This window comes from Rhinopithecus roxellana, chromosome 3 (genome assembly GCF_007565055.1).
Source record: "Rhinopithecus roxellana isolate Shanxi Qingling chromosome 3, ASM756505v1, whole genome shotgun sequence".
In the NCBI taxonomy this organism is placed as follows: Eukaryota; Metazoa; Chordata; class Mammalia; order Primates; family Cercopithecidae; genus Rhinopithecus; species Rhinopithecus roxellana.
Genome location: NC_044551.1, coordinates 10,669,586 through 10,741,674, shown reverse-complemented (window position 1 = coordinate 10,741,674; position 72,089 = coordinate 10,669,586). Strand labels below are relative to the sequence as shown.

The following is a 72,089-nucleotide window of genomic DNA, read 5'->3' as shown; positions in this document are numbered from 1 at the left end:
TTTACTTTTTTTAGTCTTTATACTTTGCCTCCCTCAAGGATGGGCAGGAGCATGTCTGACCTCCTGATGTGGATGTTGCATTTGGGTTGAGGCTGCCGGATTTACTTAGTACCAAATGCTCTCTTTTGCCTGACTTCCTGCCAAGCCTAGGTGCGTATAACCACTTGGGCAGTAACCACCCCCAGTGATTTGAACTCATAGGACAGTAGAAATATGTGAATCATGTTGCTTCAAGAAATTCAGTTATTCTCCAAGTTCTAAAATAAAATCTGGTGGATGTTTGTTAGAAGCTAGGTACTTAACTCTTCAGAAAAAGGAAAATCTGAAAGAAAAATATATTTAAAAGTGGCCTAAGATGGCTGCATATTGGACATAGACAATAGAAACTAGGCCTACGAATTAAAGCTGAACCCTCAACGGCAAGACTGCAGTCTGTCAAATATTTCACTGACATGTACCAACCTTACCTATCAGATACAGCACAAAGGCAGGAATAGAATCAATCATCCCTCTCTAGACCCTAAGATGCCCACACACTTGTTAACCTTTTACCCTATATACTTTAACCAGACAGTTGCTTTATCTTACCTACAATGTCTCTGAGCACCAATCAGAATTGTGAGAATGTCACCTTTGCTTCATTACCCCTTTCCCTCATTTTCTATGTAATGGAATGCATAAATACCATGCCTCATGTAACCCACTCTGTGACTCATTCTCAGGTTGTGCTAAGTCAGTGTTTTCAGGGGCTATTTGTCCTCAAACTTGGCTAAGGTGAAATTAACTTAAATTTTTAATGTTATAATGCCTTTTATTTGAGCTTTCAGTCAACACTTCAAGGGAGGGAAGAAAGACTAAATATTATTTATATACCTGTGTCTCAGATAGTCAGAAATGTAGGCTTTGGGATAAGCAATGGTCTGGAGAACCTGGAGGGAAAGACAATCAAGGAAATTGCAACCCTTTGGGCTTAAACGGAAGCTTCAATTAGAGAAGAGAGTTGAAATGGAGAGAATTTCTGTTGTCTAATTCAAGGCTGATGGGCTTCCTAAGTGTTTTAGGCTAGAATGAGCTCACATTTGGAGAATATTCTGAGCTCTTTAGTAATATTTAAGCTATATTAGGTATAATCAAATATGTAGTCATTTAAAGATGTTTCACTCTTTTTTCCCTTTCAAAATTCTATTAGAGTTTTAAACGGCAAGAGCTGGGTTAGGGAGTTTCTTCATTTCTGCAAAATGAAGACCATTGCATTATTTCTCTCTGTAATGAACTGAAAAAAAAAAAAAATGCTGGGTCTAAAATCAAATTGTCTGCAAGTTTAAGACTTTGACCAGCTCAGATTCTGGCTATATTCGAATATTTGAGTCTGTTATCAGGAACATGTGCAGGCCTGCTTTTTACCTCGTCCTATGAGTATTTTACCTTCTCTTTCAAAATCAAGAACAGGAAATCCAACCCTGAGGGTTCCATTCCTGGCATATTTATGCCCCAGGCAGATTGAGAGAATAAAATAGACTTTTTACAAATGAAGAGATATCACGCTTTTTAGCCCGGGACAGGAAACTTCAGCTGTTGCCAAGGCAACTGCAGAGTTCTGGCTCTTAAGCTGGCTGCGTGAGGAGTATCTCAGAGCCTCAGACGCCTCTGCTGTCACTCACTGTCAGACCAAGTGCAAAGGACTTGGTAGTGAACTCACAGAAACAATTAGACTATTTTTGAATTCTGAAAAGCAAGTGAGGACTCTCAGGACAAAGTGTACATATGGTACCTGCTATGGTTTGAACGTTTTTGTTCCTTTCAAAATACACGTTAGAAACTTAATCCCCAATGCAACAGCGTTAAATGGTGGGGCCTTGGGGGAGGTGTTTAAGGCATGGGACAGAGTGTTCATGAATGAATTAAAGACACTATAAAAAGGGCTTGAGGGAGTGTGTTCTCTGTTCTGCTCTCGTGCCATGTGAGAACACAGAGTTCCTTCTCTCCAGAGGATGCAGCAACAAGCTGCCATATTGGAACCACAGACTGAACCTGCCAGCACCTTGCTCTTGAACTTCCCAGCTTCCATAACTATGAGAAGTAAATTTCTGTTCTTTATAAATTACCCAATCTGTGGTATTCTGTTACAGCAGCACAAAACAAAGACAATACCCTTTAAAGATAAACAATGGAATGATACTGTAATGGTCGATACATGTCATTATTATTTGTCAAAATCCATAAGAATCTACACCACCAAGAGTGAACCCTAATGTAAACTACAGACTTTGAGGGATAATGATGTCAATGTAGGTTCATCACCTATTAGAAATTTACCATTCTGGTATGAGATGTTCATAGTTGGGGAGGCTGTGTATGTGTTGTGGGGTGGGGGGCATATATGAAAACTCTCTGTACCTTCTGCTCATGCTTGCTGTGAACTTAAAACCACTGAAAAAAAAAAGTCTGTTTTAAAACAATTGACATCCTTGGGGCTGGGAGAGAAGGGGACAAATCCAAAGGGCTCAAAGCCAGGCTGCATGGGAAAGTTGTATTAGTCTGTAGCGCAATAAGCAAAGAAACCGTGGGTGTAAAAGACCCAAAGAACACTCTGAGGCTGATAAGAATATCAGGCTGCTTGCTGTCTGGGGGAGAAAATAATTTGGCTTGCTCAGGCTGGAAAACCAGTAACATTGGAACAGACTCTTTCTTGTGGATGAAATTTGTGGATGAAATGTGGAAACATGCTGAGATTTGTAAAGGTTATGAATGAGAGAATATGGCCTTAAGAAAGGTGATGTTTTATATAATGATCTAATTAACGCAGACATCTATCCATCTCAGCCCCCTGCCTTGAGCCAGGAAACCTTACTCCTCCATGTCTATCCAGGGCCCAGACACTAGGGAATATTGTGCAACCACTTGAGCAGCTCCTGCAGCTACTGCTGTTTTGTTTTGCTCCCCTGCTCTTTCCTAGTCTCTGGTAACCATTTTTGTTGCAACTACTACTGTGGCCCTTGAAAACAAGGGGTGTGTGTTGTGCCAGAGAGTAGATGATATAAAAGTCAAAGTGAGAATGAGGCATCTCCCCAATAAAGCAATTTTGGGAAACCTGGGGTTAGGGCTGCATATATCCACGTGCACACCTTGCTGCCACATGGGGTCCCTTTTCCTGCTCAAATAGACCAGTCTATTCCAATGTCTCTTATCTTGACCTTAATAAGCCAAGGATGACCTTTTTATGAAGTATGTACATGTGGAAAACAGAGTGGAGCAATTCAAATGCTATTTTCTGCAGTTAGACTGCCAGGGTTAGAAGTTCAATTCTACCGCTTACTAGCTGTGTGACCTTAAGCAAATTACTCAGCTGTAGATCTCTTGGGTTATTGATCTGTAAAATGAAAATAATAATAGCACTGACCTCATTGTGAGTTGTTGTGAGAATTAAATGATGTAATCCATGTAAAATGCTTAGAACAGTGCCTAGTACTCTGTAATCACTGAACTTGGCTTATTGTTGCACTATTGGCTTTCTGGCTTTCTTTTGTTTAAAGTAAGGCATAGCTATCACGTGGCTTGATATAATGCACTTGGGAATGGAAATGTTGAGCTACGTGACAAGGAACAATGTATTCTGGTACAGTTACATCAAGTTTCAATTTCATAACACAACGGAAAAAACAAAGTTTAAAAATCTTGACATTTTTCTAGGTGGTTGCAGTGACAAAAATATAACCAACACAACAGATTTGAATCCCTCTAGCACTAACACCTGCTTTATGAAATATGTTCCATGGCATGTTTTCTTTAAGAGGTCGAGAAGCTTTAGATGATAAATTCTGTCCTATAATTTTAAAAAAGACAACAGTGGTGATACATCCTGTGATGCCGAGAATGGAAAAATCTACTTCAACTTGGTTCTTGTACTGTGTCTTGTTTTTCCATAAGAAGGAGGAGATTGTCCTCTACCAATTTCCTTTATGCTTTTCTTGAGCCAAGACTGTGCTTGGCCATGCTTGTGAGTTGGCGCTTAAAGTGACGAACCAGTCACTGGGAAATTGTAGCTCCTCCTCGCCTTCCCCCAGTGTGCTTTCCTTACCAATCAAGTGGGGGAAACGGCCTTCTGGATTATTATCTATTGGTTTGGAGGTAGGGGTGGAGTGTGGGTGAATTTGAGTCACATCTACATTTCCCTACAGAACCGTTGCTTTTATTATGGTATTAGGAACTTTACAGATGTCATGCTACTACTAAGCTATTCTTGCTTAAAAATATTTTATTATATTAATCATTGTGGAATAATGGTTTAAAATGTTTCTGAAGTTACTAAATGCCAGGATAGAAATCAAACTCAAAAGACTTATAAAAACATATGTAAAATTACTTGTCTAAGAGAACTTTCTGTGATGATGAAAATGTCTATCCTGTGCTGTATAATACGGTAGCCAGTAGCCACATGTGGGTATTGAGTACTTGAAAGTAGCATGACTGAGGAACTCAATTTGTAATTTTATTTAATTGTAATACATTTGAATTTAAATAGCCAGATGTGGCTAATGGTTACCATATTGGATAGTGTAAGTTTAGAATATAATGAAAAGTCACCTAACCTCTTTAAGTCTCATTTTCTTAGTATGGAACAGGTGTGAATTAGGCCAATGATTCTCTCAATCTTGGCAGTACAATGAAATCACTCAAAGAATGTTAAAAGAATACTGATACTTGGGCCTCCTGCTGTTTTAGACTATTTTCACGCTGCTGATAAAGACATACCCAAGACTGGGTAATTTATAAAGAAAAAGAGGTTTAATGGACTCACAGTTCCACATGGCTGGGGAGGCCTCACAATCATGGTGGAAGGCAAAAGGCATGTCTTACATGGTGAGAGACAAGAGAGGCCCCTTATAAAATCATCAGATCTCATGAGACTTATTCACTACCACAAGAACAGCATGGGGGAAACTGCCCCCATGATTCAATTATCTCCCACCGAGTCCCTCACACAACATGTGGGGATTATGGGAGCTACAGTTCAAGATGAGATTTGGGTGGGGACACAGCCAAACCGTATCACCTGCCCAATATTGTTTAGTTAGTCGGAGGCATTGAGATTTTCTAAAGCCACTCAGGTAATTCTAAAGTACAACTAAGGTTGGGAACCATCACTGAACTAGATTACCTTTGGGTTCTCTTTCAGTTCTATAATACAATTCTATAGATTTAGCTACAAATTATACTAAATTTAGAATTCTATAAGGCAAATAGGACACTTACTACTAAAGCCGTTGCAATAGAAAACTACATATAGATGTTGGCTTTTTATGAAGGCTGTTTTTCCTAAAATATATCTAAAATTTAATGATAGAAAACCAATAAGCCATGTTATTGTGGTCTATTCCTCTTTGGAGTTTTTTCTGACTTTCTCAGACCATGGCTTAGGCTATAGACAAGGAAGAGTCTATGTGTATGTACTTGTTTGGGATCTGACTGCAGCCTTGTGTCAAGGTTTGGCCATCTGCCCATAAACCTGCATGGGGTGACATCACTGAGTAATCCAAGCTGCCAGTTTATGGAGATCTCAGTAGGAGGTCTTCGGGCTAATCATTTAGAGCACCACACAGCAACTGCTGAGTTTGTATCTTCCCTGGGATTAGAAAAATAAAGTTTTTGGCCAAGTCATTCTCTCTTAAAGCTACTATACAAATGGTTCCAGAAGGTATCAGGACAGTTGTTCCCAGGATTTTTAAGGCCTGAAACAAATGTACATTTCTTGTAGCTAATAAACTCCTCAAATAATGAGTGAAATAGGTACAAGTACTCAGTTTTCTCTAAAAACAAAACAAAACAAAAACAAAAACAAAAACAAAAAACTATTTGATTTTAAGAGTTAGTTTGACTCATAACAAGATTTTGTTTTGTTTTGTTTTGTCTGTGGACCTTGACTAATTGATATAATATTTCTATATGAGAGAACAGAGGACTACATATAGGGCAAATATTGGAGATTAACTAGGTGTTGGGGGAATCACTTTGGTTTGGCTGTGTCCCCACTCTACTCTTATCTTGAACTGTAATTCCCACAACTCCTACATGTCATGGGAGGAACCCAGTGGGGGGTGATTTAATTATGGGGGTGGGTGTTCCCTGTGCTGTTCTTGTGATAGTGAATGAGTCTCACAAGATCTGATGATTTTTAAAAATGGGAATTTCTCTGCACAAATTTGCTTGCTGGCAACAATGTGAGATGGGACTTGCTCCTCCTGGACTTCCGCCATGATTGTGAGGCCTTCCCAGCCATGTGGAACTGTAAGTTCATTAAACCTCTTTTTGTTCCCAGTGTCAGGTATGTCTTTATCAGCAGCATGAAAACGGACTAACACACGCTTTAACAAACTGCTTTATTTACCATCACTTTACAATAAAAGAGCAGAGAATGGACCAGTGTAACAGAACAGAATCTGGAACCAGACTCCATATGGGTTTACACATCTGAATGAAAAATGTGCTATTATAAATCAGTGGGGGAAAGGAATACTGGGTAAATCTCACTGAGAAAATGCTTATCTCTACAGAAAAAGTGAAATAAAATAAAATTAGATTGCTATCTCACACCAATACATAAATCAATTCCAGGAAGATTAAGAATATAAATGTGAAAAGCAAAACCTTTAGGCAAATTGTGGATGTAAATTATTCTCCAACTCTTAGGTCATACAGATAAGACAAAAATATCGGTGAAAAAGACTGAAATTTGCCTACACAAAACTTAAAACTTCTATACAGTAAGGTAGCAAAAACAAAATAAACACACACACATACACACACACACACACAGAGACTGGGAAAATATGCTTGCAACCCATAGTTGATAAAAATTGAAGGTTCTTACAAAGAAAAAGTAATAAGATCAAAAGAAAAATGGCCGACTGAGTCACACAAGAGGGTATTATATTTGCCAGTAAATGTGAATAAGATGTACAACCTCTTTAGTAACCAGGTAAATTCAATTTTTAAATAATATATAATTTCAAACTTACCAGATTGGCAACAAGAATAAAAACTGACAATATCAAGACTTGGTAAGGATGTGGAACAATGGGAACTCTGAAACCCTGTTATTTGGAGTGAAATTGGCACAGCCACTTTAGAAAGCAATTTAACAATATCAGGAAAAGTTGAAGGTATGTAATAGCTATAATCCAACAATATTTTTGTAGCATGTATCCTGGAGAAAATTTTGTACTTGTGCACAAGGTGACATTTATGTAACTACTCATTAAATTATTCCTTATAAAAGCAAAATATTGAAAGCAAAATTGCCATCAATTGTAAAAATGCTAAGCAAGATATGGTATAATCCTGCAAATTAGTGAATTACAACTGTGTGTATCAATATGGATGTGTCTCAACATAATGTTGAGTGACAACTAGTTATAGGACAAACAAAACGCTATTTATATAAACCTGAAAACAAGCAAAATAATACTATTTATTGTTTACAGCACTTAGATATGTATATAGTATAAAAACATTCATGGTTGCATTCACTTTGGGGGAAGGGGATGAGATTGGGGGAAAACACAGAGAGTTTCAAATATCTCTAAATTTTTTTTTTTTTTTTTTTAATCAAGTGGCACAGTAAGTTCACAGGTCTTCCCTATATATAGCTGAAATGTTAAAGTGCTTCACCGAAAAATAAACAGCAGGCTGGGTGCAGTGGCTCATGCCTGTAATTCCAGCACTTTGGGAGGCCGAGGTGGTTGGATCAACCAAAGTCAGGAGTTCAAGACCAGCCTGGCCAACATGGCGAAACCCCATCTCTACCACAAATAGAAAAATGAGCCGGGCATGGTGGCAGGTGCCCAGCTACTTGGGAGGCTGAGGCATGAGAATTGATTGAACCCAGGAGGCAGAGGTTGCAATCAGTCGAGATCACACCACTGAACTCCAGCCTGGGGGATAGAGCAAGACTCTGTCTCCAAAAAAATAAAAATAAAAATAAAAAATAGCCGCAGGTAGACCATCTCCCAAAGAATAATCAATGATAAGATTTTGGTGATTAAGGAAAGAAAACCACAAACTCACAGCTTAAGAAAGTGTACGATACTAGACAACATAACACAGTTATTGAGCTTATATGTGTAGTAGATGTGAACTTCTGCCCAAAATGCAGGTATGCAGGAAATAATTCTTTTTTAGAAAAATATTTTAACTTTTATTTAAGGTTTAGGTGTAAATGTGTAGGTTTGTTACACAGGTAAACTCATGACTCAGGAGTTTGGTGTACAGATTATTTTGTCACACAGGTGCTAAGCATAGTACCCAACAGTATTTTTTCTTGAAACTCTCCCTCTTCCCAGCCTCCTCCCTCAAGAAGGCCACAGTGTCTGTTGTTCCCCTGCTTCTGTCCATGTGCTCTCATTATTTAGCTCCACTTATAAGTGAGAATGCGCAGTGTTTTGTTTTCTGTTCCTCTGTTTGCTAAGGATAAAGGCCTCCAGCTCCAACCATGTTCTTGCAAAGGACATGATCTTGTTCTTTTTCATGACTGCGTAGTATTCCATGGTATACATGTACCACATTTTATTTATCCGGTCTACCTTTGATGGGCATTTAGGTTGATTCCATGTCTTTGCTATTATGAATAGTGCTGCAATGAACATACACATGCATATGTCTTTATGCTAGAATGATTTATATTCCTTTGGATATATAACCAGTAGTGGGAATGCTGGGTTGAATGGTAGTTCTGTTTTTAGTTCTTTGAGGAATCACCACATTGCTTTCCACAAGGGTTGAACTAATTCACACTCCCATCAGCAGTGTATAGGCATTCCCTTTTCTCTACAACCTTGCCAGCATCTGTTAGTTTTTTACTTTTTAATAATAGCCATTCTGACTAGTGTGAGATGGTGTCTCACTGTGGTTTTGATTTTTATTTCTCTAATGATTAGTGATATTGAGTATTTTTCATATGTTTATTGGCTGCATGTGTTTTCCTTTGGAAAGTATCTGTTTCTTTGCCCACTTTTTAATGGGATTGTTTTTTGCTAGTATGTTTGTTTAAGATCCTTATAGATTCTGGGTATTAGACCTTTGTTAGATGCATTGTTTACGAATATTTTCTCCCATTCTGTAGATTGTCTGTTTACTCTATTGATAGTTCCTTTTGCTGTGCTGAAGCGCCTTAGTTTAACTGGGTCTCATTTGTTAATTTTTGCTTTTGTTGCAATTGTTTTTGGCATTTTTGTAGTGAAATCTTTGCCAGCTCCTATGTCCAAAATGGTATCCCTTAGGTTATCTTCCAAGGTTTTTATAGTTACAGGTTTTACATCTAAGTCTTTAATTCATCTTGAGTTGATCTTTGTATATGGTGTAAGGAAGGGGTTCAGTGTCAATCTTCTGCATGTGGCTAGCCAGTTATCCCAGGACCATTTATTAAATAGGGTGTCCTTTCCCCATTGCTTATTTTTATCAGCTTGTCAAAGGTCAGAGGTGTGTAGCTTTATTTCTGGGCTCTGTATCTATTTCATTGGTCTATGTGTCTGTTTTTGTAGGAACATGCTGTTTTGGTTACTGTAGCCTTGAAGTACAGTTTGAAGTCAGGCAATATAATTCCTCCATCTTTGTTCTTTTTGCTTAGGGTTGCCTTGGCTATTTAAGTTCTCTTTTGGTTCCATATGAATTTTAGGATAGTTTTTTTCTAGTTCTGTGAAGAATGTCATTGGTAGTTTGATGGAAATAGCACTGAATCTTTAAATTGCTTTGGGCAGTATGGCCATTTTAACAATATTGATTCTTCCTATCCATGAGCATGGAATGTTTTTCCATTTGTTTGTGTCATGTCTGATTTCTTTGAGCAGTGTTTTGTAATTCTCACTGTAGAGATCTTTTACCTCCCTGGTTAGCTGTATTCCTGGGTATTTTATTATTTTTGTGGCAATTATGAATGGGATTGCATTCCTGATTTTGCTTTCAGGAAATAATTTTTATTTATAATAAAGATCGATCTCTTTTCTGTTTCAAGTCCCTATTCAGGCTTCAGTCAGTTGTAAGAAAGAGAAAACTGTTTGGTTTGAAGTGTGACCTATCCTGGTGAACACCTCTGGCTCTACTCTCCTGGCCGGCCTGACTGGTTTTCTGTTGTTGGTTGCCACAAGCCATGCCCTGACCATTTGAAGGGCTCTCTATGTTCTTTCCTAGCCATACTTTGGGAGCAGAAATGCTTCTATGAGAATGTCTGCCCTGGCCTTGACTGCCTGGGCAGAGGTAGGGTAGTACACATTCGCTGCTATTTAAAAAATATGACTCTGCCATATGAGGGAGTTTAGAAAGAAAAAGGATATATGGGGGGGAAAAAAGTAGCTGCTTAGGAAAATACAGCAAAATTTAGCAGATCAACAATTTTTAAAAGAGCTGACTTTTTTAAAAAAAGAAAAAGCACACATGCAAGATAGCTAAAACATATTACATTTCAACTCCATATCTTTTCCGAAACTTTGTTCCTAGCAGGTAATACATGGTAACTATTAAATGTGAACTCAAAAACAAATGTTTTGGAAAATAGGCAGATGCATTGGATGGTCTTCAGATTCAGCCAGAATAGTTTTCCCATTCAGACAGGATTAAGAAGTGGGTATTGCTGTGAGCAGACCTACTCGAGGATGAATGAGGTTCTGGGCCTTAGAAAGTTCTTTTATTTCTTGCCAGGTCCCAACTTGGCTGCTTTGTAAGAAGTGCCCTTCTGCCTCCTCAGCCAAACCTGAAGAATAGAACCAGGTTTGTCTTAAGGAGTTTGGCATATATTCAGGCCCCTCTTGGTACTTTAGATTCTATCTACTTTTTGGTATCTGCATATCTTTTACGACAGGAGACTAATTTCTTTTTTGTTATTCACAATTTATCTTTAAAGACAAGTACCTGGTGAGGAGATAACATTTGCTAAAACTTATTCTTACTCAGCCAGTGATTTTCCAAGTGTGGTCCCTAGACCAACAACACCAGCATCACCTGGGGACTTGTTAGAAATGCAAATTCTTGGGCTCCACCTCAGGCCTCCCTAATGAGAAACCCTGGAGGCCCAGTCTTCTAAAATTTGGAAACATCTGAACAATCAAACTAACATTTTCTCAAACCAAACCAAAGAGTTTTCTCTTTCTTACAACTGACTGAAGCCTGAAGAGGGATTGAAACAGAAAAGAAGTTGATCTTTATTAAAATTAAACTGGGCCGGGCGCGGTGGCTCAAGCCTGTAATCCCAGCACTTTGGGAGGCCGAGACGGGCGGATCACGAGGTCAGGAGATCGAGACCATCCTGGCTAACACGGTGAAACCCCGTCTCTACTAAAAATACAAAAACTAGCCGGGCGAGGTGGCGGGCGCCTGTAGTCCCAGCTACTCGGGAGGCTGAGGCAGGAGAATGGCGTAAACCCGGGAGGCGGAGTTTGCAGTGAGCTGAGATCTGGCCACTGCACTCCAGTCCGGGCGACAGAGCGAGACTCCACCTCAAAAAAAAAAAAAAAAAATAAAATAAAATAAAATAAAATTAAACTGAACAGTCAAAGAAACAGATAAGAATAGTATCTCTTCTACCTCCCAGCCCTCTCATGCTTCCTAGGCCCAACTTGATTGGAGATAAAAGCAGAGGAGCTTTGGGGCTGGAGGAGAAAATGTAGAAAGCACAGAAGTTGTGTTAGATGGTGTTCAGTGGGAACCGTGTGTGAAGGCACACCTATCCTTGGTTGCTCAGCAGAACAGTGTTGAAGCCAATGTTGCCATTTGCAATACACAAATGCATAATTTGTTGAATGACTGACTAATCACTGACAACCTGTGTACCAAATACAAGAGAAACATGGATGGACTTCAAGAGTCTACTGGGAGAAAACAGGTAAGTAATCAAGCAGTTACCCTTGTAGCTCCTGTGTCAGTGTATCGGATCCTGGGGAAGCCAGATGAAAGACCCATAACCCAGACGTGGGGTTCAGGGAAGGGCTTGAGACCTAAAGCATGAGCAGCTGTCAGGTGAAGGGGGTGGGGCTCAGGGTTCAGCTTTCACTGAGTTTTTGTTCTTAATAAAGAAGCTCTGTTTCCAGATGATTTATTAATCTCTGTCATTGCACACTGGACATTAAAAAATACCCAAGACATTTCCTAACTTGTTAAGAAGTGAAATGTAATAAGCATAACAAAACAAGTCAGCTCCTGATTTATTTGGGCCCTTGAGGCCTTCAGTTTGGCCAAATAACCTTTCACCTGGCTGTGAACACTAAATTTTAGATTTGAAGTTACATAGGAAATTACACCCACCAAAGTCACCATATGTGATGAAAAAAAAATTACAGGATATCTTTGTAAAGAAGTTACAAATCATGGTTGCTTTTTTGATCACTGTTTCCAGTAATGAGTGGTAGTATCTTTAATTTATTCAAGGAGAGTTTTGTTGAATGATTTTCTTTGACATTCATTGAACATCCACTCCATGCCAGATGATACTGAGAGAGAAACTAATGCCACAGGGTCTTGAAAGAAGTCAGTAATTTTTTAAAAAGTTGTGTTATCAATAAGGAATAAGGCCCACTCCGAGGCTTTACACATACTAGAAGGCCTCCGATACACACTAGGCCTTATTGTCATCACTTCCTTCTCATTCTTTCCACATAGCTTCTTTTGTGGCAATTTTCTCCCAAGAGGGATTTCCCTGCAGTGGACCTCCTCCCCAGTGGTACCTTCAGCCATCAGAACACCTAGCTTTAGATCTGTGCATCCCAAATTTCATCAGATCCAATGCCCATTTCTGTGGTAGGTACTTTGCTATATACACCTTTTACTATCTGGAAATGAAATAATTATAACTACTTTCTTTGTATGTATCTATTAGATTTCCATTGGTGTATTACATTAATTTTTCTTTATATATTTTCTTTATAAATTTCAGTATGTGTAGTAGAATAAAACCTCACTAGATTAAGATACAATGAAGTTATAGAACTTTAATATGTTTATAGACTCACCTTGAATGCTACAGCTACAAATGCAGATTGACAGTTGTGGTTTTCTCTAATTGTAACCACCTTGGTAAAATTCAAACAAAACAATGTATGATAGTCCCTCAATTTATATGGCAGTTGCAGTCCTGGAAATTTCAGTGAGTATTAAAGTCATACACAAATTCTTTCTTTTCTTTTCTTTCTTTCCCTTTTTTCTTTCTCTCTTTTTCTTTTCTTTCTTTCTCTCTCCTTCTTCCTCCCTTCCTTCTCTTCTACCTTCCCTTCTTTCTTTCCTTTTCTTCTTTTCCTCCCTCCCTACTTCCCACCTTCCTTCCTGCCTGCCTGCCTGCCTTCCTTCCTTCCTGCCTTCCTTCCTTCCTGCCTTCCTTCCTTCCTTCCTTCCATCCATCTTTCCCTTCTTCCCTTCTTTCTTTCTATAAAAGAAAACATAAGCCCTTTGCCTGGGTAATTATAAACAGGTTTCTCAGCAACATGAATGCTCAGAACATTACAGTTCCCATAGAGCCATTCTCTGTTGTGTGGAACCATGCCTTTCACCACAGGCAGACTAGCATCTCCTGGCTCTTGGCTCACAAAGACTCCCCACAATTTCCAAAATGCCTTCCAGAAGACAGTGAAAACCATCTTCTCCACACACTTTGAGAACTATTATTCTAGAATCTAGATGGATTTTATCTTCCTCTTTCTCAAACCAGGCTTGCAGCTAGCAGTCAAAATAGAAACATCTGAAACTCATTTAACACAAATGTCTTTGACAACTTTATCTCTTTCTTCCAGGGATAATTTACCTCTTGCTAGAATAAATGCCTAATACAAGGTAGAAAATTATAGAATTCTAAAATTTAGCAGCAATTTTGATAATAAGAATTTTGCCTGCAGAACTTTCCAAGTCGCCTCTTGCCATTTGTTCTACCTACAAAGCACATGTGAGGCCCAGAAGGCGGTTTTTCATACCTTTAAACTAATGACCATCTGGGCAGCAGCAGGAAGTTACTGACTTCTAGGAAGATGACATGGACCTTAAGCTAAGGCACCCGGGCTAGCTCTGAGAATGCCAAACTGTAAACTGTACTGAAATAGGTATTCATTCAGGGCCCCATGGGAAATAGCACACTCAAGTTAGGATAATTCAAGGAGGTAATAATAAGGGGGTTGTTTAGAAAGCTATGGTTAGGGTGAGGAAAACCACAGCGATATTACTGTCCCCTGAGCCTGAAGGGATAGGGGAGGGAGGAGTTCCTGAAACCTCTTAAAAAAAAAAAAAAAAAAAAACAGCACTCATGGCTGGGTGCGGCAGCTCACGCCTATAATCCCAACACTTTGGGAGTTTGAGATGGGCAGATCACCTGAGGTCAGGAATTTGAGACCAGCCTGGCCAACATGGTGAAACCCTGCCTCTACTAAAAATACAAAAATTAGCTGGGCATGGTGGTATGCGCCTGTAATCCCAGCTACTTGGGAGGCTGAGGCATGAGAATCGCTTGAACACGGAGGTGGAGGTTGCAGTGAGCCGAGATAGTACCTCTGCACTCCCACCTGGGAGACAAAAGTGAAACTCTGTCTTAAAAAAAAAAAAAAAAAAAAAATCACTCAGAGCAGAGCAGCTGCCTTCAGAGGACTCATGTACTTTATGGAAAAATGCAGTTAGTCTGAGGTGACCCTACATGAAGGGAGTTGGGGAACTCTCCTTCCTCTCTCTGTTCACTATTGGAGAGGAGAAAGCCAATGGGAATCTAGAAGGCAGGGAAGACTGTTGATGTAGGTCATGGAGGTCCATCTCCTGTGCAGGTGGGGAGAAGGTGCACAGTGAACCTGGAGGGAAAGCAGTCAGGTATCTGCTGTGCTGGACATTTTCTAACTTCTTTTACGGAACTTCTGGAATGGTAGCACATTGTGAATTGATAGTCTTAACCTTGTCCCTTAAGGTAAACTTATTTACCTACTTTTAACATGCACGGACATGACCCAGTTGAATGTATTGTGCATAGTATACAATTATGTTTGACAAATGAAAATGGAGCAAATTGTGCTTGAGACTATAAGTCAAGAAGATGAGAAGTATCTGGTCTTGGCCACAGACACAAGGCAATGAACAGAAAGTCATCATTTGAAAAGCATTGCAATAAGAAGTAAACGTGCTGCCGGTGCGGCGCTAAGGCCTACCAGCTTCAGAGGTTGATCTGTGTCAAATGCAGCCACCCTGACAAGCACAAGAGAAAGTATAACTAGAGTGCCAAGGCTGAAAGATGAAATGCCACCGGGACTGGTCAAATGAGGCACTTAAAAATTGTACACTGCGGCTGGGCAAAGTGGCTTATGCCTATAATCCCAGCACTTTGGGAGGCTGAGGCAGGTGGATCACCTGAGGTCAGGAGTTTGAGACTAGCCTGGCCAACACGGTAAAACCCAGTTTGTACTAAAAATACAAAACAATTAGCTGGGTGTCATTGTGCGCACCTGTAATCCCTGCCACTCATGAGGCTGAGGCACAAGAATTGCTTGAACCTTGGAAATAGAGGTTACAACGAGCCGAGATCGTGCCACTGCACTCCAGCCTGTGCAACAGAGCGAGACTCTGTCTCAAAAATAATAATAATAATAATAATTGTACACCCCAGATTCAGGCATGAATTCTGTGAAGGAACAACACCTAAACCCAAGAAGGCAGCTGTTGCAGCATCCAGTTTATCTTCAGAACGTCAACAATTCGTCATGCAAATAAATGTTCTAGTTTTACAAAATAGAAATAAAAAACAAGTTGCAAAGCAGAGTTAATAGAAAACAGTTCTAGGAGATTACTGTTAAGATTCAGACTATGCACTGATGTTCAGTCCTTAGTAACTAGTGGCAACCCAGTGGAGAGGGAAGACCACAGGCTGTGGAGTTGGACCTGGGTTTGAAGACTGGCTTTGCATGCCTAGCAGGATGTAAGCTTGGCCCACCGACTTCACTTCTGAGCCTTGTTCTCCTTGTCTGTCAAGTGCAGGGGAAGGGTTAGTGAAATCTATCTTACATTTTTATGGACACTAATGAGATTGGGAATGAAAATGAGACGCCCATAAGTATCAGTGCCTCATAGGTACTTGGCCAGTGGTTCTCAAAGTATTGTTCTCAGACCAGCTGTATCAAGATTATCTGGGAATTTATAAAGGAATGGAAATTCTCCAGGCCCAGCAATCAGCATACTAAGCTTGAGAACTTTCTAGGATCTGATGAAGAAGGCAGGACAGATTTTATTAGATGTATTACACAAGAGGCAGGCAACTGTGCACAAAAAGACCCCACAAAAATACAGAAAAAAAACACACAAGAGGTGCTTCTTGTTTTGCTCTATGATAAGCTTATCTGATAAGTGAGAAGTCCTGTTCTTTCTGTAACTGGGTAGGTAAGTCTAATTTGGAGGCCAAGTATTAAAGCTCATTGTAGCCACATGTCTAAGCCACCTCCTCCAATTTAGCTTCTATCAATAATAAAGTTAATACTTTCATCTCTTTGCTTGATTCTTGCATTGCATCTACTTTTCAATTGGTTCTGGCAAGGGAGAGAAAAGGAGTTCTTTTAAAAATTATACTCTGTGATAGCCTCCACAATTACCCCCTAATAATCCCAATTCAGGTATTCCCACCCTCCCTTGTGGTTCCAGAGTTAGTTTGTGTGACCAATGCAATACGTCATTAGACATTAGGTCTCTCTGTCTCTCATAGATCACTCATTCTGGGGGCAGCCCACTGGCATGTAATGAGCAGTCCTGTGGAGAGGCCCAAGTGACAGTAGCCATGTGAGTGACACTGGAAGTGAAGCCTGCAGGTCCAGTCAAGCCTTTAGAAGACTGCAGCCCTGGCTGACAGCTTGACAGCAACCTCCTGAGAGACCCTCAGCTTGAACAACTCAGCTAACCTGTTCCTGGTCCTCAAAAACTGTATGAGATGAAAAAAAAGTTTGTTTTTTTTAGCTACCAAGTTTTGGGATAATTTGTTATTCTAATATATTTTTTAATACCTGGAAGTAAGGTGCTACCATAATAAATACCTAAAATGTAGGCACAGCTAGGAAACTAGACAGTGAAGGGAGCTGGAAAGAATTGAAGAAGCATAGTAGTGAAAGTCTCAAGAGTCTTGAACAAAACATTGGAAAAAATTTGGACTTTGACCAGGCTGCTGGTGGAGGTTTAAAAGAAAGTGAGAAAAATCTTGTTGAAAACAGGACAGGGAATCCTTACTATGGAGTGGCATAAATCTTAGTAATATTGTTGTCTGCAATAATCTATGTGGTGGAAATGTACCTGGTAAACTGGGTGATCTAATTTGCTATTCATAAAGACATAAAGATTCTCAGCTTTTACAGATGGTGAAAAATGCTAAAATTAAGAAATGGCTGAAGGACAGAGGTCAAATCCTGGGCACCATCATGGAAACATAATCCAAAGATGAAGCTGAGGTGTGACTATAAATCCTTTGTTATGACCTCAGGAAGATCAAAAGTGGTTCCTCAGAGTACAAGTTTCGTCACACAAAGGCCCTCTAAAGTTTTTAAGGCTATGACTCAACAGATTCTTTCAAAAACAGGGCTCCTAAGAAGCTTAAGAGCATAGTTTTTCAGCAGAATCACAAGGTGGGAAAGGGATTATCTCAAAGAGATTTTTGGGTGTGACTTTTGTCTAATGGAATGTACCCCTAAAAATTCATAGAAGATTCACAAATTTTTAAAAAGAATTATATTAGTAGAAACATGCCAACTAGAACTCAAGGGGACAGAGACAGTATAAAATGAAAAAAGGCTTTTGTACTCACTTTGCTGTTTCACTGCAGGTTAAGAAAAAATTTCAGCTGCATACATGTACTAACTTTCATGAAAAAGAAAGAATAGCCAAGCATGGTGACTCACTCCTGTAACCCCAGCACTTTGGGAGGACAAGGTGGGAAGACCACTTGAGCCCAGGAGTTTGAATCAGCCTGGGCAACATAGCAAGACTCTGTCTCTTTAAAAAAAAGGATGACTCAGAAGGGGAAGCTAAGAGCCTCAGAGAATAACTCAAGCATAGAAATAGGACTAAATCCTAAGGCGCTTCCAACATTTGCCTGGCTGGATTTCAGAGCTGCTATGGGGACATAGTAGTATGTCCAGTACCTTCCCTTTTTGAATATGAATGCATATAGTGTTTATTCCTGTTTCACCATTGTATGTTTGGTGTGTGTGTGTGTGTGTGTGTGTGTCTATGTGTGTGCATGTTAGTTTCAGATTGAGAGGAACTACACACAAGGAACTAGAGTTAAGAAATTATACCTAATGCACCTCTGTGTACCTGGTCCTGATTTAAATGACAAGACTATAGACTTTGAGTTGATGCTGTAATGAGACAAGAATTTTAGAAGTGTTGGGATGGAGTGGATGTGTTTTGTATGTTGGAGGGACTTGATTCATTTGAGCCTAGAAAGCAGACTAGGGTAGCCAGCCCCCAAGATTGTCTCCTCCTGGTATTCATACCCTTGTATAATTCGCCTCCCACAATGTACTAGAATTTATCTGTGTGACAGAATATGGCAGAAGTAATGATATGTCACTTCCGAGATTAGGTTATAAAAGACATTGTGGCTACCATCTGTCATCACTCACTCAAAGGGAAGCCAACAATCATGCAATGAGAATCTCAGGTGATGAGGACCTGAGACCTGTTGTCAACTATGTGAATAAGCTTGGGAGCAGATTCTCCAGCCCCAGTCAAGCCTCAGAAGACTTCAGCCCCAGGTGACAGCTTGATGATAATCTCATGAGGCAGAACCACCCAATTAAGCCACTCGTGGATTCCTGACTCTGACCCTGACCCTAGAAACGGTGTGAGGTAATAAATGTTGTTTTAAGCTCTTAAATTTGGGGGTAATTATTTTAGGCAGACATCAATAATTAATACGCATCTCTAATGTATTTGTACTTACACCACATACCATGGGATCTCACAAAAGAGCAATTTTAAAGCTTGCTTGGGTAGTCGATATCTTTATTTTCAGAACATATTCTTCATGCATAAAGAAGCAAAGACTCTTTCCTTCAGTATAATCCTTTTGATAGAAGCAAAAACTTAAGTCTGGCAGTATTCCTAATACATGTTTTTCACACTTTTCCTTTATTTTAGGCAATTCTAAATAGACAAAATCAACTTGAGAGTGTTCTTGGATTTAACTTAGAAACAACCCCAGTTAAGCTCTTCATAAAACTTTTAAATTGGGCTGGCTTTTATTTTAGGAATATGAATGTTCTTGGAATTCTTCCAAATCTCTAAGCGATCATCTTTTACGCAATCCCCTTTATTTTTTTCTGAAAAAAGGAGTCTAGGTAGTTCTTTTAAGTTTTACTTTTTTTGTAAAGGTAACTTTAAAACACCCAGATGCCTCTAGACATTCAAGATAGAATGAGTCACTCACAACTACTAGCTGCCTATGTTTCATATATTTTTCTGTGCTGTTGTGTGAATTTTGACGTTTTATTTTGTCAAGAATAGTGGTGAAAAACCAATGAATTTTTAAATGATTCAACTCTAATATTTCCTACATTCTCCTTCCACAAAGTAAATACACAGTAATCATCATTCTTTGTTACCTTCTCCATCTCACAACTGCCTTTCACCCCTCAAGTTATTGTGCATTTCACATTCTTGTTTTTACCTAGGACTAATTTGTCCAATCAACTGGACATCTGTTTTTCTTCCCCCTTTTTTGAAAACAGGCTGCTTCTATGTTTTCAGAGCCTTCCTTTCTAGAACATGTAATAACTTGTTCTCAGACTACTTGTAAGCAAGACGCTCTCTCTGAGGTTACAAGTCTGGAAGCACTTTCTGAGAACAATTAAAATATCTGTCTGCCTGTTAGTGCGTTCCATGGGAATGTTACACTGTTTGGGAAGAAAGCTTTGTGTAGGCAACAGTCACTTCTACATAGACAATACAAATGGCACCAAATGGCACTTCATTTTATTAACATTACATGTCTAGATAACTGACTGCCCTTGGAAAAATATATATGGAGTGAGGCAAGCTTATTAAAACCTAAATAACTCTGAAGATCTCTTACTTGGTCTGTAAACTTTCTACTCTTATAGCTCATGTATTTTCACAGGAAACAAAAGCCCTTAAGGGCCAAATTTCCACAACAAAACAGTGAATCCTTTCAGGATATAATCCTTCAATTCTTTCCTGAGTACCTTTAGATACTTTTTTTTTTTTTTTTTTTTTTTTTTTTTTTGAGATGGAGTTTCACTCTTGTTGCCCAGGCTGCAGTGCAATGGCGCTGATCTTGGATCTCGGCTCACTGCAACCTCCGCCTCCCGGGTTCAAGCAATTCTCCTGCCTCAGCTTCCCCAGTAGCTGGAATTACAGGCATATGCCACCACACCCGACTAATTTTTTGTATTTTTAGTAGAGACGGGTTTTCACCATGTTGGCCAGGCTGGTTTCGAACTCTGGAACTCAGGTGATCTGCCCACCTTGGCCTCCCAAAGTACTGGGATTACAGGTGTGAGCCGCTGCACCCAGCCCTTTTAGATAATTTTTGAATCAGGAAATATATGATGGTGATGACCACATGTGACACCCCAGCCATGAATAAGTTCTTGGCCTTTCTTTTGACTTTAACCTTATTCCTCCCTTTATTTTCTTTTTTCTACTTTCTTCACCTACTTCTCTGTTTCTCCATTTCCCTTTTCTGAATCACGCCATGATGCTGTAAAGGAATCTCCTTGGGATCTGGTGCTGGATGTAGTCTAGGGGGTGCCCTTTGTCAGAAGAGGGTGAGTGGAAAGGAAAGTGGCCATAAGCAGGCTGGTCCGTTCCCAGGCAACCAGGGAGGAAAGACAGGGTAGGAATCTGAGGAGCCTCACCAGGGAAGCCCCAGGCCCTGGGTCCCAGCAGTTTGCCTTGAGCCTCAGGAGAGGTCCCATGAGGAGAGCTAGAACCAAGGCTCCACTTTCCTTTCAGTGCTGTGTTTTTAAACTCTCCTCATGTCTGACTAAATGTATATGGGTGGCCACATTGGAGAGGAACTAAGGGGCTCTAGGAGTTTCTCACCAGGTTCCTTTTGTATCTCTTTTCACTAGCGGAAGTGTCTGCTATGGGTAGGATTCCATCTGGGGTTCCCTTTGACCAAGCTTCTGCAGCCAGAAGCACTGAGGAGGGCACTGGGGTGATAGGACTGACCCTGAGGCCCTGGTCACAGTACTCTGAAGTAGGAGTTCCTCTGAGGTGATATGCTAGGCCCTGGTTTATCAAACCTGCAATGGGATGTCTGGAAAAGCCTCTGGGGGGCTGCCAGGACTGCTTCTCAACATACCATGTGTTAACCTGCATTAACACTGAGCGAAGGAGGAACTTACAGTTTTCTGAGCTTGGCTCAGTTTGTCTGTAACAACCAGGCTGAAGTTTCAGGGGTGGCTCCATTTGGGGTTTAACCTACAGACCACAGGGAGGGAACAATGAAAGACTAGTTGTGTTTATGTGGTCTGGCAGAGGAGGTGAAGAAAGCGCAGGATAAATCACTGAGTGCTCATGTCAAAATATCTGCAGACTGCTCAGCTTGGTTGCTGTTGAGCTCCCTAGCTCAGCAGCAGCAGGTCAAGGACCAACACTTATCCTTGGATAATAATAGCTACTATTTATTCAGTCCTCCCATGTGCTAGATGACATATTAGGTGCTTTATGTATACAACTTTAGCAACCCTTTAAGAGAGATGATATTCCCATTTGTCAAATTTTAGAAAGCTAGTTAGACAGTCCAGAGAAGATTAGTGGTTTGTTCAATGTTAGGCTTCTAATAAGTGGCCAACATTTTAACTTTGGTACACAGTTATCTTTGCTGTGACATCATATGCATTCCTTAAAAAAAAAAAAAAAGTCACACTTTTCAGTTAGCTATATACTATACTTAAAATAATAGGGCTTATGAGAAAAATGGGGTTGGTGTTAGAATTAGGAAGTAAAAAGCGCGAGAGTGTGATACAAATAGAAATACTAGCATGACTGAATCTCTGTAAACATTTGCCTTTAGCATCAAAGGCAGCCCTTTGCAGCCTTATGTCCTGGGACTCAGGCTTCTTGGAGGTCCTTGGGGCATTAAATGCCAATAGAGAACATAGGCATCAACATTAGAATTCTGATCTAGGGTTTCAATACAAAGGGATGTCTCTTCAAAGCATCTTCAACTGCACTCATAGCTTCACTAGATATAATAGAAAACTTAGTGGCTGGTTTAATGGCTTCAAGAATCACTACCTCATTGAAGGTCATCACTGTATGGATATACAGGTTTTTCCCTAAAGTACTCATATATTTCTTAGACTTTCTCCCTCCCTGTAAGAAAATTTACCCTGATCACCTCAAACGATGTGTTGGCAAAAATCGCATATTCACCACCACAACTTTTGCATCATGATCTTCACTCCCCAGTTTGCCTGTCACTTATGAGATACTGTTTCATGAAAGGAAAGAAATGCTGCTTCAGATAGAACCAGCCTGTTTTAGAGCCCATGTGATTTCTTTTGTGTTCTAAAGAGTCCTCATTGGCCTTAAGGGAAGTAGACTGCCTGGAGCTTTGCTAACTGTTAAAGACTATTTTTCCTCCCCATACAACCACCATGGCATGATGCTACTCAACGAAATGTACAGTAGTTTTTTCATTTCATGTAATACTGAGACTATATTAAGATTTTATGATAGTCTCAAATGCTTTTTACAGCTGGTTTGTTCAAATTAGGATCCAAATATGGCCTAAATATTGCATTTGATTATTATATCTGCTATGTATTTTATTCTATACCCTTCTGCTGTTTTTTTTAATACAGTTGATTTGTTGGAGAAGCCCAACCTTCATACCACAGAGTATTCCATATTTGAATTTGGCTGATTGCTGTCTCATGATGGTTTTAAAAAGTAGTTCCTCTATTCCTCATATTTCCTATAAACTTATTGTTAGAGCTCAAACATGTTTAATTTGATTGGTACGAATACTTCGTAAGCGGAGCTTTATAGTTCCTATGGCATTGTATCTTGAAATACAGTGTCAAGGCCTGTCTAACTTGAGTGATGCTAAAATTGATCAGTGCATTAGGAAGTGGTAGCTGGATCCCTCCATTGTAATATTTGTCAACCATTGATTATCCTAGATCCATAGTATCTCACTGAAATGGAAAGATAGTGATTTTCTAAGCCCATCATTTCTTCTGCATTTGTTAGCTGGAATTCTGTGAAGCACATGACCTCAAGTCTTTAGATAAATGGAAATGCAGCTTATTAAAGAAAGGTAAAATCTTGATTCTTTCTTTTTTATCAATTTTGAGAGTAGGCCAGGAACGGTGGCTTCCACCTGTAATCCCAGCACTTTGGGAGGCTGAGGCAGGTGGATCACTTGAGGTCAGGAGTTTGAGACCAGACTGGCCAACATGGTGAAACCCCATCTCTACTAAAAATACAAAATTGGCTGGGTGTGGTGGCACGCACCTGTAATCCCAGTTACTCAGGAGGCTGAGGCAGGAGAATTGCTTGAACCCAGGAAGCAGAGGTTGCAGTGAGCTGAGATCACACTACTGCACTCTAACCTGTGCAACAGAGGGAGACTTCATCTCAAAACAAACACAAAAACCACTGAGAGTAGAGTTGGTGCCCTAGCCGACTCAGATGGTGACCAATGAGTTGGTCCCTGAGTATTGTCGTGAACTACTGAATTTTATATATTTATGTTTCAAGCACTTACGTTGTTCCTTTTGGCTCGAATTGCCACAACTTTGCCAGCAGAAGCCTTTTCAGTTTAGGTCCTGTGTACTTTTGACATGACCTCTTTAAACTTTGATTATTTCCTTGCTTTCTGGCAGAAAAATATGTCTTACTCATCTTGTAAATGTCCTGATGTGGACCTAAAATCAACTGTTTCTCAAAAAGAATTTCTTTCAGTGGAGAATAATATTTAAAAATCACAATTCAGGCACTAAAGGGGATTTTACTCTTGAACAAGAGCTGATTGCAATCACATAGGTTTTTCTTGGTGCCATTTCAATTTTCTAGCTGTGCACTAATAGTTATAATTGTTTTTCCTGCAATTTCTTTGAGAGGAAATATCGTTATTACAAATATAAAACTTGGTATTCTTGACTCCATTTTTCCTTAGGAAAATTGTTTTTCTGCTTCTTTGATAACATAAGTATTCTTTAGAAATAAAACTATTTAGTTTAGCCAAATCAGTTAGAGGAGTGAACTGGTAGCAAGTATTAGGGAATACCCTAGGTATTTCAAAACGCTCAAATATGAGGTTTTGGACTCAGAAGCTATGCTTCAAAATTTGTTTCTGTTTTCGAATATTAACAAATTTAAAAGCATAAACATTTGTTCATTTTTTGGTTGCAACCTTAATGTTTGCCATTTCGTAGATTATTTTTGGTATATGGATATTAACTTTTGTTTCTATCCTTAGTTCAGAAATCTGTTCATTTTATTTGTGGCTGTCATTTGCAATCCTTTAAATTAACATATGAAAAGAGATCCAGTTCCAACTTTATTAGTAACCAAATGATATGCAAATTAAAACAAGAATATTTTTATTACAACACATTAGCAAAGACCTAAAAAATTATACTCCATTCCAGGAAGTTTTAAATGACAGTCTCACTTTTTAGCATGCCCTGCTATCATATTTCTGGGTTTTGGGTTTTTTTCTACTTGATGTGTCTCCCATTTTCTTCCTTCCTCAATTACAGTATCAGAGTCCCCCTCACCATGCCCTCTATTCTGACCTGCCAGGGTTGAGCAAACACAAAGATGCCCAGCATAAAATTCAGGGGCCCATGAATTATTCTCTGTAAAGGGCCAGATAGTAAATATTTCAACCTGTGAGAGCTAAGCAGCAAAATCAAGACATTACGTAGGTGCTAAGAGTATGGTAGCTTACTCCTATAATCCCAGCACTTTGGGAGGCTGAGGCAGGAGGATTTCTTGAGCTCAGGAGTTTGAGACTAGCCTGAGCAACATAGTGAAACACCATCTCTCTCTCTAAAAAAAAAAAAAAAAAAAAAAAATATATATATATATATATATATATATATATATATATATATATATATGGTAGCTTGCACCTATAGTACCAGCTACTCAGGAGGCTGAGGCAAGAGGATCACTTCAGTCCAGGAGGTTGAGGCTTCATTGAGCCATGATCATGCTATTGTATTCCAGTCTGGGCAACAAAGTAAGACCCTATCTCAAAAAATAAATAAATAAATAAAAATAAAATGTAACCATTAAAGATGTAAAAATCTACTTTTAGGTTGGGGAGCTGTACCAAAATAGGCAGCAGGCTATATACAGTTACCAACCCCTGGCTTAAATACTCCTACCAGAAAGGACTTACTGCCCAGCTGAGAGGAGGAGTATTATCTAACAGCCCCCAGCAATTAGTTTCATCATGGCCCACTCCTCAAACCACCCTGCTCCTCCTGTAAATCCATCCCACCTCTCCCAGTCAATCACTTGATCCCAGGAGCAAGGCCTAGTCTCCTGCCAACAGCCAGCAAGGAAAAGCAACCTGAGTCCTATAGCTGTAAGGAACGACATTCTGCCAACAACCAGAATGCACTAGAAAGTGCGTTCTTCCTCAGAGTCTCAAAATAAGAGTCCAGCTCACACCTTGACTTGGGCTTTCTAAGCAGAGAACTGGCCAAATTAACCCCGATTTCTGAAGTATAGACCTATGAGATAGTAAATGGGAGTTATTTTAAGCTGCAGAGTTTGCAGTAATTTGTTATACAGCAATAGAAAATTAATAAACTGGGAATTGTAGTTTGCAGAGGATAACCCCTGTAACATGGAACAGACAGGGGAAAGACAATGAATGGATCTGGGAGCAAATAAGCCAATGGCCACACAGACCTTATTACAACTTTGTTTTGTACTTCCTTCAGCCTAGATGTTTTAGGCATATACAGCTCATTCTCCGTTGGCTCAATGAGTAGAGAGATTTATCTGTGATGATCACTGATATGTTAGGGATTTCGGCTCATTATTGTTAGTTTTATTGGAGAAAGACTTTGTTAATCGATTAATGGCCATGTGAGCCTTTTCTTTCTATCTGATTCTCTCCCTTCTGCTGTGGTGTTTGCAATTGAGGAACAGCTACTAAGAGGTGGCAGCTGCAGAGAAAAGCCCAGAGCCATACAGATGAGGCTAGGAACTCTGACTAGCACTGAGTATTTGAAAGAGAACTTGGCAAAGGCTATTACTACATGCAGCAGATACCTGTGACTGCATATAGGGAGTGAAGGAGACAGCCAAAAGTGCACTTGAGGATAACAAATGGCCAGCCTCCACATGATCACTCAGGAAACTCCAACAGAACCCAGAAGTCTCACTTGGCTTGAAAAAATCCATTATTTTTTTCAGACAGAAGCACTTAGGGAAGCACAATGGCTGATTTCAGCAAGAGAAAGCAACATAACAGTACAACTAAGCTTTGAGGGTCTCCTGATCAAAGATTTGTGAGACTAATAGCTTACACAGGAAAGAGATGATGGCCCTTTTGAATGCCTTCTGAGCGCTCTTATGAGATGCACAATCTAACTGTGGTGTAAATACCAGCTATTGATAGTGGGTTTTGTTCGTCTGGTTTGTGTTACCACAGTACCAGAGGTCTGTATCTATTAGTGCTAGCATAAACATTTGTTCATTTTTTGGTTGCAACCTTAATGTTTGCCATTTCATAGATTATTTTTGGTATATGGATATTAACTATTTTGTTTCTATCCTTGGTTCAGAAATCTGTTCATTTTATTTGTGGCTGTCATTTGCAATCCTTTAAATTAACATATGGATGACGAGGGCTGGTCCAGACATCTCTGCAGCAATAATAAAAGGTAAGAAGATGCAGACAAAGCTGAATTTATTGTGTTTGAGAAGATACAACATTCAATTTCCCTGATAACCAAGCTTAATTGCACAGAATTATGAGACCTCATTAATGAAACCCAATATAGACAGTTTATATTAGTAATGGCATTACATTGATTATCTAATTTCAGAGTAAGGAATTAAAGGGGTCCAAATTAGGGATTACTCTGCTTTTACATAACACCTGTAGTCAGGAAAAATAAATAGCTCCTGTTATTAAACTAAAGCTTTTGTATACAAAAGAATGCTAGATAATAAATGTAGAAATAATCATGGAAATAGAAAATATTTTTGCAAGACATTATGAAATAATCAGTCCAAACAAGGATCAATAATGAATGCTAACACTGTTAGTTGAACAGTGAACAGAGAACCAGATATTCAAAAAGCAACAAAGTATCACCCTTAAAATAACAAGTAATTTGCTATTACTTGTTAATAGCAAATGGAGGAAAAGTACCCTTTACCATGGAGAAATATGGCTATTATCACTAGGTAACTTACTACCTGATTGTCCCACTATTAATGACGTTGTGTGACTTCTGAGATAATGCTTTATAAATTATATGACAGCACCTGTCAATAAAGTTTAAGAGATAATGTTTAAAATGGAAATAGAATCTAAAGACTGGATTAGATTCAAGTTAAAGGAACTACAAAGCAGAGAAGAACAAATTAAGGGAAACTTGAACACATTCAGAATATGGGATAGAATAAGACAACTGTTATGGTCTCAAAAAAAAAAGTTAATGACAAGGAAAAAAGGAAGAGGTGCTAGCTTAAGGGACTAAACATGCAAAACCAATTCAACATGGGATTCTTGAGTGGATTCTGGTTTTTAAAAAAGCTTTAAAAACACTTTGGGTTAATGGTGAATTTTGAATATGGAATATTCAAGTATCAGGCAGGGTCCTTGCAGGAAACCGATAGCAAACTCAAAAGAACTTAATCATCAATCAGTTAAAGAAGGGACTATTGAGGGATGTGGGCAGAGCTAATGGAATCAACAGGGGGTGCTAAGGCACCCAGGATGCAGCAGGGAAGCACTCTTAGACCTGAAGGAGCAGGCATGGGGGCAGTTATGAGGGTCCAGTCACAGCTGGAGCTGCTGAACAGAGTGTGGCTTCACAAGGGATACAGTGGCAGATGCAGCCAATACCAGACCAGGAGCTCAGCAGGGAGGAGCAGAGAAAGAGTATCCCAGCCTCTCTCCCACCCTCTGATCTCTTGCCAGTGCTCCCCATTGGCCTCTGATGTCTTGTAGATGCCTCCCGTTGGCTGACCCTAACTGGCCACCCATGGCAGTCTGCAGAAATCAGCCTTTCACAGCTCAGAGCAAAACTGATAAAAGTGGAGAATGCATCTGGAGGTGGGAGGCAAAGGGAGAATAAAGCACGACTAGTACAGAGTAGATTAGAGAATTACTGTTAATTGTTAGGTGTAATAGTTGTCTTGTGAGATCAGAAAATGCTCTTAGCGGTTATTTTTAGATATACATTGAACTATTAAGGAATAAAATATCATAATGTCTCATTCTGAACTGATTCAGCAAGATAGACAGATAGATAAGTAGGTAGATAGACTAGATACACAAAGCATATATAGACACAAGCTTTTTTTCTTATTTATTGCTACCAACTTCATGCATTCAGCCTCCAATCACGTCATGCCTAAAGAAACAATCCTTGCCCCTGTTTCTTAGACCCAGTACCTGGCACATGATAAATGATAAAGAATAAGTTCTGACCCGTGCATCCCTTTTTCAGAGGAAATTATACTTCTTGGCTGCCCCATAACACTTCTATTATAAAGAAATTTATCATATTGTTATATTTTTTCACCACAAGAAAAATTATCAGGGTGAAAGAGGGGGATGAACTAATGATAAAGGTGTGAACAGTGCAAGAAGACTTAATCATCCTTAGCGTGTATGTGGCTAACAAAAGAGCATAAAAATAAGTGAGGCAAAAACAGATAAAAGTGCAAGGAGAAATAGATAAATCCAGTATCATAGCTGGAAACTCCAACACTCTTTAATCAGAAATGGACTGATCCAGCAGGCAGGAAATCAGTGAGGACAAAGCTGAACTCAGTAGCAGTACCAATCAACTGGATATGATTGATATCTGTAGACTGCTTCATCCAATAGCAGGACCTTACACATTCTTCTCAAACTCACATGGAACATTCACCATAATACACCACATTTCAGGCCATAAAATGCACCTAAACAATTTAAAAGAATAGAAATCACACATCTCCTTTCAGACCATGTTGTAATTAAACTAGAAATCAATAACAGAAAGATAGAGGCCTCAGCTCCTGCTTATGAAAAAATAATAACAGAAGGATAGCTAGAAAATCCCAAATACTTGGAGATTAAGAAACACTCTTCTAAACAATATATGGATAAGAAAAATAATCTCAAGAGGACTTAAAAAATGTTTCGAACTAAATGAAAATGATAATGCAACTCATTAAAATTTGCGTAATGCAACAAAAACAGCACTTAGAAGGAAATCTATAGCATTGAATACATAAACTAGAAAGAAAGAAAGATCTATAATAATCTAAACTTCTATTTTAGAAACCTTAAAAAGAAGAGCAAACCAAATGCCAAATAAGCAGAAGAAAAGAAAACGAAAAATTAGAGCAGAAATCAGGGAAATGGAAAGTAGGAAATTAATAGACAAAATCAAAAGTTAGTTATTTTAAAAGATCATTAAAATTAGTTACTCTCTAGGCCAAGAAAAAAAGACACAAATTAGAGTTGTCCCATGATAACCCTGGGGAATTGTTCCAGGACTCTCCATGGATACCAAAATTTACGGATGCTCAAATCTCTTACATAAAATGGCACAGTATTTACATATAGCCTACACACATCTTCTCTCATGCTTTAAATCATCTCTAGATTACTTTTGATACCTAACACAATTTAAATGCTATGTAAATAATTGTTACAATGTACTTTTTAAAATTTTGTATTATTTTATTCTATTTTTATTTTTGCTTTTCAAAAAATACTTTTAATCCATGGTTGGTTGATTTTATGAAAGGGGAACCCATGAAGATGGAAGGCTGACTGTACTAATATCAGAAGTAGACAAGGAGAGACATCACTAGAGATCCCATGGATATTGAAAGGGTAATAAAGGAGTTCTCCTATAAGTTGTAAATTCCTACATAGCAAGAATTCTGTCTTACTCATCCTTTAACAACTACTGTGTACCTTATAATGTTTCATAAAATATGCTATGATTTGGTTTTATTATTCACAAAAGGATGCTATAAGAGGTGAAAAATGGAGAGGCTAGAAAAGCATAAAAACAAGTTACATCAGGTGGTAGAGCTTGGTTTAAGGGTCAAAGATAAAAGAAGGGAAGGTTAAGGGCAGGGCTTTAGAGAGAGAGAGGATCAACACAGTTTGATTAAATGGCTGATTCGGCCGGGTGTGGTGGCTCATGCCTAAAATCCCAACACTTTGAAAGCCCGAGGCAGAAGGACTGCTTGAGCCTAGGAGTTCAAGACCAGCCTGGGCAACATGGAGAAACCCTATCTCTACCAAAAGACAAAAACAAAAACAAAAATTAGCCAGGTGTGGTTATACACACCTGTAGTCCCAGCTGCTTGGGAGGCAGAGGTGGGAGGATCGATTAGGCCTAGGAAGTTGAGGCTGCAGTGACCCATGATTGCTCCACTGCACTCTAGCCTTGGTGACACAGAGAGATCCTGTCTCAAAACAAAAACAAACAAACAAAAACATGTATATATATATGAGGTTTATCCACAGTAAAGTTCAGTCTAGGGTTAGTAAAAGATTCTAGGGTCACTAAGGCAAAGAGTAGTTGCAGTAGCAGAGCACTGGGTGAAGCTAAGGTCCCCAGGAGATCTGGGATGTCTGTGAGGAACAGTGAGGCTTAGTCATTCAGACAAGTCAGCAGAAGTGAAGTTCAGAGAATGTGGATGGGCCTCAGGCTCTAGAGATCAAAGCAAACAGATAGAAAAGGCAGAGTGTAGAATCCAGACAGAGAGGCTCCCAACAAGGTATGTGATTCTGCATAAGCAGATTTGAGGAGACACCAACTACGGACTGATGTAGATAAACATTTCTGGTAATTCTAGTTAGTGATTCACTGAACTCACGTAGGATAGTATCTCTTCAAAGGCACTTGTGTTGTAATTAAATGCACACATAAGAAATAAAGCTTATTGAGCACTTAGCAGGTACTACCCACTCTTATGCATACTATATGTTTAAACCATTTAAACTCACACCAACCCCCTGGGGGTAGGTACTATTATTATCCCTGTTACAGAGGAAAGTGAGAAGTAGGAGTTAATTGGTCTCATGATCCCCTACAAGCTGGCCTTCCAGAAAAATGAGGTGACTTACCCCAGGATCCCCTGGAAACCAATCAGAATGAATTGCCTTAAACTCCGGCTTGTAGCCCAAAGCGAGGCTTGCCCACAAGTCTTGCCAGTACATGGTTGAACAGAAAATAGAATCCAGGCAGCCTGGGTCCTTTTCCTGCCAGACAGGGGCTGGGGCTTCCCCAAGCACGAAGGTTCAGGTGGTAGATCCTACCACTGCTTTGCACACCAGCTCCCTGGTGCTAACCTCAACTGCCAGGGCTGAGCTGGAATGATAGGGCTAGAGGCAAAATCCTACCCCATCATGTTGCTAGTGTATTCCACCCTGGTATTGGTCACACCAAGGAAGGGCCTGGACTTCCCTAATCATGCAGCTTAAAAGCAACACAAGGCAAGCGGGGGAGTCCGCTCTCCTGAAGTCTGATATCCGGGAAGACCAGATTGCTATGTACTGTCTTTGACTTACTGGGAGACTCACACACCTACACTAGTGCCCCCTTATCTGAGGGGTATACATTCCAAGACCCCCAGTGGATGCCTGAAACTATAAATAATACCAAACCTTACAAATGCTATGTTTTTTCATATATATATATACCTATGATAAAATTTAATTTATATAATAGATTAGGGAGAGATTAATAACAATTGCTAATAATAAAATAGAATTGTAACATACTATAATAAAATTTATGTGAACATTGTCGGTCTCAAAATATCCTATTGTATGCAATATTTTTGGACTCTGGTTGTTCGTGGCAAGTGAAAACTCAGATTGGGGGGTGGCACTACTATATTTATTTTCCTGTCTCCATTAGTGTTTCCCAGTGAACGCTGCACCAGGAGGTTGGCCATTTGTCCTTATCTATACATCAAACTAAGGCATGGAGAGTAAGAACTTGCTAAGGTCATATAGCCAGGAAGTGGTTGAACTGAGATTCGAACTGAGACAGTCTGAGTCCAAATTCTACCACCTCTTGTGTGTGATATCTAGTGGATAAGTGGGCTTTTGTGACCAGTGTCTCTGCCTTTCCTCACGATTCACAGCACAGAGACTTGTGCATACATTCTCACTTGATATCTGAATGACTGTAACAGTGATGTAAATTAACAAGGAAGGGAGATAGCCCTGATTTAATTGGAAATCATTGACAGAGCTAGCCCAGTAAACTTTCTACAAACAGAATACAAATGTTTTGTATTTAATTGCTAAAGTGTTTTAAAATTGACTCAAATTAATAAATACTTATTGCATCTGTCAGTTAAACAAAAGAGCCAATAAACAACCAACTCTGTTTTCTAATCAAGAGGGACTGATCCTTTTTAAAAAAAAAGTTTAAGGGAAGATATGATCAATGTAAAATTGGATCATAGACTTTTAGAGTCTTAAGAGATGAGAAAAGAGATAAAGATGGATAGATATGGAGTAACTAGAATAAGACTCTCTCACAAACTGGACCTTAAATGGATTTAGGAGGAAATATAGGATTGGGATAGAGAAAAAGAAGAGAAAGAATCGCCTATAGGCATAATAAAAAGCACAAGTGAATCAATCAACACAAAGGGTACTGTGGACCAGTGAGGAAGGATCATGATCTAGATTAGGGGATTCATGTTGGAAACAGTGAGACAAGTTAGAAAGGATATGATGGGACGTATTATATGGTTCCAAACATAATAGATGAGCACTTGAGCTGGAAAGTAGTATAATGTTCACAGGTGGTAAAGAGGTATAATGAGAAAATCTGTACTTCACAAAAATTAATCTGATGGTGTTCAGTGGGTTGGAGAGAAGACCAATTAGAAGATTATTTGTGGAATTCCAACAACCCAATGAACTGAGCTGATGGAGAGAGATGGTCCTCCCACTACCAACATTCAAACATAAGGCAAAAATATTTATAGGTGATGAGCAATGATGAAAAAACAAAAGAACAAATGATAGGTGACATGAAGAATGGGAATAGGGAAGACCATATTTAAGATTCTGAGGTCATTAAATGATATAACGTGTTTACTAGCCCAAAAATACATACTAAACGAGTAGAAAGAAAACATAAAATTTCCAAATCAGTAGCAAGGATCAAGAAAACAATCGAAATGGAAGGAAAGAACAATGTCCCTTGGAACATAACAATATGATATAATATGAACAGTATCTCCTTATATGTAATGTAGGTATTAAACTTAGGGTGGGAAGTACACATATCAATTTCAAAATAGTGGTTTAATCTGAAATTGTTAAACAGAGAGGGAGGGAAGCAATAGAACTGAGAGAGAGTTCAAAAGCCTTTTGTTGTATCTGTAAAGTCTTTTATTTCTTAAAAATACAATTATGTACCACATAATAACATTTTGGCCAATGGACTACACATATGACATGGTCCCATAAGATTATAGTACTGTCTTTTTACTGTACCTTTTCTATGTTTAGATATATTTACATACACAAATACCACTGTTAAATTGCCTACAGTATTCAGCACAGAAACATGCTGAGCAGGATTGTAGTCTAGGAGCAATGGGCTACACAATATAGCCTAGGTGTATCGTAGGCTCTACCATCTTGGTTTGTATAAGTACACTCTATGATGTTCACACAATGAGGAAATCACCTAACGATGCATTTCTCAGAATAAATTTCTGTTGTTAAGCAACCCATGATTGTATCTGAAGCAAATATCTATATCACCTTATTAAACCTTAGGGTAAGTACATAAATTAGAGAATAAGTATATTATTCTCTAATTTGCTATTGTATTATACATAGTATACACATACATATATACACATATACATGTATAATATATACATGTATATGTGTATAATAGATACATATATATACATATATGATGCAATAACAAATTAGAGAATAACATACATTTAGGTACTTAGCCTAAGGTTTAATAAGGAGATATAGATATAGATATATTATACTATATTATACATATAGTATAATATTTTAAAAGCTATTCAAGTAACTGAAGCCTGAGGTGAAGGGTCTAGTTTAACGTTGCACAAGAGGGAGTCCTCCAATATGACTTTCTGCACCTCCATCCCTGGCAGAAATCCCCTAAATAATATCCATGGAGCTGGTGTGGCAACTAGATATGAAGTTACACATTCACCAAGTCTCAAAGATATGTACCTTCTTACTGTTACTAACAGTGTAAGATTCAACAGTCAAGCTCTGTACCAAAAAAGACAAGGTCCAGGGGTTTTATTCTGTAATCTGTTTATAGTGCCCTCTAGTGGCAGCTCTGCAGAGATCTAATGCATAACTCACTTTTTTTGTGTTGAACATTAATTAATTTCGTATCTATTTTTCAATACATTAACAAAACATAAATTGGATTTTGTTTTTGTTACTAAGCAATATGAGTAATTATTAACTTTAAAATTGTATTATTCATTCATTACCTACCAGGAAAAGATCATGCTGTTTTCTTTAGGTGGGTTAAATCTTGTACATTTGTATAGGTAAAATGTTCTCAATACAACACTTTAGAAATTCTGTGCTTCATGAAAAGTCCCTGGAGATTTGCCGATGCCTTTATTTTTAATATATTTGAACCTCAAGGAAAACACTGAAATAATATGATATAATTCTGATGAGGTTTCCTATACTTTTCAGTTGTAGTTGTCTGCTGATGTCAGTAAAAAACCCTAGAGGGTAATCAGTCATCATTTTATTATGTGAAACTTGGTCACAAAATTACTTATTTAATTCAAAATTAGCAACTTATTGGCCAGTGGTTTTTAACTGGGGATGCATGTTAGACTTAGCTGTGAAGTTTTACTAAAATGTAGATGTTTAAGACTCACTCTAGACTTGCTGAATCTCTTTACTTGATATTCTTGAAATATTCATATTGGTATAGTCTTAACATACTCTTGGTACATTCTATCTCAAGATTATTACATGTAAAAATTATGTTCATTCTTTTTAATCAAATGTAACACATACTGACATGGAAAACTGGCTAATCATAGTCCTTGTAGACATTGAAAATTGGCTATCGTCCCCACAGACATTTTGTTTAAAACTTTTATTTTGCACACCGCAGAAACAACCAAACTTTTTTGTCAGTTGCATTATTCTTGCTATGAACTCTCATCAGGCCTTTCACTTTGAAAATAATCAGTCATCAATTTACCACAGTTGTTTTAAGACTTTATCATATACAGATGGGGTGTGTTTTCCTCTAATGCTTTCCTGAAGGCTCTGCAATCAGCTACCCTCCAGAATTGCTGCCTTCAAATAATGACTATCTCAGAAACTGATGGAAAAGAACTGTACCACATACTTTAAACTATTGACACTTCTAAAAATAGACTCTTTCGTATAGGCTTCTGTGCTTAGCAACTTTTAGTCTGTTCCTGAGGATTGAATCAGGATTTTCAGAACTCTAATGGAGAAGCAGAAGGCTTCATAAAACTGCTAACCCAAGCTACCACAGAACAAGAATTAATTACATAGGAGTGAATGAATGGAGGGATGATTGTAGTTATGTGTTTGGAATATTGTTGATACTATTTTAATGCTGTCTTTTCTAGATATATAAGGAAATTCTTCCTTAAGCTATCTGTAACCCCATAACCCCATATCCATTTGCTTTCGTAAACAGTAATAAAATATTTTTAAATGATATATTTTTCTTACTGACCCCCCCACCTACCACTTGAATTCACAAACTATTATCAAGTATTCTTACTTTTCATGGCAATATACTTATTAGCAAATATTCAATAAGAATCTGTCCTTTGTTTACCAGACCATAATTGGAAAAATTGTTTATGTAATTAAGGCGTTGCCTGGAATGTCATATTTGGGAAAGATGTTCATTTAATCAGATATGATCAGACAATTTTGAGGAACTAAAGAACCAGCACTTGAAAAATTCTCCCAGGGAAGCTGATGTGGTACCTGGCTTGTAGGCTCTCTACAGGTAAGTAAGGAAGATCAATGCTGGGAAGGACAGGAAGGGCAGGGTATTTTAGGGAACTCAAGGACAGAGGAATTTGCTGATTATAGATGCTACCGGTAAAATCTGGTAGAGAGAAATTCTTCAGCTTGGCTAAGAACCGAAGCCTTGGAATAGCAAATAATAAAGCCTTTTAAAACTCCATCTGAGATCCCTATGGTAACTTCCAGAAAAGTAAACTTCAGAAGACCCATATCATAAAAGTAATATTCTTATTGCTTCATGTAAATAATCAGGAAAACTTATATGGTTTTTCTTACTAGTTTAGATGCGATCTATATTTGCTGGGTGTTAACATTCTGATTAAGATTTATGGTAAAAATGCTATTAATATGGTTTCTATTTCTTCTTCATAAATGATTTATTGTAAAATTCCTTGCTTCATTATTTAATATGAATGAGATGGAAAGAAGAATGCACTCATTCCATTTTCACACCCTTTAGGGAGAGACAGTATATAAAGTGGAAGGGAATTAGGGGATGGGTGGAGGGGAATATTGAGTCTAGGAATTAAAGAAAGAAAATGACAGGTTAAGGTTGAATTTCAGAAATATCAACACACTTGGCAGTCACCCTTTCTCTCTTCTGCCACAATTAGAAGAAAGAGCTATTTTCAATTTTGCACTTAATTCTGAGAAAACAATATTGTTGCCCCAATGAAGTGTTTACTCCTAATAATAATGATTTGAGGTAAATTATATTTTCACCTACACAAATTATCTATGGTCCATTTCTTATTCCTTCTAGCATTTTTTTCTCAAATTCAAAAAAGGAGGATTGGAGAAAAAAATAAGTTTTGAATTTGTTCACTATACCTCACAGCTCACTTCTGGTCATACCACAGTCTTAAGCATTTTCATGTGCTTTTTCTGTGATTCCCATTTACTTATCTCATCACAACTGGTTTTAATTACTTGGTTAATGGACCATATTGCATCCTACACTATAAGATAATAAATATATTTTATTCAAGACAAAAAATATGTAATGACATTCAAATATGTCTAGAATGGAAGTAACGAGTTCTCGATGGCATTTGCTCCAGTGAGCTTTGCTTTTCCTGATTCACTGTTTGTGCCTCCACGTCCCCACCCACCCCATGTAAGAGTAGCGGACTATGCCTAGAAGTACCATGATAATGCAGTTGGTGCACACATTTTATGGGAACTTCTGGAAATAAAATGGGTGGCGGGGGTAGAATGTGAGTTTAAAATACACACTCAGAACTGATTACTTCAAACCAGCTCTCACCACATGAAAATTGGTTTTGTGTGTGTATTTTAAACATACAGTCCCCCTTATTTTATTTCTAGATGTTTTCATGAAATGCATGTGCCAACTGCCTGGCATTTTCCTCCATTTTCATGGCACTTCCAGGCGTAGTCCTCTAATCTTTTTTTTTTTTTTTTTGAGATGGAGTCTTGCTGTGTCACCCAGCCTGGAGTGCAGTGGCGTGATCTTGGCTCACTGCAACCTGCGCCTCCCAGATTCAACCGGTTCTCCCACCTCAGCCTCCTGAGTAGCTGAGATTACAGGTGCCCACCACCACGCCCCACTAATTTTTGTATTTTTAGTAGAGATGAGGTTTCACCATGTTGGCCAGACTGGTCTCGAACTCCTGACCTCAAGCGATCCACCCGCCTTGGCCTCCCAAAATGCTGGGATTACAGGTGTGAGCCACTGTGCCCAGCTGAGTTCTCTAATCTTATATGGAGTAGTTGAGGACTGGGGGTAAATAGCCACTTCGCCGTGTAGCCCAGTGGTTAGGAGCATGGACTCTAGGGCTTCACTCTTCCTATCCCTACATGTTTCCTCCCTGCGAGCAAGCTATTTAAACTTTCTGTACCTCCATTTTCTGATCTGGAAAAGAGGCTTGGTCCTGGTAACATATATCATAGGGTCGCCGTAAAGCCTAAGAGCAGCAATTGAAGAGTTTCGTATATGGCTAGCAACACATTAAGCACTTAGAAGTTAGCTACTGTTATTATTACTACAAAACTATTTTTAGTCACTCAGAAGACATCATTCTCTCACAGAGTTCCAACTGAAGTGTAAAAGAAACAGGAAGCCATAATACAAGACATAGTAAGAAACGGCAAGATGGTAAGCTTCAGATTTGGAAGGTCAGTTATATTTCTTGTCTTCTTGGTAGAAACTAGCATTAAGTTTTAGAAAATCAGCTTCTGTTTACAGACATTGCAGGATAACAAGTGATTGGGCTGCTTACCTTTAACCCTTCAGTGTTGGAGGACGCTCACATCTAGAAGCTACAGCTGGGATATCTGACACTGTTAATAAGCTTCTCTTCCTAAGAATCCTAGGAAAGAGGCCCAGCAAAGGGACTTCCCCTTATGTCATATTTCTCTTTTTGGCCTCCACTCACTTCAGATACCACTAGAAAGGATTTAATAAGTTATTAGTATCTATTTCTTTTCCATCATGCTTTTCTTCCCAGGTATTTTCTATCCATGCCCATATATTGGATGGGCTAAAACAAAACCACCCCTTTCTTATAAGCTGCTATGTATCGCCATCCTATGGTGTTCCCTTGCCCAGAGAGAAGTGAGAAGCAGTCAGTGTTTGAGAGAATTGTCTGCAGCTGACTTCTAGGCTGGGCACTGTCAACATTAGTTACTATCTTCTTTCCAATAAGCATAAGCAGATATCCTTTTCTAATGTTGTGGATTTTAAAAACATGTAGCATTAATCTTTTGAAGCTTTGAAAATTAAATTGTGTTTTTACTGCTCGCTTTTCCCATAAGCCACTTTTCATGGTTTATATGATAGGAAGGGAAGTTATGATAAGAGAATCCTGAGTTGCTGTCACTGTATATGAGTTTATCATCTTCTTCACACCGAGCACTTGGCTCATCAGCCACAGAATTTCCAATGTTTTGAATCAACAGACTGCAGCAGGATGGCATCAACAGAAAAATCAGGCCGATGTGCCCACAAAAAAGCCACTCTTTCTCCAAAAACTATTGGAAGCAGCCTCTTTGAGTCTTCAAAAGCAAAAAAAAATTGGGGACCAGACGTGGTGGTTCAAGCCTGTAATACCAGCACTTTGGGAGGCCAAGGTGGGTGGATCACTTGAGGTCAGGAGTTGGAGACCAGCCTGGCCAACATGGTGAAACCCCGTTTATACTAAAAATACAAAAATTAGCTGGGCGTGGTGGCGCACACCTGTAATCCCAGCTACTCGGGAAGCTGAGGCAGGAGAATGGGAGAATGGCTTGAACCCAGGAGGTAGAGGTTGCAGCGAGCTGAGGTTGTGCCACTGCACTCCAGCCTGGCCAACAGAGCTAGACTCCATCTCAAAAAAAAAAAAAAAAAAAAAAAAAAAAAAAAAAAAAAAAAAGAAGAAAGAAAGAAAGAAAAAAATTTACTTTTCTTTCCATTGAGAAGAAATTGTTTTTGAACCACGTGGGCGGGGGGTATAATTCCTCCACTATGCTTCTGGTTGTGTTATTGCCGGCCCCAGAGCTTCAAATTATATAGGTGATTTGCATGGAGAAGGGGAAAGAAGACATTTCTCTGGAGGGGAAAGATGGTGGTAAGACCACTACCTTCTTCATTTCCCTATTTTCTGGTTCAACCTCAGAAACTAGGTCTTGTTTCTGGATGTAGGGGTGTTAGGCAACAGTGGAAAGAGCTGTGGAGACTCTGGGGTACAAAGCAGTGCGTTCTCCAGTTTTAGAGGGCCAAATGTGACCCCTGGGCAGCTGGAGAGATGTTTTCTCTATTTCTGTGGTGTGCCATGTATATAGTGTTTGGGGAGAAATAAGGCTGGAAGTTGCATGGTCCCTTCAGCTTGTGGAGGGATTTGCAGCTGTGGAACCCAGTAGTGCTCAAGCAGTGGGGGCAGCCTTGCTGAAGAGCTAGGAGCAGCAGACAGCAGCAGGAAGAGCAGAGGATAACATCAAGAGAAAGCCTGCCTGCCACCACCCTGCATGTCCAGGGTTATTTCTGGGAGAGCCAGAGCCTAAGGGGTATTTGGTTTGCTCAAGACTCAAGTCACCTATGGGTAGGTGGGGGCCAATAATCTGGCAAAGTGGGGCTAAAGACAAACTAGACAGCTTGGGCATGAGGCTTGAAAATAGGAGGCCTGGGATGTTTGGGTTACAGTCGGAAAACTAACATGGCTTTAGCAACTTCACTAAATCAAAGTCATAAAATTTGTTTCTCTTTTGTGGCTACAATACTTTGGTGCTCTTAGTACCAAGTGTAGATCAGAGGTGCAGGAGAATCAACTTTTAGCAAGCTGAATGCATGATCTTCTAGCGATTAACTCTCCTCTAAGTTTTCGTGAAAAGCAGCAGGCGTCTCGGTGAGTGTGAGTATCCTGTGTTGAACTGGATCATTGGTGTAGGTTTGGGGAGCTCCAGTGAGCATTATGGGGCCTTTCTTCCTGGAACACCAAGTTTTAGGCAGTAACTACAATTATAGCGATTAGTTATAGAAAGCAGTTATTAGCACACTTGCTCTATTTTACTACCACTTAAAAGCAATTAAGATGGAGAAAATAAAAGCAATACTTCTTGTTAGAGGTTTAGAGAATACATTAAACAAAACTTACCTTTCTTTCAAAACCAGGGAATTGTTCCTATTATCAGATAGAAGTGAATTTTCTATGCAAAGAAAGCTGAGATACTTAGTCCATTGTTCTAAAGAGCATTTTTTCTTTCAGTGATCCAAGAAATGTCACTAGTTTCCCAAAAAGGGTCCTCTGGTTAAATACTGGTAACCAGTGAGTTAAGTAATGTTAAACAGGTTTGATTACTGACTTCTCAAAGACTTTGATATGTCCACATATGTGGTCTGACTTCCATGATAGAGGAATGAGAATAGGCACCTCACGGACAAATACATTCAGGACGCTGCCAGTACATCTTGCAGAAGGCTGGTGCTCTAGAATGTAATTTCAAAAATACCAGATCGGGTGCAGTGGCTCACTCCTATAATCCCAGCACTTTGGGAGGCTGAGGCAGGTGAATCGCCTGAGGTCAGGAGTTCAAGACTAGCCCGGCCAACATGGGGAAACCATATGTCTCCTAAAAATACAAAAATTAGCGGGACGTGATGTCAGGCTCCTGGAATCCCAGCTACTTGGAAGCTGAAGACCTGCAAATTTAAGAAACAAGTAACCCACTCGCATCATACACAGCATGAAATGGGAGGAAAAACACAGGGTTTCTATAGTTGTAGACAACCCTGTTCAAAGTGACCCAGTCCAGGCTGGGCACAGTGGCTCACACCTGTAATCCCAGTGCTTTGGGAGGCCAAGGCAGGAGGATCACTTGAGCCCAGGAGTTTGTAACCAACCTGGGAAACATACGCAGATTCCATCTCTGCAAAAATTTAAAAAATTAGTTGGGTGTGGTGGCATGTGCCTGTGGTCCTAACTACTCAGGAGGCTGAGGTGGAAGGGATCACTTGAGCCTGGGAGGTCAAGGCTGCAGTGAGCTGTGATTGTGCCACTGCACTCCAGCCTGGGCAACAGAGCAAGTCCCTGACTCAAAACACACACACACACACACACACACACACACACACACACACCCCAAAAAACAAAATCACCCAATCCATGCTACCTCCACCTTATTGAAGGAGATGGTGTTGCTAAATTTTCTACCACTACATAACAAGGATCCTCTTTCCTTTCCTTTTTTTGTTTTTGTTTGTTTGTTTGTTTTGGCTTTGGCTTTGGAATGAGGAAATGAATGGAAGCTGGAAAGACTTTGAGGAGAGTGTTAGTGAAAGCATAACATGTTGAACAAACTGATAGTAGAAGCCTGACAGACATTCAGAAGGCTGCCAGTGTGGGATTAAAGGGAAGTAAAGAAATTGCCGTCAAAACCACAGGAGGCCGGGCAGTGGCTTACACTTTTAATCCTAGCACTTTGGAAGGCTGAAGCAGGAGGATCGTTTCACGCCACATTTGAGGTTTTGTTAGGATAATGCCTCACATTCAGGTACCCGATATCTGTGTTAGTTATGTCTTGCTGCATAACAGATCATTCCAAAACTTAGCTGCTTAAAACAATGCTAAATATTACTTCACACAGTTTCTGTGAGTCAGACATTGAATAGTGGCTTAGGTGTATAATTCTGGCTTGGGGTCGCTCTTGAAATTACAGTCAAGGTATTGTCCAGGGCAACAGTCATCTGAGGGCTTGACTGGAGCTGAAAGATCCCCTTTCAAGACAGTTTGCTTACATTATGCGTATTGTCAGCAGGAAACCTCAGTTCCTCCTCATGTGGGCCTCTCCACAGGCTACTTGAGTACCCTCACAAGGTGGTGGCTGCCTTGCCTCAGAGGAAGAGACTGAAGAAAGTGAGTAAGGTAAAAAACTTCCATGTCTCTTGTAACTTAGCCTAAGAAGCCACACATGGGCATTTCTGCAATATCCTATTGGTTACATAGGTCGGCTTTATTCAATATGGCACAGCGCTACTAAGGGTGCAAGTACCAGGAATCTGGGATCCTTGGGAAACATCTTGGTGGCTTCTTACCACACTAATCAACAGAAATTGAGAGGGAATTCAAACACAGCCAAGGGAGGCAGACCTTGGTGGCTAGATGATGGCCTCTGGTTGTAAAGCTGGAAGGAAACAGACATGGAGATGTCCACTGTGGGGGCTCAGGTTCTACAGGACACCTCACCAGCTGGGCAACCCACATACACTATTCAGGAGGAATCTGGATAGGACAGGCTGAAAACTAGTGCTCTTGGGAGATATGTTCTTTAGAATTAATGGCTCAGAGAGCTTTCCTGTTGACATTTGTACTGGATCCATCTTATCCTTCTTTTGCTACATCTTGGCAGTTACATTTAAGATGCTATTTATCTTCCTCACTTCAAACTGTGCCTAATTTTCAAATGATTTCCATTCTTTTTTGAAAAATGGCAATTTTCTTGTAGTTCCAATGCTTCAGTAACTGGGGACCTGGATACTACTTTTCTTTACTAAAAACTGATATGACCCAGATAAAGGGAATTTTATTCTGAGTGTTTAACTCTAATCTTCTTTTTTATTATTTGTCTCTTGCAATAATCTGAGCACTTTTAAGAGATGAATGTTTTATCCTAGTATCCAGTGTTTTTTCCAGACCTGACACATAGTAGGTATTCAATTAATGTATGCTGCCAAAATATATTTCAATGTTAGAGGCCAATGAACAGATATCTTTTCATTCTCTCCCCTCTGCTACCTACATAAGGAGCCAATGAAGCACATTTTTTAAAAATAGCACATTTGTAATTGTTTCAGAGTTAAACCTTTATACTTTTTTGGTTAACTTTATTAGCTGAAGTTGCTCTTCTTTTCCATACTACAAGAAGATTATCTCAATTAGTGTTAATTGTCTCCTTCCGCATGGCCCTTCCTCCATCTGTCTTAGGGGAATTTTCTTGGTGTTTTTCCATCTCTTTCAGACATAATGGTGTGGATGGTGGGTGGTTTGGGGTTACATATTGCAGCTATGTAAGGGGTATAATTCCGATGATGGTTCTGTGGCTCTAATCCCCTGCTCCCCTACCCCCACTTTTTGAAGAGGGTGTCAAATATGGATTAATTACTTATCTTTGTGACCTAAAAAAAAAAAAAGAAGAGGCCTAAGTTAATTGAAGGAAAAAGAAAAGGAAATTTACTAATAAGTGTCCCATGGAACTTGTGGATTAAATAGCAGTCAGATATCATCAGATCTCTCTCCCTCCCTCTCTCTCTCCCCCTCTCCCTCCTGCTCTCTCTCTCTTTCTCTCCTAGTGTATGCTTCATTCTTCTCTTTATATAGATTGTTTTCCTCTTCTCTATTCCCATGCATGCCCAAGTATGGCCACTGAGTTAGCTGGGTCCTCTGTGAGGCAGACATTGAGGTGATGCTGGGAGCACATGAGGTTTGTTGAGATGTAATGCCTGTGAAAGAGAAGAGGAAGAGGAAGGTAGATTGGACAAGGAAAGCTTTCACACCATGATGCACACTGAACACCTATTAAAGGAAAGTGGGAGGAATCAGGATTGGGCAAGTGAGCCTCAGATCATGATGTGGACATGACAAAATTCAGACCAAGCCAATGGGGAACTCCAGAACAAGGTGATCTGCTAGAAGTGTTCCATGTTGGGGAGAAATGTCCGGGCTCTAGGACCTCTGTGGCGCTTAGTCATTAGCTGGGGGTTGCCTGGAAGAAGTATGGCTCCAGCTCAAAAATTGAGCTGGCACTAACAGCTGGAGGCTGTCAGCTAACTCCACTCTCGCACCTCCCAACTCCACTCCTTTCCTGAAGGAAGAGCTGAGCAGTGGTGCATCTCTATGGCTGCCACAGCCACCAAGATCCAAAAGTTCCCTCACGGTGAGCATCTATGTAGAGCACTTACCTGTGGTAGAGTCTGTGTGTATCTGTCCCCAAATCACCACAGAGTTCTGGCTCAGGAGAGTGGGTTCAGTTTTACAAAATGATCCCTGGGGCCACTGCTATGGTTAAGAAGATGAGCTAGACATTTGCTCCTAAAGATATTGTCCATATTATGTTGGATGAAATTTGAAGGTCAGAGGGCGCCAAATCAAGTAATAGAACTCTAGAACAGGGAGACATGAAGAAGCATATTTTATTTATTTATTTGAGACGGAGTTTTGCTCTTGCTGCCCAGGCTGGAGTACAATGGTGCAATCTCAGCTCACCACAACCTCCTCCTCCTGGGTTCAAGCGATTCTCCTGCCTCAACCTCCCGAGTAGCTGGGATTACAGGTGAGTGCCACCATGCCTGGCTAATTTTTTGTATTTTTAGTAAAAACGGGGTTTCACCATGTTAGCCAGGCTGGTCTCAAACTTCTGACCTCGGGTGAGCCTCAGTCTTCCAAAGTGCTGGGATTACAGGCATGAGCCACCGTGCCCAGCCAAGAAGCATATATATATATATATATATATATATATTTATTTATTTTAATTTTCATTTTTGTAACCTCATTAGCAGAAAGCATACTTCTGTTCAAAAGTATTAAGATAATCATCTGCTGACTTTATGTTTAATTGCTTCAATGATAAGCAGTGTCTTCTGCTCCCCTCCCCACAACCACCTCTTAGAATTTTTCCAAGATTCTTCTTATCCATTCTATTCAGATTTACATAATCCATTATATGAGGTGGAGAGGAGGGAAATGTGTCAATAGAAATATGTAAAGGCATTCAAGTGGGTTGGTACTTTCGGCATTAGCTAATTATTCTTTCTTTGGAATAATGTACCAAAAGCATATTAGGACTTTCTGGTTGAAATAAACTACTATTAACTAGCTCAGGTAAAAAGTGAAGAATTCAGTGAGGAAGCATGTTAAGTTGTTTGGTTTTTTTGAACCCAACCCAGTGAGGCTTCGGGAATGGTATATTATTACATATTGCTGTGTAACAAATTGCCAAAAGCTTAATGGCTTGAGAAGAACACAAATTTATAATCTCACAGTCTCCATGTTCAGGAATCTGAGTCTCTTCAAGGCTGCATTGCATGTGTCAGTGGGGGCTGTGGTTCTCACTTGGAGCTCAGGGCCCTCTTCCAAGCTCATTCAGCTTGTTTGTGGGCAGAATGCAGTTCCTTGAGGTCAAAGGACTGAGGCCTCCCCTCCTGCAGGCCACTTGTCTCCACAGACAGTCACCAAGGGCTGTTCACTTTCTTTCTTGAGTGGGCAAGAGACTTTCTCTGCTGCTTTTTAAAGGAGAGTTTTTCACCCCATTAAGTGAAGACCAGTGAGGATTATATTCCTTTTAACTCCAAATCAACTGATTTAGGGCCTTCATTACGTCTAGACCACACCATTTGTCATATAACATAGTAAGTTGGCCAGGCGTGGTGGCTTATGCCTGCAATCCCAGCACTTTGGGAGGCTGAGGCGGGTGGATCACAAGGTCAGGAGTTTGAGACCAGCCTAGCCAACATAGTGAAACCTCGTCTCTACTAAAACTAAAAAAAAATTAGCTGGGCATGGTGGCGGTCACCCCGGCTACTAGACAGACTGAAGCAGGAAAATCGCTTGAACCCAGGAGGCAGAAGTTGCAGTGAGCCAAGATCGCGCCATTGCACTCCGGCCTAGGCAACAGTGTGAGACTCTGTCTCAAAAATATATGTGTATGTATATATATAATAGTAAGTTATGGAAGTGATGTTTCATATCTGCAGATTCTTCCACTGTCAAGAGTAAGTATTATACAGGTCTATATCACGGTTGGACTCTTAGAATTCTGCCTACCACAAAAGGACTCAGTTTAAGTGCTGGAAAACTGAAAAAATCTCCTTCTCTTCTATCTTACCTCTTCTCTCTAACAGTCTCTTCCCCTTAGATTCTCCAAATTACCAAGGAAGAGCTCTGGCCTAGCTTGGATGGGATGTCCAACCCTGGTATTATCAACTGTGGCCAGGGGCATGGTTCCATGTTGTATAAAGTAGCTTCTCGGGGTCCACTGGTGTGGTTGAGAAGGTAAGGGTAGTTCACTCAAGGAAGGGCCATATGGGCTGGGAAGATACTCCAAAGCTATGTACCTCATGCTGCTTTTTATTCAGTGAAGAGGACATTCTTCTGATAGGTCAGACAGCAATGGGTAGTAAGTGACAATGGCCCTTAGGCAGCAATGAATTGTGCTTGTGTCCTCTTATGTCACCCTGGAATTCTCCCAGAAACAAATTCATTCTAAAACTAGGCTGTGTTCATTCACGCCTCATTCAACAAATTAAAACAATGCAAAACTGAAATAAAAATTCATGTAGGGCGATGGCGAAGAAATGGGGAATGACTGGTAATATGTACAAGGTTTTCTTTTGGGGGTGATGACAATGTTCTAAAATTAGTGTATATATATTCCACTGCTATTCGTAGAAATGGCCCTAGCCCATAGATTGAGATCTCTTAATACTGTCCCCCATTAAAAAGATCCCGGGCTCCTTGGGGGTAATGACTTATTCCAAGTTTGATGCATGGAAGATATCAGGTGAGCCTGCTACGTCTTTTGGGGTGTCTAAAAGCAAGAGTCCAGGGATTAATAAGGTCAGGTGAAAGGTTTGGTCAGTTTTAACTCCTTCACATTGGCTACAATGTTGTGTATTATTGTCTGGCCTCATAAGCACCTATTCAGGGGAGTATAACAGAGGAAAGTTTTGTCACTCAGGCACCTGGGAGGTCCTGCAGGTGATGCGTGAGGCTGCGGCTGGAAATGTTGCTTGCGCCTACTGGGTCACTGGGAAGTGCTATGCGGTCACAATGTACTTTTCAGGCGGCGTTGTGTGCCATCTTAGACTTTTTTTCCCCCCAAGTTTCATCCCTCCCACCCCTCAGTTCATGAAATTTCACTCTCCCAGATACTCTGTACATCTTTTCTTCTACTATGTAATATCTACATTTTTTCACAGTCCCACCCCTCCTCCCCGCAACCAGGACAATTTTTGCCCCCTAAGGGCTGATATTTCCTTTACTGAGAGTGCATGCTCCACTCCATGTGTTCTGGCAAGTGTGGAGAATGTGGACATTTATGTAGGGTGGTGGTAGGGAAATGGGGAATGACTAGTAATATGTATGGGGTTTTTTTTGGGGGGGGTGATAAAAATGGAGGACCCCAAGTGACTGTTATTTTGGGGCCCAGAAAAGGACCAGGGTAAATACATTTCATCATTGGGATTCAAGGCTGGAATCTTTTCTGATTGAGACTCTTGGGTCATTTGGACAGAGAAACAGCAAGACAGATTTCATTCCCTTCTCTCCCACAGGAGCTGACCCCAAATGTGTCTCCTGCATGCTGACAACCATCTCGAGTCCACTGCCCAGGGAACCCACCTTGGGATCATTTAGCTAAATATCTCTAATGTGTGGTTGATTTATTACTGCTGGGTCTAAAAGCTACTGTTTGAGCATTTATGTAGCGTGCAAAAAACTTGTGACTATGGATACAGTGCTGCCTGTCTCCCATTGACCCTCCCAAGCTACTCTCCCTCTGCTCCGTCCTCAGGGAGACTAGCCATAAGGATTGCATCAATGGGCCCCTTGCCCCAGCTTCCTGATGGGCTTGGCCAATGGAAGGCAGCAGGTAGAGCATGAGGTCAGAGTATACCCTCAACTCCTCACCTGTCAGGCCACAGGGGGTTGTCTATTTCTCTCTGCAAAGGGTTTCTGGTCCTGCTATGTGGACCCCTCTCTCTATATATTTCTTACTATGGGTTCAAGTAGCTACATTCTCTCCTTGACTTCTTCAGGCCAAAACTCCCTGCTCTTGCTGGCCCTGGAGACCCTGCATTATCCCTGTGTTTCTCCTGGATTCTGCCAACCTTTGTAAATAGTCTATATTTTGAACCCTTCTTCAACTTCTCAGTTTGCAGATGCCACATTCCCTGCCAGGAACATGACTGACACATTCAAGTCTCCTCGAAAGCAGTTATTTCCAAGATGGTATAGCATCCTGTCCCTGCCTCAGAGGTCAGGAACAGTGACCTGGAACAGAATAGCTTTGTAGATAACCTAAAAGCATTTTGCAAGCATAGAGGGTGAGGTGATTAGCTCCATCTGATTGAGTTGGGGAAGGCTTCTCAGAAGAGGAAGCAATGTAGTCTGACAGGAATTTTCCATACAGAAAAAGGAACTGAAAATGCAAACGCATGAAGGCTTGAAAGGGATGGCCTTTTGGAAATCTAGAAAGAAGTTTCAGCAGGTAAAGGTCAAGTGTGTGCACACAGGCTTGTTTGCAGGAAAGGTAGGAAGGGGAAGAGGCATGCAGTGAAGTTGTAAAGATAAGTTGGTTGCGGAAGATGCAGTCTTGAAGCCAGTAAAGTATAAAAGTCTATAGTTTTCTAGAGGTCGTTAGAAAGTGTTGTAAGAAATGAAGGTAATACATTTCATAAAAGCACACGCTGTAACTACCAAGATATTATCACAAGGAGGTAGTTAAGAGATGGCTAGATTGTTGCAACCCTACATGGTGACACAGTTAAGTTAATGTTTTGTAGAAGGAAAGGAAAGAAATAAACGAGTGTTTAAGTGTTTACTCCTTGCTAGTGTTCTGACATAACATTTCACTGTAGGAGACAAGCCTGTTGACTTTGCATCTTTCCATCTATAAAGCCAGTGAGTTTGCCACTGGATAGTGCATCTTGCTTTGGGGCTTAGAAAAATACATCACCACTCCAGCTTGGGCGACAGAGCGAGACTCTGTCTCAAGAAAGAAAAAAAAAAGAAAAAAAAAGAAAAATACATCACCAGAATACTCCATTGTGAGGACCCCTGTCTGACACATATACAGAGAGTCCCTGACTCATGACTTTTCAACTTCAACTTACGATTTTTTTACTTTTTGATGGCACAAAATTGATACACATTTAGTAGAAACCGTATTTTAAATTTTGTGGGTTTTTTTTCCTTTTTATAAAAAAGAAATGGGGTCTCACTATGTTGCTCAGGCTGATCTCAAACTCCTGACCTCAAGCAATCCTCCTGTCCTAGCCTCTCAAGTAGCTGGGATTGCAAGTTCCAGCCACCGTACCCGGGTTAATTTTGATCTTTTCCCAGGCAAGCTATATGTGGTATGATATTCTTACATGAGATGTTTAACACCCTACTATAAAATAGGCTTTGTGTTAGCTGATTTAGCTTACCTGCAGGGTAAAGTAGGTGTTCTGAACACATTTAAGCTAGGCTAGGCTAAGCTATGATGTTTGGTGGGTTAGATATATTAAGTGCATTTTTGGCTTATGATATATCTAAGTTATGCTGGGTTCATCAGAACGTAACCCCTAAGTCAAGGAGCATCTGTAGTGGTAAAGACATCATTAGGGTTTTTAATTTGATTATTACTGAGAAATTGTTGCAGGTTGTGAGTTTCTAAAATGAATTTTAATTAATTCCCTTGATTGCTAGTCCTGGGTACTAGAATCGTAGGACCACGCATGGATTGCACACGTGTCCACACCCCACAAGCCCATTTCTTAGTGGTCTCTCTAACTCCTCTTGTGATCAATAAGTTAAGATACTCTATGTGCATACATGCTAGCTTTTATTTTCTGTAAAAGTATGCAGAATAGTGTTTGGAACCCACTGGATACTCCATACATGGTCTTTTTTGATCTTAAAAGAACACAGTGAGGTGGGCATTCAGTAACTTGTCCAGGTTGAGAGTGGAGTCAGGATTTAAACCCAGGTGACTGTATCTTATGCTCTTGATCATCACACAAGGCCACCTTTCATGAGACTCGAACAGCAGATGGGGCCAGGTGTGGTGAAGCCTAGCTCTTTGGGAGGCTGAGGCACGAGGATCACTTGAGTCCGGGAGTTTGAGGTTGCCGTGAGCCACGACTATGCTACTGCACTCCACCTTGGGCGACAGAGTGAGATCATATCTCAAACAGTGGAATGACAAAGAAAGCAAAAAACAAAAACCCCGAATAGCAGATGGGCTGTGAGCATGGAGCAGATTGCATCAGCTGCATGAGCCTTCATTCTTCCTCCAAATGGGCCTCCAAAGACAGCTTTTTCAAAGTCTAGGCTATAAAAATACCACCTTGAGTTTCACTTCTTTTCATCTATGAGATCTTAGATCTTAGTTGCTGTTTGTTTTGCAAAGGACATAAACAGCCTGCCCAAGCATGTTCCTCTAGAATTCCCACCGAAACCAGGAAGATAGTACAGGAAGCTGCCCGCGGACCGAAAGGACCCCAAGAAAACCCTTCAGCCCTAAAATATGTTTCCAATAGCTCATCTTGGTGTCTGAAATGTCCTTATGTGACAGTTATTACTTCAAGTCATGAGCTCATTGACGTTTGAGCATGAGAATGAATTTCTTCATGCTCTTCTGCCTGTATGTATTTGGTCTTTAAAGGCTAACAGAAACCTACTCAGACCAGCTTTAGAAATAAAGAGAATTGTATCCCAATGATACAAGTGTTACTTCCCAGAGCACAAGGGCAGATAATGACTTGAGAATTGGTTTTTGGCAATTTTTTGGTTTCTGGGCAATTCCTAGTTCTAAGGCAACTAGTCTCCCGGAAGCTGTGTGATCCCATTTCTGCTACTTGCTGCAGAGCCGGGACAGTGAGGCTGACCTGAAGGCTGGTGTGGTCTGCTCTGCTTTGGCCTTCTTATGGCAGGAAATGGCCACCTGAACTCCATGCACACCTCAGTTAAAGGGCCTAATGCACACCTAACGCACGCCCCAATAAGGGCCTAAAGTCTCAGAATCTCAATTCCAAATTTCCGGTCAAGGGTCCACCCTGGGTCCACTCACTGGACTGGGGTTGGGGCCACATGCCAGGCCATAGTGCCATTGGATCAGGCTTTCAGTCAAGGGTGATACAAGGCAGCCTTTCCAGGAGTGTGGGGAAATGATAAAAATCTCCCTTATAACATCCTGAGGACAAATGCCTTCCCTCAAATTAATTAACTCCTCATATCTGATGGTAGGGTCCTCAGATAAAAATGTGCTTTTGGGCCAGGCACAGTGGCACTCTATAATACCAGCACTTTGGGAGGACAAGGAAGGAGGATTACTTGAGCCCAGGAGTTTGAGACCAGTCTGGGCAACATAGTGAGACCCGGTCTCTACAAACAATAAAAAAGAAAATTAGCCAGGCATGGTGGTACACACCTGTGGTCCCAGCGACTTGGAAAGTTGAGGCAGGAGGATCACCTGAACCCAAGAGGTCAAGGCTGCAGTGAGTTCCACCCTGGGTGACAGAGTCAGACGCTGTCTCAAAGAAAAAAAAAAGTGCTCTGAATCACCTGCCCCTCTGCCAGCCTTCAGTGCTAGAGAAAGGGCAACCCTGGCTGGTGGTATGAAATGAATGGAAAGGGAGTTGCTGCAGCTGGGGAGTTGGTGCACAAAGAATAAAATGATTATGTTTTTGAGAACACTTTGGTAGGCTACGTGTAATTAACATGATACTCAAGTGGATTTTTTCTTCTTTTTCTTCTTTTTTTTCTTTTTAAACTTGGAAGGGACTTTGTAAATTTAGTTCAGTCCCTTGCCCTATTTTCCAGCTGAGAACTGGGGTTCGTGGATGTTTTGATCACTTACCCGGTGTTAGGAAACTCGTTATGACTCCTGTCTTCTTCCTTTGCCCTTGATTGCCAGTTCTTCCCTCTACTCTCTGCCCTACTATCTCCAATTCTACATTTCCTTTATCTTGACACCCTTATCTGATCTCTCAGTTAAACTATGTTGTGGAAAAATAACTCCTAAAGCCCCAAGAACCACTTCTGAGCAAGCCATAACAAGTATTTCCTTGGAATTTCCCTCAGGTTAAAAAGCAGACTTGAGTTTCTCAAGCTTAGTAGCTCAGCAACTAAAAAGTAATGTTAATACCACCAAAGGGCTTAAAAGTAAATTGCAGAAAAAGAATAAATATTGTTTGATCACAGCTGATAAATGTAATTCTAGTGTGATAGGGAAGTCTTAGTACATTCCTTCCCAAGTTCTAGCTTGATCTGAACCTCATCTGTGTAGAATTCGTGGCTTGTATAGTTATCCAGTAACATCTAATATTTGCCATGGCCTTGACTGATATTTAAAAAAATGTGGGCAATGCTACATGCTATTCTTTTAAAAATAGCCATAACACAGTTGAAATGGATCAGCTTTTTCTCCAAAGAACTTGCATCCTCTTACATACTATAAATAATAATGTCTAACATGTATTGAGCACTTACTATGTGCCAGGTTCTACTCTCTGTTACATCTCCTTTCTAACACTCAAAGCAACCTAAGAGATATACATACTTTCCTCATTTTACTGGTGTAGAAGAAATGAAGGCTTAGGGAGACTGTGACTTGCCCTGGATCCAGCAGATGATAAAAGACAGAGTGAGGATTCAAATTTAGGTCTTTATGTCCCTTAAAAAAGGTTTCTTTTATCATACTAATAAGATGCCTGTTTCAGAATATGCATGTAGAACCAGCATAATTTGTGCTTTGTAGCTTCCAGTCAGAAAGCACGGGTTCAACATTTATCCTTCAAAAATTTTCCAGATAGGAAATAAGATTCTAGGCATTAAAAAAAATTTTTTTTCCCCAAGCCTGCCACCTCCCATCCCATAAAATACAAGTAATTTAAAAGCTGGTCAGATCAAATAGTGAAATGGTCTCAGTATATGGGGATCTTTATTTGGAAAATAAAGTCAAAAGGCAAGAGGAATAAGAATTATTTGTTTAGAATCTCAGCTATTATTAAAGAACCAGCCTTTCATCAGTAAAATTCCAGCCTCTCCCACCAGAGGGCAGTTATCAGATAAACCAGAAAACCCCTCTTGGCTTCACTTTCAGATGCCACATCACACCACATCTGGAATTAGGGTTACAGCTCAGTACAGATCCTGAGAACATCTCTGCTTCTTTCAAGTCTGAACCTAACATGTCATGCCTTTCTTTTTTGCCTAGCAACTTAAAGGAGCTTTTGATATCATAGACCATCTCTTCCTAACGGAATGTTAAAATGGGCCAAAGACAGATGCTTGTATTGGTCCTATTTTGAGAGGTGGAAACCCTGTACCAAAAACTCAGTGATAGAGTAAAAACATTTTTCTGTGTCTAAAACTTTATGTTTTATTTCATTTATATACCGTCTGGGTTTCAGTAACCTGTATTTCCCCAGAAAAGTGGCTTTATGTGCTTTTTCATGAAAATTCTAAAGATTAGCTGAGAAAAAGGATTATAGTTTTTGTTTTGTTTTTGAGACAGGGTCTCACTCTGTCACCCAGGCTGGAGTGCAGTGGTGGAATCTTGGCTCACTGCAACCTTTGACTCCTCAACTCAAGTGATCCTCTCATCTCAGCCCCCTGGGTAGCTGGGACTGCAGATGCATGCACCACACCTAGCTAATTTTTTTGTTTGTTTTTTGTAGAGGTGGGGTTTTGCCATGTTGCCCAGGCTGGTCTCAAACTCCTAGGCTCAACCGATTCACACATCTGGGCCTCCCAAAGTGGGATCACAGTTTTTGATAGACAACAAATTACTTTTCAGGTGTCCAGCCTGCTTATGTTTTGGAGAGACCAACAGAAACATTATATATATTGATCACTTAGCACAGTGCCTCATAGAGAACATACTTTATGGCCAGAATCAAATTCAATCTTTCCAACATCTCTGGATGGTATATTCTGTATTTATACCCATTTTAGAGAAGTTGAAACATTCTCAGGTGAAGTAACACATTGAAGGAGACACCCTTAGTCCATGTTCTTAACCACCATGAAGTAGTGGATCTGTTGGAGATGAGATGGGCCTAGGTATAGAGACTTGGCAGTTTGAGGAGGGAGGCACACTGGTGCTCAGAAGTCAATGTCAGGAAAAGGAGGCTGAGGCAGCGTGGGTAACTGTGGAAGCTACCCAATTGCTCTCACTGGCTGCACTACAGTCTCCCCTACTTAGTCAAAGGGCATGGCTGCTCAAGTGATGTTTATAGACTATTACTCCTTGAAGCAGGAGGCATGGATGGCTAGAATCCCTAAGTCCAAAAGTCAGACAGTCTGGCAAGACCCTTGTGTGATACTTGTATGTGTCAACTGACTGGGCTAAGGGATGCTTAGATAGCTGGTCAGACATTCTTTTTGGGTATGTGTGTGAGGTATCTCCAGAGGGATGAGCCTTTGACTCCATAGACTGAAGAAAGATCAACCTCACCAGTGTTGGTGGCAATCAGTCAATCCCTTGAGGGCCTGAATAGAACAAAAAGCAGGAGGAAGGGTGGATTTGTTCTTTCTCTCTGTGAGCTGTGACATCCATCTTCTGCCCTCAGACATAAGAGCTGGTTCTTGGACCTTCAGACTCCTTGGAATGGAAGTTATAGCATCAGTTCCCCTGTCTCAGGCCTTTGGACTTGAACTGAATTTCCTAGCTCTTCAGCTTGCAGATGGCAGATTATGGGATGCCTTGGCCTCCATAATCACCTGAGCCAATTCCAACAATAAATTCCGCTTATAGATCTCTATATTAGCAGCTTATTTGTTCTGTTTCTCTGGAGAACCCTGACTAACACACATGGCTAGCAGATTGAAGGCACAGAACTAGGATCTATCTCTGTAGAAAGAACAAATGCACTCTAGAGGAAATACCACTGCCCTAGCCACCAGCAAAGTCTCAGTTCAGGGCAGGATCCAGGCCTTTAGAGGGACTGTGGAATTTGGCTGGGAGGAAAGCAAAAAGAGAAGAAAATCTTGGCCAAATGTTCAGCTTTATGAATTGCACCAACTCCAAGAGTAGGAGTGGCTGTGTGGTCTGGAATCTGGTTGGAGATTTGAGAGGGTAGGCAGATGCTCAGCTGTTGAAGCTATGCCACAGAGTCTGGCAGGCTAGATTCATTTCCAGTCCTAATGAGATTGAGCTGAGGCTGTTGATGATTTGTTTGCTTTGGTTACAATCAACTCAGTAGCAGGAGCAGAGCTGAGCCTGAGTATGGGTGCATTGGGGAGCCCAGCAGTCGGGACTCAGGGGAGGCAAAGTGAGCAGAGTGGGGCTTGCTCCACCTGCTAACTCCTGGTTGCTGACATTCCAGTCCCTTAGCAGTGCCTGATGAACCTGACTCCATCATGACAGTCCCAGCAGGAAAAATCGTATAAATAGTCACTTCAGAGTTTATGGCCCTGAAGTTTCATGAGCACATTAGATACCAGTTCAACTAGTAGAATCTTCCCAAGCTTTTTCTTGTGCTAGTTCTTGAACACCAACTCTCTCTCTCTCATGTTTCCTAGCCTAGTGTCTAGCTTAACAATGCATAAAAGAGATCCACAAGTTTATGACTATGGTGCCAGGTGGGCCTCATACCAGCAAGTACAGCAAAACTGCGTCCAGCTGAAGCCATATGGGAACTCTACAGGGAGGAGGAGTGTGTGGGTCAAGGCTTACAGGAAAAACACATCTGTGTCAGAGGGTAAGGGTATCTGTATTCATAGCCTGTGGCTCTGGTAACAACCATAAACCTGATGGCTTAACCAACAGAAATGGACTTTTTCACAGGTCTGGAGGCCAGGAGTCCAAAAGCAGGGAGCTGACAGGGCTGTGCTTTCTCTGGAGGCTCTGGAGGATAGTCTCTTCCTTGCCTCTTCTAGCTTCTAATGGCTGCTGGGATTCCTGGGCTTGTAATTGCATTGCTTTCATCTTCAAGGCCTGCATCTTCCAGTCCTCTCTGCTCTGTCTTCACGTTGCCTTTTCCTCTGTGTTTTGCTGTCTCTCTCTTATAGGTACATTTGTGATGGCATCTGGCACCTAGCCAGATCATCCAGGCTAACCTCCTCATCTCAGATCTTTATTAATCGCGACTGTAAAATCTTTGCCATGTAAGGTAGCAGATTCTAAGGATTTACAGATTCCAAGGATTAAGATGTAGATATCTTTTGGGGGAGCATTATCAAGCCTACCATAGCAGCCCTGCTAAAAGAAATATGTGAAGAAAAAAAGACAGAGAAGCAGAAAAATGTTCAGACAGTGACCAGCAGTTGGTTAGAGGGTTGGGATGGTACAGAACAATCCTATAAGGTATGGCTTCTTACAAACACCTATTTGGTGGTCTTGGTGGGCTCCTTGAATTCCAGACCAAAGAGTTTGGAGCATACGATGGAGGAAATCCTAAAAATACAGATTTGGAAAGAAAGTTAAGATCAGATTGTACAATCACAACAGTTATGTGAGAAAGCCAAGAACCACTGCAAGTATTTGATCAGGGGAAAGATGATGTGATCAAAGAAGGAAGATTGGAAATCTTAGGAAGATTACTTTCTTCATCCTTCAACTCTCTTTGTATTTGTGTTTATTATGGCTCCTATGGAAGGACAAAGTCCTTAACATTCCAGGCTAACATTCCAGAGTTGACTTCAGCCTTCAAGAGGGTCCAGGGTCCAATCAAACCTCCTGTCATTAACTTTTTGGATGCCCTTGGGTATGTGTAGATGTTAACTGGGTTGCCAGTTTTATCTCTTTCCAAACAGCTATTTTCATCTGTTGTCTCATTACTGCTTCTCTGGGTAGCTGAGGCCGTTTGCTCTAATGTATATAATATATAGTACAGTCCCTTCCTTAATTTCCCAAAGCCTAGTTGACATTAGGCTGTAGGGCTGAACAAAACCTTACCAATGACTTGAGGATGACATAAGGAAATTACTTTGTTTAAAATAAATATTCCAAATGGGATATTGTTCATCTAGGTCTCAGACTCAAACAAGCACAGCCTGTCAGGGTTTCTTGCTAACCACTTCTTTCCTATCCGTCAGTCTAATGGTCAATTATCTTTTGTTTTTGTTTTGTTTTTTGAGACAGTCTCACTCTGTCACCCAGGCTGGATTGCAGTAGCATGATCTTGGCTCACTGCAACCTCCGCCTCCCAGGTTCAAGCAATTTTCGTGCCTCAGCCTCCTGAGTAGCTGGGATTACAGGTGTGCACCACTATGCCAGGCTAATTTTTGTATTTTTAGTAGACATGGGGTTTCGCCATGTTGGCCAGGCTGGTCTCGAACTCCTGACCTCAGGGGATCCACCCGCCTCAGCCTCCCAAAGTGCTGGGATTACAGGCATGAGCCACCATGCCCGGCTAGTCAATTTTCTTAAAAGCATCTTATTAGACAAAACAAACCTGGAATTTATGTTAATTTTTTCATCCCCTCATATGCTTAAAATTGTAGTTTATATGTAATATTCACTCCCTGACCAACTGCAGTTTAACTTCTGTCCCTACCTTGCCATGGACTCTCCTCTTAGTTAAGTCAAAGAAACCCTCACTGCTAAATCTAGGATTCCATTCATACCTTCCTTAACCTCTTCAACATTTGACATAAGCCATGCTGCCTGCTCCCACTGTACTCCTTCCTTCCCTACCTGCTCAATGCCTCACCACAGCCACAGAAGAACAATCAGTTAAGACCACCACAGTCACCCTGCAGAGATGTAACTCACCCCACAAACATGATAAACTTTAATAATGTAAAAACTTAAGTAACTTTCCAAACTATCGATTTTAACCAATTTTGGGGTCATGAAATCAATTTACAGAGTTTCAAGGATGACTTTTCTTAAGCTACATAGAACTGAATAGAGACCATCAGAGTGTATTCATGTAGGAAAGCTAAGTGTTTTGTACCCAGTGTGTGTATATGTATATCCACTGGGTCGTGATAGTAAATATATTTCTTACTGTGGGTATGGTCAGAGAAGTTTTTAAAAAGGCACTGATTTGAGTTTTCCTGAAGTTAACTCTATTATTCCAAAATACAGTCCAAACTCTAATTTGAAAAAAAACCAAACAAACAAACCTCAATAGGAATTTTGATTATGAGGAGATAAAGAATCATCTTTAAGATTTCTGCTGTCACAGCTTAAATAACTGGTGAAAGTTCAGGCAACTTTAAAAATGTTATTTTGTCTCAAGAAAGATGACAAGGCTTTTCATGGCTGGTCCCTGCCTCTCCAGCCTCATTTTCCCTGTTTCCTACTTTGCAGTGTGCATCATGGCCATGCTGAGGTTCTTGTGTTTTCTCTTAGCATGATGTTTTGTTTTGGCTCCAGGACCTTGAACATGCCATCCTGTTACCTGGAACACTCAGATGTCCTCCCTCTCCTTCCCTGCTCAAAGCTTCCTGTGGCCCACTCTGTCAGCCTTCTTATTCCAGCTGAGTCATGGCTCTTTTTGGAAAACCTTCTCAGACTTCAAGCCAAGCTGTTATTGGAATTTGCCACCTGTGTTCAATGGGCAATGATCTCCAAGTCACTGAGATTTAACATTCACCCTACTGGTGCCTCTGACCTTGGTTTGGTCAAGGACAGCCTTGCTGCATCTATACTGTCATCCTTATCCACCTAACCTCTTCAGCATTTGGCATAAGCCATGGGGGTCTTCATGGGTGACTAATGAAGCAGACTACATAGCATTTCTCACCTGTTTTATTACTGTATCATTTATCCCCTCCCAGATATCTTTAGACACTTTCTACCTAATTTCTCCTCCATCTCCCCACTGAAATTCTAATAACCCAGGTATATGTCCATTTATGCACTGTGGCCCTTTGGAGGATCACAAACCATTACATAATATCTCAGATTTTATATAATCTTAGATTATGTGATTTTTTTTTTTTTTTTTTTTTTTTTTTTTTTTTTTTTTGCTCTATAGGAACCAATTTTTGCCTCCTTGTGGGCAATATCACCCCCAGTGAGAATGCATGCAATAAAATAAAACTCTATTTGTCCTCTTGAGAGGGATAAGAAAAAAAAATAGTTCCCATTCTTTAATAAAAGAATGTAGATTATTTTCTGTATATTATGATGTTTTGATATGTTAAAAACCTTTCCATCTGGAAAGAGACTGCCCCTCCTAGGGCTGGCCAATCCTAAGAGACAGCAAAGGGCTCGGCTGGGAGCATGCCTTTGATATGCAAACTGCCCTACCCAGAGCCATCTCTCCTCTATGTGGCCCCTGCCCTCCAGGAAGCAACATTCCTTTGCCTTAGTCAACCAAAGGCCAGGTACCAGGCAGTTGGAGACACCCTGTAGCTTAGGGCCTGCTGAAATTATTCAAACTAGCCAGTTCTAAACTGTTCATCCTGCCCTGCCTTGCCCTTCCTGTGGTAACCCCAGTAATGGCTCTGGCTAAATGTTCCACTTGCTCCTATCTTCTGCCTCCTGACTGCCCGTGTCTTCCCCACGCCCTCCATGGCCAGTTGTCTCTAGGACCTGTGAGTATAACATACTTTGTTTTCTTGAGCCTCTCTCCTCTATCTCCTCTTGTGACCACACCGCCCTGATCATGGCATAAAAGAATACAAAGCAAAGGTAAAATAGGGTTCTATGATGGACAACAAGAGTACTTTCCCTAGATGGTCACAAACGACTTGGCTGAAGAGGTAACATGTGACCTGGAGCCTGAATGATGAGAAAGAGGCAACCTTAAGACAACTTGAAAGTCAAGTTTTATGGCCGGGCGCGGTGGCTCAAGCCTGTAATCCCAGCACTTTGGGAGGCCGAGACGGGCGGATCATGAGGTCAGGAGATCGAGACCATCCTGGCTAATACGGTGAAACCCCGTCTCTACTAAAAAATACAAAAAACTAGCCGGGCGACGAGGCGGGCGCCTGTAGTCCCAGCTACTCGGGAGGCTGAGACAGGAGAATGGCGTGAACCCAGGGAGGCGGAGCTTGCAGTGAGCTGAGATCCGGCCACTGCACTCCAGCCTGGGCAGCAGAGCAAGACTCCGTCTCAAAAAAAAAAAAAAAAAAAAAAAAAAGAAAGTCAAGTTTTCAGAACAAAAGGGACTCCAAGTACAAGGGGCCTGAGGAAGGGAGAACCAAGCTTAGAGTATTCAAGGGACAGAAAGGAGGCCAGTGTGGCTGAAGCAGGGGGAGCACCATTTTAGGCATGGTCACCAGCATGCATAAAATGTACAACACGAAGACTGAACCCTAGTGTGAGGAGGAGGGGAGCAGGGCAGAGGGGCCAGATTACAGGTTCTCAAAGGCCATGGTAAGGATTTTATATTTCACTCTGGTTGTGATGAGAAGCTTCTGACTTCAAGTTTGAAGCAAGGGAATGACGTCATCTATGTGATGCTCTAGAACAACTGCTCTAGTTACAAAGCGAAGGATGGACAGGAGGGCAGGAGAAGGAGACCAGTGAGGAAGCCTGACAGAGTCTCCAAAAGGACAAAAAGTCAAGGTAGCGGATGATCATGGTGAGGGCAGTCAGGCTTAGGACTGGAGTCAAAGGGCAGTTTTGGGAAAATTTTGGGAAAATGGCAGAAGTAGAAGTCTTGAATGTTGCATCAGAAATGTGATGCTCTTTTTTTTTCTTTTCTTTTCTTTTAGACAGAGTCTCATTCTGTTATCCAGGCTGGAGTGCAGTGGCACGATCTTGGTTCACTGCAACCTCTGCCTCCCAGGTTCAAGTGATTCTCCTGCCTCAGCTCCCAAGTAGCTGGGATTACAGGTGCACACCACCATGCCCTGCTAATTTTTGTATTTTTAGTAGAGATAGGGTTTCACCATGTTGGTCAGGCTGGTCTCGAACTCCTGACCTCAGGTGATCCACCTGCCTCAGCTTCCCAAAGTGCTGGAATTGCTCATTTTTAATCTCAGCAGCTCATTCACAGATCACACGTGGAAACTTATCACTCACACCTAAGCCTTCTTTGCCTGTCTTAGAAATCCCTGGTGCAAGAAACTGTAAGATTATTTGACACATTTTCTCTGTCTCACCCTAACAGCCTCTTTCTAGTATTCGTTTTAATAGCCTTATTTTTTTTTTGAGAAGTTTTTTAGAGCAAAGGTTAGGGGAGACAGAGGGATGAATAAGTGGAGCCCAGAGGGTTTTTAGGGCAGTAAAACTACTCTACATGATACTATAATGGTGGACACATGTCACCACCATGCATAAAATGTACAACACCAAGACTGAACCTTAGTGTGAAATATGGACTCAGGCTGATAATGATGTGTCAGTGTAGGTTTATCAGTTGTAACAAATGTACCACTTTGAGGCTGGGAGCCATGGCTCCTGCCTGTAATTCCAGTAATTTGGGAGGCCGAGGTGGGCAGATCACCTGAGGTCAGGAGTTCAAGACCAGCCTGGCCAACATTGTGAAACCTCGTCTCTACTAAAACTACAAAAATTAGCTGACCATGGTGGCAGGCGCCTATAATCCCAGCTACTCGGGAGGTTGAGTCAGGAGAATTACTTGAACCTTGGAGGTTGAGGTTGCAGTGAGCTGAAATGGTGCCACTGTACTACAGCCTGGGCCACAGAGCGAGACTCCATCTCAAAAAAAAAAAAAAAAAAAAAAAACAGTACCACTTTGGGGGCGGTGTTGATAATGGGGGAGGCTGTACATGTGTAGGAGTAGGGAGCATGTAGGAAATGTCTATAGCTTTCTCTCAATTTTGCTGTAAATCTTACTAGTATTTTAATGCCAAATCCTTGAGATCATATCTATTTCTTGTCACTGGCAGTGGGTTCTGTTCTTGGCTTTCCACTCAGAGCAGCACTGATGACAACATCCCACAGTATTCTATGAACCAGAGAACATTAACATATCTAAAAGAGTACATTTTCCCCCGGAGGGCCACCAACCTGTAAACTGCTGGTCAAAAAGCTAAGTGTGAACAGCATTGTTAGGACATGTTTCTAAGTGTATATCCAAATGTCCAGAGAGGATTTTTAGACTTATAAAGGGAGCTAAAGAAGATTTTTGTTCCATTTTCTGATTTTTAATATTATATAGACTTTTTTTTCATTTGAAGAAAGTGCATATGTTTTTAAAGGAAAGGTAATCTTGAGTCTATCCATTTAAGAAAATATTAATCTCCATGGAGAAGAAAGTTTCCATATTTTAAAATTTATTGTGTGTAGGTATATTCCATATACACTCTATAAATAAAAAATACACTGGCCGAGCGCAGTGGCTCATATCTATAATCCTAACACTTTGAGAGGCTGAGGTGGGCAGATCACCTGAGGTCAGGAGTTTGAGACCAGCCTGGCCAACATGGTGAAACCCTGTCTCTACTAAAGATACAAAAATTATCTGGGTGTGATGGCAGGCTCTTGTAGTCCTAGCTACTCGGGAGGCTGAGGCAAGAGAATCACTTGAACCTGGGAGGTGGAGGTTGCAGTGAGCCAAGATGGCACCAGTGCACTCCAGCCTGGGCAACAGAGCGAGACTCCATCTCAAAAAAAATAAAAATAAATAAATAAATAAATAAATAAATAAATAAATAAATAAAATAAAAAGCACACAGTATCACAAAGAAGATGGTGGCAAAAATAATAATAAAAAAGTAAATACATAAATAGCACAAAAGTATTTATAGTAAAAATTAAGTCTTCCTCCAGCCCCCACCTGCCAATCACTCGCAGGAGGCACTCACTGTCTCCAGCTACAAAGCTTTCAGAGAGATTTTATTAATATAAGCAAATACATACTTTTTAAAAAAGTATAAATAAGGCCTGGTGCAGTGGCTCATGTCTGTAATTCTAGCACTTTAGGAGGATGAGGTGGAAAGATTTTGTTTCATGTGTTCGTGTGAAGAGACCACTAAACAGGCTTTGTGTGAGCAACATGGCTATTTCACCTGGGTGCAGGCGGGCTGAGTCCAAAAAGACAGCCAGCAAGGGGTGGGATTATCATGAATTCTTATAGGTTTTGGGATAGGCGGTGGAGTTAAGAGCAATGTTTTGGGGGCAGGGGATGCATCTCATAAAGTACATTCTCAAGGGTGGGGAGAATTACAAAGAAACTTCTTAAGGGTGGGGAGATTATAAAGAACACTGATCAGTTAGGGTGGGGTAGAAACAAATCACAATGGTGGAATGTCATCAGTGAAGCTATTTTCACTTCTGTGGCTTTTCAGTTGCTTTGGGCCATCTGGATGTATACGTGCAGGTCACTGGGGATATGATGGCTTAGCTTGGGCTCAGAGGCCTGACAGATCTCTTCAGGCCAGGAGTTAGAGACCAGCCTGGGCAACATAACAAGACCCCTATCTCTACAAAAACAATAAAAAAAACGAACTGGGCATGGTGGCTTGGTTCTATAGTCCCAACTACTCAGGCAGCTGAGAGTGAGGGATTTCTTGAGCTCAGGACTTTGAGGCTGTCACCCACTCCAGCCTGGGTGACAGAGCAAGACTCTGTCTCAAAAAAAAAAAAAAGTACAAATACTAGCATATTATATACTGCTCTGGACTTTTCTTTTTGATTTAATATATCTTGGAGATTCTTCCATAGCTGTGGATGAGCAGTTGCCTCATTCTTTTTCAGGGTAAGTTTAGTATTAAGGGGGAAATTATGTGTAATTTATTTTTGCCAACTCAGTAGCAGAGCTGTGACAAGATTAATCCTTAGATTTTTGGACATTCATATCAAATCGTTCAAAGCTTTGACATTTTTCTCTTCTTTGTGGCACTATTTTTGTCACTAAGATTCCCCATCCTATGCCCCTCCAGCCCCCAACTGACATTTGTCACTTCTCTAGCTTAGTCATCTGATCTAATTTTGATGAGTCAGATGTAAATAAACCCAGACAATGTGTCTCACATGTTCCTTAAGCCCAAAAGACTAAATGATAAAATAAAAGGAAATGCGTAGGACAGAGGGCAGTTTGTTGAATGTTTGAGATTTGAATACATGTGTGTTAATTATTTCTGAATTACAGCGAGATTCTGCCCTCCCCAGCTTTGTATCTGGAGACTAGGGAACATGTGATCCCAGCTCATATTATGAGTGCACATCTCTGACTGTTCTAAGAAGTCCTATTCCCTTAGATCACTGAAGTTCACAGGGAGAAAGCACCCATCCATATATTTTTGGTTTTTCTTTGTTTGTTTGTTGAGATGGAGTCTCACTCTATTGCCTAGGCTAGCGTGCAATGGTGTGGTCTTGGCTCACTGCAAACTTTGCCTCCTGGTTCAAGCGATTCTCCTACCTCAACCTTCCAAGTAGCTGGGATCACAGGCATGAGCCACCATGCCCAGCTAATTTTTGTGTTTTTAGTACAGATGGGGTTTCATCACGTTGATCAGGCTGATCTTGAACTCTTGACCTCAGGCGATCCACCGGCCTCAGCCTCCCAAAGTGTTGGGATTACAGGCGTGAGCCACTGCCCCCACCCTCACCCAGATATTTTTCAAATACCATTTTCGATTCCCACTCTCTTTTTCTCTTGAAGTAAGCAAGGCAGACACCTTTGCCAAGGATAACTGAGAATGTAAGGGCAATCCATGACTGGGCAGCTTGTGCAGGCTGTGTGCTAAATGCAACTGGGAAACATGCCCTATAAATAGCCGTTCATTGTCAGCGTGCATGAAAAGACAAGAGAGCATGCCGTGCTGTGATTCAGTCCTAATTAAGTGATTGCGTCTGGGCACAGCTATAAACCACTAGCTGCTTCGACTGGTAATCCAGTCAGTAGGCAACTGCAGGGGCTCGCCACTGACTAAAGGTTGGCTGAAGGAAGCTGTTCAAGGCTCTTTTTGCCTTCACTATGGCAAAAATCATTTTGAGGCACCTCATAGAGATTCCAGTGCGTTACCAGGAAGAGTTTGAAACTCGAGGTCTAGAAGATTGCAGGCTGGATCATGCTTTATATGCACTGCCTGGGCCAACCATCGTGGACCTGAGGAAAACCAGGGCAGCGCAGTCTCCTCCAGTGAACTCAGCAGCAGAGACGCCACCCCGAGAAGGCAAATCCCGTTTTCAGATCCTGCTGGATGTGGTCCAGTTCCTCCCCGAAGACATCATCATTCAGACCTTCGAAGGCTGGCTGCTGATAAAAGCGCAACACGGAATCAGAATGGACGAGCACGGTTTTATCTCAAGAAGCTTCACCCGACAGTACAAACTACCAGATGGCGTAGAAACCAAAGATTTGTCTGCAGTCCTCTGTCATGATGGAATTTTGGTGGTGGAAGTAAAGGATCCAGCTGGGACTAAGTGACATCATATTGGTTCCTGTTCAGACGACACGGGGAAGATGATCATTCAGCCACTGGTACCACGAGAATGTTTGTATTACCCACATTTGAAATGATTTACTACGATTTTTATGAAGATTAAAAATATATACACAGTTCCTGGTATGTTGAGGTTGTCTTTATTATTCTTACTCAGAAAGGAAAATTTATAAATATGTTTGTGTGGCTCAAACTGATACTATTCTTACAACTGAAACATTGAAAATATACGCGGCTGTATTTGGATATTAGAGAGGACTCCGAATTGTTTCTTATTATTCCAACAATGCCCACTGCATTTGTAATCACTGATGGTAAAAGAGCCATACTCATTTAAGGAATTCCTATCCATTTTATGAAAATCTTTTATTTTGCCAAAAAGAGTTGTGATTCACTTCGCTTGATACGCTTTTCTTTTTAGTCTATTTTAATTAAAGTGAGGTTTTGTAAATATGGAGTTCTAAAATTAAAATACAGTATTTGGAAATTGGGTCTGAAATCTTATTTATGATTCAGTATAGTTGTTACTGCCTTAAACGTCAGTGAGAATTTTCAGATATAAATCTTATTTTTTTTAAATTCAAATATGTACCTCATTTATCTTTTTAAAACTATACTGAATCCTATCTGAAGTGTTTTGACTTTTTAAAAATAATATAAGTTCTATGGACACGTATGGGATGTTCATGAGATATGTATAACATATCCTCTTATAAACTAATATGAAGTTTTAGGACACCACTTTTAAAAGTTTGATTACTGAATTCAGTGAGTTTTAATCTGTGCTTTTTAGATGCTCCATAAACTTAGTTGGCAAAATGTAGCTATCTGCTATCTCTGCATAATCCTCAGCTTTAAATAGCCTGGCAGCCAGTGGAAGTTCAACACCTGAGCTTACACTGCGTGTCTGAGTTTACACAGCACATCTGAGGATTGGTGCTTATTGTATTCTCCCAAACTGCTGCTGCCTTGGCTCAAGGTGGAGACGTTGGTAGAGGTTAAGGACTAGTGCATTCAGCAGCTGCTCTGGGACATTCCAAAGGTTTGCTATCGCATTCTGTATATACTAAGTATTTCTTCAGAGGCAGTGGCTGCCTGCCTTTTACCCCTCACTGAATGTGAGCTGACAAGGAGCCCGAGGACAGTGCTAAGAATAGACAGGGAATGCAGGGTGTGGAAAACACCAGGGCAACTGCAGATTGCTAACAGTATCCCAGTGCTCCTCCACGTTGTTTTACCGTCGTTCAAGTTAAAATGTAAAAGACATGAAGCAATAGAAAAATGAATCAAACAGTTCTAAAAGTTATTTTGAAAACAAACGTAATCTGAGAAGCATGTTTACTGTCTAATTAAATTGAAAAGATTTTGCAGTTATATGCATATCTGAGGTTTATGCTTATACACGGAGGTTTGTGTGCCCAACCCAGATATGAAAAATTTTGTTTGACTGAGTGACTATCACAGATCAGCTTGGCTGCATAACGAAGTTAATAGCAGTAGTTGAGATTCCAGATCTGCTAATATGATCAGAACTGGGATACCATTTGTCTCACACTGGATTATCATTCTTTCCCTTTGATTGGCAGAATAGTGTGAAAAGAAACTAATATGGTGAGAAACAAAAAAACCCTGTCTTTTGGCCTTGATCTCACTCTAGATGAGACCTTCCTCCCGGGAAAATTCAGGAGGTGAAATTCCTACCATGAGGAGCCACTGATAGAAAATATTTTCTGTAAAAATAAGATTAAACACATTTCTAATGAGCTATTATTTTTTCCCAAAGATAAATGTTAAAGTCTTATATCCATTTTTTTTTTATTTGGGAGATATACCAAACACTATAAATAATAAAAATCATCTATGACTCTTCTGCTATCATGAGGTAGCTATTTTAAATATCTTGTTCAACAACAGGACTACATAAATGCATTTATCACTTTTCACAAAATTAGGATTGTATCTGCATGGAGTTTGATATCCTGATTGTACTGGCTATTGTCTGTTGGCCTCCCCAGTCCCACCAACTCAAACCATTCTCTGCCCTTCTCAGCCCCACTCTGAGCCCAAGCAGGCTGACCCTGATGGGCCACATCATTCTAGTTTCTGGTTGGGCTCAGCCAATAAGAGGCACTGACTGGAGACCAGAGATTGCAGAGATTAGTGGGCAAGAGGGGAGAAAAGTCAGGGAATTTTTCTGTCACTCCTAACCTGCTGCAGACTGAGGCCCTGTCAGGGCTGCATCCTTCATGACTGAGTTCCTCCAGGGCTGCCACTCTCACAGGGCTCAGAGTTGTAACACTGTCTCTTTTGTCTGTTCAAAAGGAGGAGGAGGGGTGGCTCTCTGCTCTTTCTTGTACCTAGTGTGAATCCCTTATTGATTCTCCTTACTTTGCCCACACTCTCATAAATGGTCCTTTAGGCAATGGAATTGTTTTCTGCCAAAACTCTGATTGTTTGACCTTTGAATCGATTGCAGGGTAAATGCATCTGATAACAATCATTTAAACACACCTTTAGAAAGACCCAGTATGGTAGATGTACCCAAATGTGTGTTTCAAGCCAGGGAATCTGTGCATGGCCAACCTGGAGATGCATTTTTTATCTGTGGTAAACATCTGAGCCCCCACCCAGCCTGTTCCATGGAATATGGGCCGTACAGGAGACTGAGGCCTTGAGTTTTGAGTTAAATGATGGTTGGCAGGTGGAGTTCTTTAGATGGAGGGTGTTAAGTGAAAATGCTGTAGAAACTGCATAATGTTTGCAAGCGGTTGTGTTCTCCTGGCCAGCCTGCCACTACTGGACTCTCTCTCCTGTATTAATCCCCTAATAAAATACCACGTTTCATCTGCTGGCTCTGGGTCTCTTCTTTGGCCTCTTTATCCTGGGGCTTTCCCTACTGGGATTGATAGGGGTTCACTGCAAGAGTGACTTTTTAAAAATTAGTGCATCGCTTTCTTTTTCTGCCAGACAAGAACTGATTTGTAATGGCTATTCACTATTCCAACAAAGCTCAATTGTGTTAGCATTTAACTATTTCTTTTTATTCTTGGTTCCAGTAGGAAACAGTTGGACACTCTCAAACAGGAAAAATTCAAGAAGGGTTTATTTATAAAGAGACATTACAGGCTGGGCATTGTGGCTCACGCCTGTAATCCCATCACTTTGGGAGGCCAAGATGGGTGGATCACTTCAGGTCAGGAGTTCAAAACCAGCTTGACCAACATGGTGAAACCCAGTCTCTACTAAAAATATAAAAATTAGCTGGGCGTGGTGGTGCATGCCTGTAGTCCCAGCTACTAGAGAGGCTGAGGCAGGAGAATTGCTTGAACCTTGGAGGCGGAGGTTGCAGTCAGCCGAGATGGCACCACTGCACTCCAGCCTGGGTGACAGAGTGAGACTGTCTCAAAAAACAAAACAAAACAAAACAAAACAAAAAGAGAGAGAGAGAAACATTACAAAGGAGTGGGGAGGGCGTAGAGGCACCGCAAAGGAAAGTACAGTAATCTGAAGTGCAGTGTGGAGTTGTTATGTCCCCCAGGTCCAAAGGGATGAGAGGAGGAAGCAGGTCTCAGAAATCAAAAGGAAAGTCTCATAGAGGAGACTACCAGTTGTGACTTTCATCTGAGGGCACGACCAGTCCAAGGAGACCTCTTACAGGGAGGGAGCCAGGAGAACAAATACTTCCTCCTTCCCATCTCCTGCTAGGGTCCCCCATCGGTTGCATCTGACTGGAGGCCAGAGGGCATGGGAGTCCTGTCAATCTAGTTCAACAGCCTCCCAGGGCAAAGGGCAGGATGGAGAAAAGTGAGGTGACCCTCAGGGGCAGGAGGATAATATCCAGTACTTCAATCAAATAAGTCCTGTTGTCAGAGTTCTCTGTTAGAAAGTCTCTTTCTACAAAGTAAAGCCTGGGACGAGGATTGAAGAGCTGACACTTTATTTGGAAAGTATAAGCCCAGCATGGTAAAGATGAGGAAATAGGAGAAATGAGACAAGGAAAAACTGGTAAGCCAAGATGGTGGGATGAGGGGACGTGTTACTGTGCTGACCACCATGCCACAGGGAGCTGTGAAGAGGCTCAGCATGTCCGTGGGCAGGGATGTTGGCTCAGCACATGGAACCGCTCCATGGAGAAGTTCTCTTCAGGGAGAAACAAATTGTAAAGAAGTCCCCAGGAAAATCAAGGGGAGAGAGGGAATATGCTCACCTTGCTCTCTACAATATCCCATCTCCTATTAGTCAAGGTTCAGCTCACAGGGAATAGACTTTCCTGTACTTCTGGGTTCTGTCATTCAACGCCTTGTTGGAAACCAGACCCTGACGGTGTGACATTTCATCCAAGCTCGGAGCAGAAGAATGACTTAGCATGGTTAGGAGCAGAAGAATGACTCAGCATGGGTAGGGCTCAGGGCTTCAATTGGTGGACTCTTGCTACCTTGGAAGCCTGGCAAGAGTGCTGGCAAAAGTGGCAGCAGCATGGTCTGGGAGGCAGGTGATGCCTTCAGAAACAAGGTGGCAGTCAAAAAGATATGCAAGTTTTCTATCCAGTAAACCTTAAATCCAAAACAGCAGGAAGAGAATGCTAGGCAGATCAGGCAGTCTTATATCGTCTACTGCTCTGCAACCTACACTACCTTCAGATTTTATGGACCCTAATGTCACTTTATATTTTGATCTAATTTTTAATCCACTTAGGTGTAAAGTCAATCCTCTTAAATGTCTCCAGGATTTTTCTTTTTCTGTAAATCCGTGGACCAAGGTTGTGTGTTTGTTATTTAAAGCTATCTGCCAGAAAGCTAGAAGTCAATGAAGATTTTCAAGATTTTTGTTCCCATTCATCTCCCCAAGTTCAAACTGCACTGAGGCCCCCAGCTTGTCCTTGGCCTATTTTTCTCACCTACTTGTCCTTCAAGGTAGAGACACAGTCCTGGAAATCTTATTTGGAAAACAAAACATCAAAAATGAAAGCAACAACATGCATTCCAGCTAGCTCTCCTCATTATCCTTTCTGCCGTCACAGCATACTGTGCCCCACACTATGAGAAGCATGCCAAAAGCGCCTAGTTCCTACCCAAAATCATTCCTGAAAGATGTCCAGTTAGTCCAAGGTTACTGTTAGCCATCAGCGCACTGACTGCATTTGGCAATTGCATGCACTTACCAGGCACGCGGGCCCTTCTTAAAGAGCCACCTTGAAGGGTTTTGTTTGTTTGTTGTTTTGTTTTTGTGCCTGGGTGTCTCCTGTTTGCCCACTGTGTGCAACTGTGTTTGGACCATGTCTTTTAGCATTTTCTGATATTGGGAAGACAGTACAGCGTTATGAAAGACTGAGAATTTCAACTGAAGCTCCACAGGTTTTTCTTTCATGAAACATTGCTTTAACACAGTCCTATTCAATTTGCCTACTTACCATGAAACCCCAAACAAGAAAAATGTATGGAGGTCTTGCTTTACAGTAGGGTGTTACTTAGTAAGTTACAAAACACATCTTAGCCGTGACTCTTTGCTGGGAGGTGATGAGGCTCTGGATACAAGGAAGGAAAATGGCCAGTATCAGGATATGGACAATGCTTTCTTCCTTAATTCCTGATTCTCCCAAGCTTTTGCTACGGGCATAGCCTCTTCTCCCTGGAATGGATTACCTAAGTGTACAAAGTGTACACTTGTCACTGTTGAAAATGTTCTATGGATGGGGACAGAAGGTGCAGTTGGAAGCATCATATATGGAAGCCCTATGCTTAAAAATATGTAATTGGATCATGTATGGTCAGTCTATGAAGTTGAGATTGCTAACAAGTGATCAAAAAAATCAGTGGATTGGGTCTTGTGGTTGTCCCTATTGATGTGATTATCTGAAAGTTTATCTGTTAAGGATCTTAGCAAGTCAAAACGTTATTTACTTTCTTTCTTTCTTTTCTTTTTTTTTTTTTTTTTGAGATGGAGTCTCACTCTGTCACCCAGGCTGGAGTGCAGTGGCGTGATCTCAGCTCACTGCAAGCTCTGCCTCCTGGATTCAAGTGATTCTCCTGCCTTAGCCTCCCGAGTGGCTGGGACTACAGGCGCAGGCCGCCACGCCACGCTAATTTTGTGTGTGTGTATTTTTAATAGAGACGGCTTTTCACCATATTAGCCAGGATGGTCTTGATCTCCTGACCTCGTAATCCGCCCGGCTCGGCCTCGCAAAGTGCTGGGATTACAGGCGTGAGCCACCGCTCCCAGCCAAAAAGTTATTTTAGAAAACATATGAGGCAAGGAAAATAAAATGAGAAAAAACTGGGAAGCCAACACGGTGTGATGATGGGATGTGTACTGTGCTGGTTACCACGTCACAGGGGGCTGTGAAGAGGCTCAGCAGGTCTGTGGGCAGGGATGCTGGCTTAGCACATGGAACCGCT

General features: G+C 40.8%; 1 protein-coding gene across 1 annotated transcript; it reads left to right on the top strand.

Moving 5' to 3' along the window:
- Positions 1-65,052: 65,052 nt before the first annotated feature.
- Positions 65,053-65,820, top strand: HSPB3 (heat shock protein family B (small) member 3). Its single transcript, XM_010353161.2, has one exon. The coding sequence runs from the start codon at positions 65,226-65,228 to the stop codon at positions 65,676-65,678; it is 453 nt and encodes a 150-aa protein (XP_010351463.1). The 5' UTR covers positions 65,053-65,225; the 3' UTR covers positions 65,679-65,820.
- Positions 65,821-72,089: the final 6,269 nt, after the last annotated feature.

Excerpts from the sequence above, each read along its gene's own strand:
- HSPB3 (XM_010353161.2), top strand. The coding sequence starts at position 65,226 with ATGGCAAAAATCATTTTGAGGCACCTCATAGAGATTCCAGTGCGTTAC.